This window comes from Plectropomus leopardus, chromosome 13 (assembly GCF_026936395.1).
Source record: "Plectropomus leopardus strain MGB_pleo_1.0 chromosome 13, ASM2693639v1, whole genome shotgun sequence".
NCBI classification, from domain to species: domain Eukaryota; kingdom Metazoa; phylum Chordata; class Actinopteri; order Perciformes; family Serranidae; genus Plectropomus; species Plectropomus leopardus.
Genome location: NC_142188.1, coordinates 25,743,572 through 25,815,660, shown reverse-complemented (window position 1 = coordinate 25,815,660; position 72,089 = coordinate 25,743,572). Strand labels below are relative to the sequence as shown.

Genomic DNA, 72,089 nt, shown 5'->3' with positions numbered 1-72,089 from the left:
CCAAAATGGTGAAATAACTAGAATATGTTACATCAGCTTTTGAACGGATTTGCACTACCCTTTAAGATTAGAAGGCTTAGTCTGAAAATGAGAAAATAGATAATTTTACATATTGTTAAGAGGCAAGTTTTTGTCCCCTGAAACTCGTTCCGACATCTAGCAGTTGCATCTTTACACACCAAGTGAGAGGTCCTTCTGTGTTTTGAGCAATGTGGTAGTTTGCTAATGACTTCCCAGCTGTCATCTGGAAGAAGCTGGTGCCAAAATGGGCAGGAGGGTGAAGAAAGCTCAGCCTATTACACTGGCACTGCCACGGCAGCTTCCCTTGGCAGTCATGAGTACCTAGACAATTGCTGGCCTAGGTTAATGTGCACCCCTATTAGTGACAGTTACCTAACACCTTTGGAGGGACTCACCACAGGACTGTGCCAAGCAGCGCTGGGGCTCCGGTATTGCTCTCACCGTCCCATTATTCTTCTCTGCTGAAGGCGTGTGTCTTCTGTCTGCTCCACAGAGCTGCTCATGCACATCAGAGGCACTGCTGAGCTCTTTTCAGGCCACTGCAATGGATAGGAGAAGGGTTATTGGAGAGAGACAATGGAAGTATTCGTGACTGCATACTGCTACAGAGATGATATGGAGCATGAAAAACAGCAGGAAGGAATGGAGAGATGATTTGTTAAAAGAGAAAGTAAGGTCTCTTGTGTTATTCTTCAATAACATGACCCAAGCTGGCACATGGGAATCAAATTCAAGATGAAAAGGGAATGACAGACAGACTGTGTTCAATTGGCATGGTTAGAATATTGATTTCAGCATAACGGTTCATTTTTATTGAAGACATTTTGGACAAATCGGTTTGATTTTCATTTTCACTTTCTTCTGTGACCCGATGTGCTCATAGAGAGAGTGTCAGATACAGTGCAGCAGTGTGCCAGTGAGCCCGAGATAAGAAATGTATGGTAAATGTGGAGGACATAATTGTGACGGAGACTGTGTGACTGAACCAGAGTGTGTCCTTTGTAGAGGACATCATGCAGCATGGGAGGCTACCTGTCCACAGAGAGTGAGGGAGGCAGACACTGTCAGGGCCCGTATCAGAAAAAAAGATATAAACCTGAGAATGTTGGTGGGACGAGCTATGGTGTGCGGCGCGAGGCTATGGTGGACGGGTCAGTCAGGACACGTAAGGAGTGCATTTGTAAAGATCAAATGAAGTTTTTGGCCCTTGTGGCAATGGTGCTAAATTGTACTGCTGGTATTGAGAGAAAGTTTGACAAAATAGAGGTCATTATTGATGCGGCAAGGAGGTTTCTGAATGTTGGAGACGTTTCAGGAGAGGATGTACAGCAGCTGTTGAGAGACGCTTTCAGGCTCTTTTAGTGCACTAGAATAGACGGCTCTGTCAATCAGCCAAGAAGTAGCTCAGGGGGGTAATCCAGAAACGAGGTTCAACAAACTGTGAGTCTAACCCTGAACTCTGAGTTGACTTACTCAAAGATGGGAAACTCTGAGTATTTTGTTCCAGAACAGCTGATTTGAATTAGTTCAGTCAACTCTAAGTATGTTCACCCTGAGTTCAGCACGTGCGCGACCTCAATAAAAAGCCATCATCAGCGGAGCCCCGATACACCATGGCAACTGCTGAGAGATAAGGCTACTTTACCCTTCTCATGCTTTGCATCCCGAGAGCAAAAGGCAGCGGAGCCTTGCTTCCAGTTCTCTTCCTGTCAGCTCTCCATCTACTCGAGTAGGGTCCAGCTGAAGACTGCAGAAGCAGAAAACACGCCCCCCTGGAATATGCTCCCGGAAACCGGGCCCCCCTGGAAACACGTCATCTAGAAGGAGGCCACAACAAAGAGACAAATGCAGACGGAGCTGAGGTAAAAATGCAGAACACTGTATTACTATTTAGTGATAGATATAGTTTTTCGAATATATATAAAAATAAAAAAATAAATACAAATAAATAAATAAATATATATATATATATATATATATATATATATATATGAGTACCATGCTGCTAAAACTGTTGACTTGCACTCCTTTTTAAATGTATTTATCTAGAAAACTTTTTTGCATGTCTGTCAACAAGACTACCGTCCTTTTAATTTTTTAAAGACACTGATTTTATAACATACTTCGCAACTACTGAAGATTTAAAAATTAACAATTTAAATAGGAAAAAAACTACATTTTTTAAAAACATTTCAGTTTTAAGCTTTTTCATCTGTTTGCAGACCATGGAGGTTTAATTTTTGTTCCGTTTGTTCTTTACTGTTTTATCCACACTTTTTCATAGTGAAATTAAATATTTTTCTAGTTAGGCCTGTGTAATATTTTATTACACAAGATAATGAAATTATCGAATGTACGTGTGTTGAACGTTTTCAATAAAGTTTGGTTGGGGGCGGCTAATACATCCATGGAAAAAGCATGGAAAAAGGGAAAAAAGCCTCAGTTGCTCTGTTCCTGTGGTGGGCGTGGCTCGTGTGGTGGGCGCGGTTGTATGGAGTGGGCGTGGTCCCGGGAGTTCTGCCATCCTTCAACTGGATAAGCCTGAAAAGGGCCTTCGGTTGAATCCAATGGGTGACGGTAATGCGACTTTATGGATGCCGACCGCCGTTAAACCCAACAGAAGAAGAATAAGAACTCGAGGTAAAACGAGGGTGAACACCGGAGCGGCTTTTCCGAAGTGGCGATAGCTAACAGGATCTGAAAGGACTCCAAACGACGGTGAGTTAGCCTCATTTCTGCTTCACAGCTAAACTATGCACTGTAACGCTGTAGTAATGTTACCGGCATCACACAGACTGTTTATTAATTAATACGCAGGTCATGTAATGGGGACCACGTCTTTTGCTGAAATATAGTCGTAAACAGTTATATTGAAACACGATATTTCTGGTTTTATTGCTGGCACTTCGTTCTTACCGGTATGCTCGTCGTATCGTCCCTTTGGCCGCATCGGTTGCCGTAATTACAAGCCTGCGCGTGCGTGAGGGCCTCCTCTGTAGGGGAGGAGCTGTAGAGGCGGTGTGGCGGCAGATTCACCCCGGCGCACTGTTGTCATCTTGTTTTTTTGATATACTAAAGAAGAAAATGAAAATCAAACCAACTTTTAGATTTCGCTCAGCCTTTTTGACCATGAAAAGGAAAATCGCCTTGTAATTCAATTTTACTTTTTTGAAATTTAAAACGAAAATCCAATAACCACTCGTTTTTAAAAAAGTTTTAATACCCTTTTTTGGACGGAAAATCCAATGACCGAAAGATACAAGGACCATTCCATGTAGCTTCTTCAGTTTCATGCATCATAGTGTTATAGCTTACTGGGGCTTTTACTCCATGTTAAGTTTAATGTGTAAAGAAAACTTAATTTTACATGAAAACACAAAATTGCTGTGTAGAAGGCCTGCTGTGTCAACCATACATTATTCAGGAGGTAGGTATGATGAGAGATCATTTATTTTCTCAGGAGGAAATGCAGCATTTAAGAAATATAAAGTTTGAATGCACATTTGAAATAGGTTTTGTTTTTGCCAGAAAAACAGCCATCCATTACCATATTTTTGGTAGAATATCCTAATGAGTTTTTAATGTATTCTTACCTAATGTGGAAATGGTTGTGGGATGTTTGCATTGTCACTGTCTGGGAAGAAAACATTTTTGTAGAGAGAATGAGAAAAATGGTTGAAAGGAGGATAACTTGTTGAAGGAGTAACTGAATGTGAGAGGAGGACCGCAGAGACGCTGTCTCTCGGCTTCTCAGTCAGTGGCCGGGTTGTCTGGGCTGCACAGTCGGATGGAGCTGGAAGACTTGTTGTCTCAACGACAGCTTCAGCAATGAACCATGAGAATGACCTTTGTAAACCACCCCAATATGACGTGTGTCGTGTAGTATGACTGAGGCTGGGGTGACTGGGATTTTACTTAGTTATACAAACCTTCTAGTGATCACATCACCATATCACCGCCTTTTAAAGCTTTCATATGTCCAAAAAAGTCATATTCTCACAAGTATTTTTGTGCTGAATAATAAATGCCTACTAGGATACCGAGCCACATTATTTTCACTTCTGTGTGGTTTACTCTATATCATTCCCTTAAAAATATGTGAGCGGCATTAAAATATTGTACAAGGATTAAGCCAAAGGCAAATACATCCAAAGCCCTCTTTTATGTGCAAAATTCAAAGCCTTCTTTGCTCTGATGACAACCTCACATGTGAGCACAGCTGCCTTAATGATGAAATATCCCTCAAACACTCACCTCTGATTCCAAAGTGCCACTTTCTGGCAAGAAACTGTGAAAACTTGCAGGAGTGTGTGACATGGATGCATAAATGAAACTTTTATGGTTGAAAGAAGTTATGTATATCAGTGTATGGATGACTCATTTCTGACATGAAAGAGCTATAATACAGTGAAATGATCTCGACACCTCTTGCATTTTAATGCCAATTGCACCCGCGTTGTGTGATGCCATACATTTTAAGTATCTATGATGTGTGTAATTTACGTGGCTTGTATGAGCATGCAGGACATAAATCACTTTAAAGCGCATAAAGAGCAGTAAGGTGACACTGTTTGCACTGACTGCGTCTTTAAAGCACAAGCGCATGACGCCATGCAGCAGGGAGAGCAATACATCTAGGTTGTTTTTTGACAGACTTAGTTGTGATAACAGATGGCAGGTTGGGCTCCCATGAATAACAAGGAGCACAGCAGACCCTGACTTGTTTCTTTTAGAGTTGTATTAAAATTAAATTACTGTGAGCAGTTTGGCATGAAAGGAGAGAGCGTAATATGCTCAGAGGAGAGAAGACGCACAGCCGGAATAGCTGTGTGTAGCTGTGTTTGATGCTCATCCTGCTCTTCTTTCTCTATTTTACTTAATTACACACATGCTCAGGGATCCCATTCTTAATGGAGTTTCGCTCTCACTGGGGAGTTCAGATTAAAAACACACTTCTGTAGCAACTTTAATTGGACATCTCTGCAAACACGATACTGCTTTTATTTGCTTTTTGTTTTGTTCTTTATTTTACCCTATTTTCTCTCTGTCCCCGTGCATTCATCTGTTCATTATTAATCGTTTTTTGATACCTTAATCACACAGTCTCAAAAAAGTAAGAGGAAATATGAGAAAAATAGAAGGGGTGTGATGCTGTTAAGGTCCCCGATAAAGGTATGCACCGAAGAACACCAGGACGCTGTGAAGTGAAGCACGGCATTATTTTTTCCTCCGTGTAGAAATGTGTTAGCATACTTAATCTTCTTGATAAAGTTCACACTTGTTTCATAAATTAGGCCATAGCACTGTGCGTAATACATAATGCGCCGATCTATGCAGAAAACACTGTAAGTCTCAGTGCAGAAAGTGTCAGACATTATAAATCCTCAGAACTCAAATGAGCAACTACATGCTCCTGTGACCGGCTGAAGGTAATAGCAGTCATCAGCGACCTTTAACAGAGTTGTATATTATCACGGAGCTGAGGTAGGATTTAGTACTTCCTCTAATTAAGTTAGAGGATCGTATCTTTTTTTTCTCCACAATAGATCTCGCCCTATCACATTTCGCAGTGGCTAACCGAATTTGAAAAGGCGGCCTAGCTGTAACAATTGTAATCACTCATTTCTCAGAGCACTTCACTTTAGTGTTCTTAATTTATGTCCCTCTTTTCCCTATCTCCTAAACCTTTATTTTCTCCTGGCTCTCATACCACAATAACTTCTCATTAATGGGACTCTACATATACTGTGAGACAAAAATATGCTTTCAGACAGAGAAAAAAGTGACAAGAATTCACAGAAACATAGATTATGGATGTGTCATATAGGAAGTATTGTGCAACTATTTACATTTTATGTACAGTAATTGTAATTTTAATGAATATGTTTCAGTCATATTGTCTGATTACACCTCTGCTTTTGCCCTTGCAGAGGAAACTATGAGAGAAAACAAGACAGTCAAGGCCAATCTGTCCCCTAGATTTTCTGTTAAATACTGAATTTTTTTTGTATTCTAAAAACATTTAATGCAAAATGTGATTCTGGATTATGTCCCCTGGTGTCATTTTGTTGTAGTGTAGGATGTGCTACATTTCCATACACAAATCATGAAAGGTTAAATGGTGGGTGTAAAAAAAACACAGGACACAGGCCTAGAGACTGGGATTTACATCCTGAGTCCCCTGTGGTTTAGTCAACAAAAGCTCTTTGTTTGAGGTTAAGGAAAGGTGGTGGTGGTGATAATGAGGTTAATGTTAACATATTGTGTTTTTAGTGCTGTAAAGTCACTTTTGGCACTGTCATTATTTACCAGGGCCAACAGCTTTCCCTTACCTTAAAGAGACAGTTCTTCCCATATCAGAATACATATTTTTTCCTCTTTTTTAGTCCTATTTTCAGTCTAGATTGTTTTGGTGTGAGCTGCCGAGTGTTGGAGTATCGGTCGTAGAGATGTCTGCCATCTCTCCAAGATAATGGAACTAGGTGGCACTTGGCTTGTGGTGCTCAAAGCGCAAAAATAAAAACATATTTGAAAAAGTCAACAGCAATGTCTCTTTCCAAAAACATTACCTAGTTACTCAACATAATCTACAGACCATGTTGTGAGCAGTTTCACATAGGAACTATTTTCTTTCTGTCAAAATACACCTGCCAATCGAATCACTGCCCAGAAGGAAGCGTAACACTACAGCTCAGCTGAGGATGCAATTAATAACTTCATCTCGCATTTTCAAGAACAAAAGTCTCTCATATATGAGTAGATGCACATGTCCTTCTGCACGGTGGTATGGTTGGCAGGTGTAGTTTGGTAAAGAAAATAGCTCCTACAGGAAACTGCTCACAACAAGGTCTGTGGATTATCTTGAGTAAGTGGGTCATGATTTCTGGAAAGAGACATTACTGTTGATTTTTTTCAAAATATGTATTTTTGATTTTGGGGTGAACTGTCCCTTTAACCAAGTGCTGTGACTTCCTGAACAGAACCATAAAAACATTTAATCTTTTCATTGCATTGCAAGGGCAGTTTTTCAGGCAAGTAATGACACTGATACATTTAGTGTCAACATTTTCCAAAAAATATGGTATATCTATTTCTCCTTATGTCAAGAAGAAGCCCTGTCTCCCAGAAATTACGTGTATATAGAACGTAACGGTAGCTCCTCGCTCACTCCTTTAAATGTGATCAGCAATTACATTTGCCACCACAGTGTAATTGAAAAAGCAATTCAGTAATATATAAACATCATTTCTGGGGCACAGGGTTGCTAGGAGACAGAGGAGGGTTGATCAGGGAGATGTCAATCACATCGCGGCTTAAGTGAAAACACCTGTGTGGCTTTACAATGACTGTGTAGAGGCTTTAAAGGGATGATATAATACTAGCTCAGTCAGAGTCACTTACCTCTTTGTGTAGCTGAGTCACAGTGAAAAATGTCAGGCTGTAATGGCCACGCTGTACACCTGCATGACTATGATTGGACATTACCAAGCAGCTGGTGATGAGACAGTAACCGTGAAGCATGAAACAGTTGATTGTAGCACATTTGTGGCATTTGAACAATGAGCAACATGTCAGGGCAAATTGTGTGATTATAAAGCATTTCCCTGTTGTCCTCATGGATCAATAGTGGGGTTGCTTACTGTATGTTAAACATACACTATATGGTTGTAACAGGTCCCATAGAGAGTATCAGCTAGGTGAAGTGGCCGTTAAGTCGTGGAAACCAGATGTAGAATCACCAGCAAAGAGTTGGCTCTGTACTCAACAACAAAGTGCAGCCCTCGGTAAATCAATACATTTTCTTACTCAACAAGAAAGTGCATCTCAGGGATGAATCAATATATTTTCTCTCGGCCTTGTTTTAAGAAAGTATTTAGAATCCACTTTAAAATCCCAGTGATTTTTATTTTTTTTGCTTTAGGTGCTTAAGAGATTGATCAATGACAAGAATCTCATTCCAAGCAATAATAAGCTTGGTTTATTGGTGAAGCTGCAGCATCTGATAGAATTATACAAAGATAGGATGGAGCGGTTCATAGTCATGCTGTGATGTGAGCATACCTGTACGCATGCTGAGTGTAAATGTAGCATCTAAATGGCTGCATGAAACATGGTGAAAAAAATATACATAATGCGCTTAAACAGCAAACATACACACACATAAACAGGCACTCTGAACGGTAATGTCACTGCAGCTCTGATTCATTTTCTCTCATTCTCTCAAAGACAAGTAATTTATCCACCCAGAAGTAAAGCCCTCTCTGCAAAAGCCATCCAAGAACTTGCATTACAATAAGGCGAATGGATGACACTGTGACAGAGTCACAAATCAAATAAAACCACAGTAGGCCCCCGAACAGACAAAAAGAGCTGCATGAATATTCCTATTCTTGTCGCAGTTTAATATTTCATCACTGTGTGTCACTTTCAAAGGCATAACTAATTGCTGACATTAATTACTAATTTCACTGATGGCATTAGCACTGATAAGTGTGATGATGATCGGATTAGTCAAGCTGTATTATGCTTAAAGACCAAGAGCAAGATCGTGAGTATACAAAAATGGGGGCCGGTGAAAGGCAGTGGTGGAAGACATACTACCAGCAATGCCACAGTGTAGGAATAGTGTTGAAATAGTTAATCTCATGTGTAAAAAAATGTACTTAAAGGTTCAGCGTGTGTAGTTTAACGGAATATATTGGCATAAATGGAATATAATATTCCTAACTATGCCTTCTTTACTGTATAATCAACTAAAGCTAAGATTCGATGTGTTTTCGTTACCATAGACTGAGCCGTTTGTATGTACATACGGGGCAGGTCCTTTCCCATTAAGTCCACATTGTTGTTTTTACAGTAGCCCAGAATGGACAAACCAAACACTGGCACTTGATAGGACCATTTGTGTTTCTGGTTGGCCACCTTAGTTCTCTTGCACATTTGGCAAACAGGGGATGTTCCAGTTCTGCAACCTTAATGCTAAATGCCACCAAATCCTACCCATTAAACCTTGAAATAAAGTACAAAAGGATAAGCATTATACTATTATACTACTATATTATACTACTATTACACTACTTTAGTACCTAAAGTGAAAGTGCTGATTATGCTGAATGTCCCATTTCAGAAAAATGTTAATTATATTATAATTATTAATTTACCAATGTGTGTATCGCTAAACAACTAAATTGCTTGTGGGTATGTTCAAAATAATACATTTAATTTTAAAGAAAATAATAAGAGTCTTATTCCAGAGTGGGCTTAGATATTCTATCTCCTGAAATATTATGAATTATTACAGATCGCATTATGTATTACTGACCACACACAAGCTGTGAAAAATGTGGGAACAACTGCTGCATTGGTATTCCGACTATATTGCCATGCAGCCTCGGTAACACACATCCAGGACTATAGCTCTAGGGAAATAACAGCACCCCATGAGAACAAAACTGAAAGATTTTTAATTTCACTTTCTAAATGGCCTTGGTGACTCACCACAGGTGTGTCGCATTCTCCTAGTTGGTTTAGCAGCTGAGACTGAAACTTGCTAAGTGAGGTTATTTTGTGATGTAGTGAACTGACTTTTTATACTGAAATCAACAACCGTCTGCATGTTGTCACCCTCTCCTGCCACTAGAGGCAATTGTTATGTCGTGCTGCAGCAGTTGTTGTTGAGAAAGCCTGCTGTTAGAATAAAGCAATGCAAAACTTTTGTAAACCACTGCATTACCAGCCTGGTGCTGTTGGTCATAATACAATACACAACGTGACACACACACACCATCTGCTGTGGTTTAAACAGACTTGTCTTTGTTCACTAGGACAGATGCAAACTGATCAGAACTGCTTAACAAAGAAGTGTTGATTATATATTAATACAGTGAGTTTTGTGTTTTACTTAAGTAATTGGGAAAAAAATATGGTTTTGCCAACTCAAAATTCTATATATAGCAATTTGTTTTTAAAGCAGCACTTTAACTTGATAAAAAATATATTAATTTAAAAAAACATAAAGGAAGTCCATAATAAAGAGATACACAAAAGAAAAAATGCATTTTTCACCATTCTCACACTAAGGTGTTGTCTTTTTTTGTCCAGGTTAAATAGAACATTTGGAAATGTGACAGTAGGTCAAACACATTGCTGATTGACCATAGTATCTCTATTTTTCTCTTAGAGCTGACAGCCAACTAAAAATATGGTCCATTGTGCATTGAGTAGGAACCAGTCAGGGCCAAGATGACTTAAATGTCAAGACCTCTACAGGTTTTTCTGTCTCTCTGCTGCCAATCAATAGGCTTGAGTGTTGGGCCCAGAGAAAAATCTGGCCACGGACTGCTTCACAATTTATGAGAACTTTTGACAGATGACATTTTAATCTCAACGCGGTCGGGTCCACTGAAGCTCTTTTTCATCTTAAATGAAACCACCTTGTCTTATTACAGGCTGTCAAAGGTTTGGTCAGACAAAAGGGAGGAGGAGTATGTTTTAGCAGAACAGGTCACTGCTTTTATTCCGATTAGGCATGGGACCATATCAAAGAATTTAATACCACAATTATAAAGGCAAAAGAGTTTCACAATATTAGCCTGATAGTCATCAAAATTTTCTTTAAACACTTAAAATTGCACCAAAATATACTGGAATCATTTGCTTGACATTGTGTTAAAAGATTTCTATTGCATCACAGATAAGACAAACACAGTTTTTTAGTATATTCTTTTCAGTGAAAAATAAATCTCAAAAAGTAAAAGCTTGCATTTATTTGTATCACATCTTTAACACATGAAATATTCCGATGCTTAATTAAGACAAAACAGAAATTATGATCAACTCCTTGTGAGTGTTGCTATCATGATCCACAGTAAAACTGTATATCGTCCCACTCCTGATTCTTATTTACAGATGTTGAATGTATAAGTTAAGTGTCAAAACAAGTTACGACAATTTGTAAGCAGATTAAACCTGTTTCAAGCCACACAATTTGTGTGCTGATTGTTGAATTCTTTAATATTGTGTCAACTAGGATCTCAAACCAATTATTCACCTAAAACGTATATTTTTTTCCCAAACCAAACTGTTATTAATCAACAGCTCACAGGAATGTAATGTGGACTTGTTGTGTGTTTAATTCCAGTGAAATGGTTTATTGATCTCTCCCTACTTTGGCTGGTTTAAAGATTCCTCTCACAGACAGTGATTAAAACAGAGCCTAATACCAAAATAAATGGTATTTAACACTCTGGCTGATATTAGCTGCTGCAGCTCAATGTCAGCCTACTTCAAAACAACTTACATAGCACTGCATTATTCCTTTAGAGTAATGATTCCCACTCTTTTAAGCTGTGATCCTTTAATGTACAGCAATTGTGACTACTCATCACAGACTACATGAGGAGTGCTGTTCCTTCCCTTACTTAGTCTACTGTTTCTATTGATTATCTGCAGAACGGGCAAAACTATACAGTATTAAACAAACATATTATAAATGATAAAAGAAAGCTTAGAAAAACATCATTATTTTTTGTAGAATTTAAGGTCTACTTTTAACAAGTTACTTTGTAGAGCATAATCTATGTTTCTGAACAATTGCCTTTCATACTAATATTTATTGGTACTTGTTGGATGTGGTGGCATAACGGTAATGCTGCAGAACCGAAACGTCCGCTGTGTGCCAAGCATGTTGGAGAACTACAGTGGCTGACACAAAAAACACTATCTTAAACCAGTGTTTGATTTGTCCCATCTGGACTCATTCGAGACTGATTCTTAGGTCACAAAAACACAACAATTCTTATTTCCACATGAAATAAGAATTCCACATTTTAAACTAATGGAAAAATACTTATGGCTATTAGACTTGCATACCATTTATGCCCCCGTATCCTACACATTGGACTTTTAAAATTACACTTAAATTTTGACACAAACACCACATTTTACCTTTTAAATATGAAACACTAAATACTTAAAGAAGTAAACACACAACTGCTGAATCTAGCACTCTGAGATATTTTACTGCCAAAGCTTTACTTGGTCTGGTATGCCCAGTAGCTCATGGTGGCCAGTGTTAGCAAACGTTGGCTAATGTAAGCTAAATTACGAAGTCTGTTTACAGACTTTATGACTCTTTGACATTTTTGTTACAGTTGCATAGCATTGTAGGTAAATGCTAAAATGTAGTTTAGCGTTAGCATTTACCCCTTGATTTGCTAGCTGTCAATCATGATGTTAACCCCCCTTTTATAGCATCAAATAACTACTTAGAAAATCAAACACTTCAACAAGCATCAGCTTGATCTTACATTGAAGATGCCAAGAACACAAAACATCAGCTTCATGAAGGTTCACTTACACTAAATAAAATGACAAAGATTTCTGAAGGATTAACACTTTTTCTGTGGAATGCCACATTGATAGATGATGCCAACCATTCAGAGTGATGCAATATGTCTCTCTCCACTTTGGGGAGTTGTTTGATCGACTGAAAGCTGGCAATTCTTGCTCAGCTGATTCAAATTTTTAGGGACTAATAATATAACTCCAAGAATAAAACACAAAATGAGTTACTTTACCCTTAATTGGGGTACAAAAACTATACTACAACTTAATTTTCCATGTTCTGACACATCACTTTTTTTTTTTTTTTTTAGATAGATGCCTGATTTAGTCCCAAATACAGCGCTCAGCAAAGGAGTATGTTATCACGTAGAAGCATTACACAACAGCATCAAACTTTACACCCCCCTAGGTTGATCAGCATGTAAAAATGCTGCCCACATACTGATATAACTCTGTACATAAACCACGAATGAGAGATGTTTTCAAATAAAACCTAGCCCAAAGTGTAATAAGGAGAGATGTCCAATAAAGCCAAGAACTCAGGGAGCAATGGACTATCCGTCCGAAGCACGATGAGTCACTCTGTCGCAGAGGATATCCTCAACGGTGGAAAATACATGCACCCATAGGTGATTAGGAGCACTTTGTAACGATGCACTGAACCTTGATTTATTACTATACGACCTATTTTAGAGTTCGCCATATGTTTAAACTTGCAGTAAAACTACAACCTCGGGAAATGTGACTCATAGTCTTCACCGCAGAGAAAGAAAAAGAACTCAAGAGGTAGGTCAAGGAGATAGAATATTAAAAACGTGATGATGAAACAAAATAAAAGAAAAAAGATGAAAAGGCCTTTTCATGTGGTTCTTGCATGTTCGACAACAAATAAGAAGTAAGCATGGTATTAGCAGGAGAGAGCAAAGCAATCTTTTTCTCTGTCCTGTAACTGAGTGTTTACGTAGCCCTGTGCAGATACTCACAAAGGTCTGGAGAGCCTCTCTGACCGGAGTGAATCATCTGAATCAAGAGTACCCTGATGCTGCGAGGTAAAAACCATGTTGATAGCTTGTAATAAACACGCCACGCTCTCTAATAGCTGAAAAGTCTGATGGCTGCCAGAAAGCTTTGAAGTAAGATCTCACCTCCTAACCTCCCACCATTTCCCGTCTCCTTTTGTTTTGTTTTGTTTTGTTCTTATTAGGGAGCTGGCAAAGACTTCAGGCACATCACCCAGAAAGCTCCAGTATGATATAAAGGAAAACATCAAAACCCCCTGCTGTCTACCTATGCATGTATAGGCCTACGATAATTTATCTTTGTTATACGTCACTAACAGGATGCCTTGTTAACCAGAAAGAATGCACAATTTCTAAATTGCATCCCAGCTTCCAGCTTGTCAAGCTTGTGACCTAGAAAGGCAGCAAACAAGTTTTTGGGTCAGGGGCTTTTTTTTCCACAATGGTCTCTCCCTCTCTCTCTCTCTCAAGCACACATATAGGCCTACACACAGAGGCGAATCCTGGACTGGCAGGTAATGCAGGAAGGCCAGTTTTAGAAGGCATCAAATATTCATGTTTGTCTATGAAGTGCTGGCCAGGTTTCCTGGCCTGCAGGTGTGCTGCTGCCTCTGCTCCTTTGTCATTGTCTGAGTTGCAGACCCCGAGGTGCTGGATTCTGCATAGTGGTGTGACTGAACTATACGGGGGGAGCCAGCGGTGAGCAGGGCTCCCCGGAACTGGCTGTCTTCACGTGCAACAATGTAATATCACGTCAGGCTGAGAGTTCATGCCTAATGCCTCCAGCCGATGTTACAATGTTCAGGTCAAGAACACCTTCAGACCTGAGTGCTCCTCTGCTTCGTTTATGTCACATTTACTATGAGTGCTTCTTTTTTTATGCACTGTAAAATCTGACAGGGTGAATTTACTTTAAAAAAATCAAGGAAGGGGTGCCGACTAGCTCAGTTGGTAGAGCGGGCGCCCCATGTACTGAGGCTGTGTCCGCGCTGCAGCAGCTGGCGGTTCCGTTCCACCTTCGGCCCTTTGCTGCATGTCATCCCCTCTCTCTCATTTCACGCTTCAGCTGTCCTATCCATAGACTGTATATAATGATGGACGACACACCCCCACTTAGCCCCGCTATGCTTAAGTGAAGTTAAAATATCTGAGATATGGGTGTTGCCATCTTGTGATGGTGATGTCATTGAGAGCTGGAGTCTGCGCAATAGCGATGTCCCGCCAAAACACCTGTGCAACCAATCGTGAGTGCTTCATTGAATGCGAGCGCATGGATAGGTAAACACAGCTTTCAATCATGGAAAATCCCCTTTTGTAGAACTGAATAACTCATTTAAACTATCATAAAAACACTTCAAATTAAAAAAGTAAGCAAATATAACTGTTAATCTTAATCACATTTATTATATCTGTTAGTTATATCTTATATAACCGTTGATTTTACATAAATTTAAGTTGTATTTAGTTGAGTTGTGAAGTTGTTGCAACTTAAAAAATGGCATGATTTATTAAATCAATCTTCAGTTTTAGCAACTTCAGTAAGCCAAGTTTACTGTGCTATATATCTGCATTCTGCTGGTTGCAAACTAGTCAATCATATTTGCATTTTCTGTTAACAAAACTCGCAGATCTCCTAACTTCATCATTACCATAATCATAGTTAAGTCAGGCTAACTTGATTTACTGGAATTGCTGACACTTAGGAAGACCAGGATAATTCCAATTGTCACATTTTTAAGTTGCAATAACCTCACAAAATTAGTAAATACAGATCATTTTTGATTAAATTTAACAATTAGATATAATGTAAATGTAAATGAAGACTAAAGGTTATATTAACTTTTCTTTTGAAATCGTTAGTGGTGTTCCAAAAACTTCTAGTCATTGGAGTCTACAAAGTGAAGCTGAGAGGATAAAGACAGACAGACAGACAGAGAGGGAGACAGAGAGGGAGAGAGACCGAGAGAGAGACAGAGAGAGAGACAGAGAGGGAGACAGTGAGAGAGACAGTGAGAGAGACAGAGAGAGAGACAGAGAGAGAGACAGAGAGGGAGACAGTGAGAGAGACAGAGAGAGAGAGAGACAGTGAGAGAGACAGAGGGAGAGAGAGAGAGAGAGCTAGAGACCCACTGTGACTCCACACACACTCGCCGATGCTCACACTCTCACACTCTGCCTGTACTTTGCTGTCTGTCTCCCGTCACTGTCCCCCTCACCACTCACCCACACCTCTAATGTTTCCCATATTCTGCTCTCAAAACTCCAAACCAGTTTGAGTAATTGATGGAGTGGAGGACTTTTACTCGGTAGAGCTGTCCGCAGCAAGAGTTGCATTAAAGACAAACGCCCGAGGGGGTCTGAAACAGACGGGAGAGCAGCGGAGGCAGGCGAGAAGGAGAAGGAGAAGAAGAAGAAGGGGGTAGACTGCTTCAGGTGACCGAGTCGCGATGGAGGCGCGCGGCATGCGTGATTGAGGAGCACCGCTTCTGGAGAGAAAAAAAAAAGAAGCGCTCGCTTTGTTGAGGTGGATTACAAAGTGAACAAGCATCAGAACTGACCGCCTTTGTCTCGATTTCACTTGACGGATTATCTCACAATCATGAACGTGTCGCCCCCAGACCGCAGGAAAAACGTGCGCGAGCTGGCTTTGGAGATTGGCATCCGAGTTCTGCTTTTCGGAGTTTTTGTGTAAGTAGAGCCTCGAGATGCTGAGTTTTTCTCTGAAAAATCCTACATTGTGTGCTCATTTAGTTTTACTCTCTGTTATCCATGTGGCTTTACGTGCTCGAGACAGTGAACTGCTGTATTTAGGTTCATTTGCCGCGGTGTGGTGCTGGACGGTCCCTGTGTTGGAGCCGCAGTTCATGTGCAGATCACTGCTAAACGACTAGGACAGCAGACAGACGCTGCGTTAACAGGTTGCAAAAAAAACCCAAGTTGAATATTGGGCACCTTGTGTCATATGTCAACGTATCACCAGTCTTTGATAACACTCAAATCATATCTTATATCACAATGGCAATTTCTGCCTGATTAGAGATGGTTAGAGGGAGACAGAGGCAGCTCCTTTGACCACTCCACAAGACACAGACAGTGATCTAAGGGAAGCCCACAGTGGTATCACATCTGTGCTCAGTTATTTCTTTGCAGCATGACACTATGCCCAGCCTTCAAAACTCACATGAATTATTAATTGTTTGTCTAGCCTGGAGGTAGTAAGCCTTGTTTGCATCATGATTATGTCATTTATTGACTTTCCTTGATGTGATGATAGCCTCGGGTCTTGTTATCTGGAATGATTCACCTTGCTTTTGCTTTTTTTTCCGTATGTGGGAGAAAAAAAAGAGTAAAAAATCAGACTCTGATTTGACCACTGCCTGCATAGCATGTGTATATTATCGTTAATATCTTTCCTTAGCCGAAGTAGCCCAGCTCTATGTGTGCTGCTGTCACCCCCTAAAGAGGATTATGCAGCCAAGAAGAGTCTGATGCTGCATGTTAACAGTGTTAGACGTGGGGGGGATTAGACCAAAGCATGAAACATGTCAGAGTGGAAGCATTGGACTATTGCACTGAAGCCTCCTGGTGTAGCCCTTTTTGTGTGTGAGGCTGCAGGATTCACATTTATAGCTGATTTGTTATTGCGAATCAGTGCCGGAGGCCACATAAGAAGCAATTTCACACAATATCATCATCATCAACTATAAGTGCTGTATTCTGCCATTGAAGCCCCTGTCACAAAGTCCTTCCTCGCTGTAATGAATTGAGTTTTACTCCCTATATTCCCTCCTCGCTGCACGGAGAGCACGCTAAAGGCTAATAAAGTGTTTGTAATGGGGCCCCATCACTAAACTTGATCTGTTTTATACTTACAGCAGAGCCCTTTATAAGTACAAATAAATTTGCTTTCACAGCCAAGTTAACATCTTCTAATGAACATTAGGTGTGTGTGTGTGTGTGTGTGTGTGTGTGTGTGTACTATTGCATTGTATAGTATCGCAGTATTTTTGCATGGCATTATTGGTACATGGACGCCAAGTGTATACATTTTTTATTATATAAATTATTAATATTACAAATACAAATTAAACTACAGTAGCCCACTAGAATGATAAAATCAGTTTACCTTTTCAGTCCACTTGATACATTTTGCTGAAATAAAAATGATAGATGCACAGACTGAAAACTTTTATTAGATAAAAGAGAGCTTGACAAAATTAACCACTGGGGACACAATATGCAGTTGGAAAAGGTTAGAAATCATATGTTATTGCAATGTATGTTATCGCAATACTTACACTTAGCATATTGCAAAACATTTAAAATCACAGTAATATTGTTTTTGACTTAAGTATCATGATAATATCGTATTGTGTTGCCTCTGGTGATTCTCATATGGTTATCAAATACTTGTGACAAAAATATGCCATGGTTGGCAGGATATATTACAGTTTTAAAATAAGCTTTATTGTCAAAAAGGACATCAGTGCACTGAAACAGTAAACTTCACTAGGAATTAGATCATTCTGAATTATTCAAAGCATCTGTCTCTGCAAAATGTTCTGCTAAAAATAAACTTTTCATATTTTGCATAGCGGACAAGATATAAGCCGACACTTGTATATCTGTGATGGCCCAATATAAATAGTGATTTATCGGTCATACTGATTCGTCAGCGTCATACCTGCATTGTATATTGTGCAGATTTGACAGAGAGGTGACACTGTTTCATCGTGACTACATGGGTAGTTGGGATTGGATAGCGGTGAAAAAAAGAGCTATCAAAGACTAATTAGATCCATAATTCCATAATGTAGTTAATTGTACTTTTTTTATTAAAGCTCTAAAGAAATCAGACAAAAAATGGGCTTTAAGCTTCAGAGAGTGTGCCTTTTTATTTGACAGCAAAGAACAATCATATCTTTTGACAGAGAACATTTGGTCTCATACATTTCTTTGAGACCAGCAGTAATTGTTGTATTGGACTATCTCTTTTCCTGGCAGATCAGAGAGAGCTGCTCTCCGGCCCTGTGGGGCAGCAGTCTGCTGTTCTTGTCTCACCTCCAGGCCTGAGGTGAGGGCAGGATAATTGGGGTCAACTAGAATCAGTCGTTTTCTTCACTAGAGGTGTAACGGAGAGTTCTGAGCTATTGCCTTTTATGTCTGTTGTTCCACGTAGATGCAATATATACTGCGGTATCATCTTGGGAAGGGAATGGCAGCCTTATCAGTGCATGTTTACCAATAAGATGTAGCGATCATGTTATTTCCTTGCTTCATTGCTTAGTTAAAACCTCACTCCTCCCTTTAGAATTTCATCTTATTGTTTCTGTCTCTGCAGCTCAGTATTAAATGTGACTAACTGAAAGGCAAAAAAAGTAATTTGTCGTTCATATCCCCTCATACTTGTGAACATGTATCGAGGGATGCTGGAAATGAATGAATTAATGCTTTAGTTTGGGCTAATAAGCAGATATAAATGCATCAGAGGTGTCTTTAATCAGAGATCACACATGCAAATTCTGTCATTCTTTTTGTCTTTGATTCTGATGAAATATTTCTCACTGTAACACCAAAATATATTGGAGCTTATTCCTCAGTGCATGACTGGTCACCCACACAAACTGTTCGTGCTTTTCTCCGCCACACACTGAACCACGTCGTTTCCTACGGGAGGACATTTTAAACCTAACGTGCCCTGAATTCCTTTCATTATTCACATCCAAATTTTGTCAAAGATGATTAGCCTTTGAGGGAACATTACTTTTTATTTGCCCTTGCTTGCCAAGCTGCCTGTCTGTTCCAGGCCTCGGGGGGTGCACTGACCTTAGCGACGGGCCAAGTGTGTGAAATCAGGTCGACCCTGCACTATCAAACAGCTAATGCCATGCAGTCAACATAGCTCGGTGGCCACCCAAGAAGTCACACCTCTTCCTCGAGTAAAGCAAAAAGTTCAATCTAAATGGAAATAGATCTTTGACATTTAACAAAAATGGAAGGAAAAAAACCAACCAAAAAACGAAAGCTGGAAACGGAATCACAAAAAAGATAAAGTTCTTTTTCTTCTGCCGTTAGCTGCTCAACAAAGAAGGAGAGGATAATGATTTTGGTGCTATTTCACTTTCCTTGTAATCCCGAGCAAAACAAACAAGAGCTCAGACAAATACCAAGAAGTCATTTCTTCCTTGAGTGGCTGTGCGGCAGAGATCATGTCCTCAATCAATCAGCACAACTTGAAGTTTCTAAGTGTTTGCTCCTCTGCTCAGAGTTGGACACTTGAATAGGCAGATGAATTTTGGTAAATACGAGAATGCTTGCTCAAGGGAGATCAGGGGAAAAAGCAAAGAGGACACAGGGAAATAAGAAAAAAGAGCGATGGGAGATAAGATGTAGGACATGCAGTTTGGAGGATCTAGATTGTTTTGAGATTTTAAAGATTAAAACCTGAGGCACAGGGAATCGCAGGGCACCAAAACCACTCTGAGAACTCTCTATCAGTGCAATCTAAAAGCTTAGTGATGGAGCGATTGGTCAGAGAAGAGGGCAGCTGGTCTATTTGCTGATGTACGCAACAAAAAAAGAATAGTTTTGTGCCAAAGGTAGCAATTTGTTCATAAAATGAATCGACTCTTTAGTTGCAGGGAAATATAGTGACTGAGGAGGAATTTGGTTTATTACATGAATTTGCATTGAAGCGTGCCAGAATATGCTAATATTAGAAGAGCTAAAGACCCCCTGACACTGATCTGATCTTGGAATTTTAAGGACAATCATATAGCCGTTGTCAAATGAGTTTAACACCGTGTGCTTTAAAACAACAGTCATATCTCAAAACAGAGTCGGGCTCACTGCATATCAGCCTCTCCTCTCAGAGGAGCAGCCCTGGGATACAGCCCAGAGCCTTGGCAAGTCTCAGAAAGCCATGTGAGATGTTGGGGAAGAGGAGAATGTCAGGACTGTTTAAGAATAAGGGGATTGTTAAGCATGCATGTCAATGATGGGGGCTCTTTCGTTCTGGTTTTGATGAGAAAATCTCTTTGTGGATTGGTTACAGTGTCATCAGGGCACACTGTCTCTGCTGTTGACATGGAAAAAAGCACTAGGAGAATGTGGTTATTTCTGTTATGGTTATTGGATTGATGATAATTTTGTTTGATGCTCAATTTCAGATTCATACTTGTATTTTGGGTTTCTGGTAGAGCATGTTTACATGCTTTAATGTTCAAAAAAAACTTCATTTTTCCTCATAGTGCCAAGTGCATAGCACCTGTCTCTTTAAGACCCTCCCTGAAAAAAGCCTAGTCTACTTTGATTGGTCAGCGTCTTCGCCTCTTGTGGCTTCTCTCTTCTGTCTCTGCGCTGTCCCTGCAGCCGGGGGAATTACAGGCAAGGCAAGGCAAGGCAGCTTTATTTGTATAGCACATTTCATACAGAGGGCAATTCAAAGTGCTTTACGCAGTAATAAAAGATAAAAACATAGTAAAAGATACAGATTTACAATAAAAGAGAAAGAGATGAGATATACAAGGTGAAATCAATCACTAAATGATACAGTAACAAAGTTTAGTTGCAATTTTTACCATGAATAATTAATGATTACATAAATGCTTCAAAGCCAGACATGATCCGGATGGAAAATGATCTGAAATCAGGGATAAATTAATAATATCTGCGACCAAGTTTACATGTCTTCCTGATGTTAGCATGTAGCTATATGTAGCAATGTGCTTTCCCACGGGGAATGACTAAGAGTAATAAAGCAGCATAAAAACTTCTAAACCAAACTTTCCGCAGCAGATTATGTTCCAGCAGGAGTATGGTCCAAAATGTTTCCCTGACATTAGCATGTTGCTACATGTAGCAGAGTAGTCTATGTAATGTAAGCACTTGCAACAGCATGCTTGGAGCAGATGACCATATGAAAAACAAACTGACAAAAATACAAGAATATGAAAAGACTGACATCAGCTTTCCTCAAAATTGAAACAATGTAGGAAACAATCGTAGTCAGAACAACCTGCAGCCTCTTACAGGAATAATTTGAGCCTTTATTTTGTGATGGGACAGCTTAAGTGCAGTTATGCATTGGCAGAAAAAAAGGAAAGACATAATACATAACAGGAAGTGCAGTTTCATAGTACAACAAACAGTTAGGAGGTACTTTGTCAGATATACAAGAGCAGCTGGTATGTCTGTTTACAGTGTAGCCAAACAACTTATGTTTTCATATAAAATCGGTCAAAAATAAAAGCCAACACAAGAAGTTTTCCATACAATGGGGCACAGTGGAGTTGGGTGTGTGTGTCCTCTTTGTTTCGTTTGCAAACATTAAAAATGATTTGCTGACAGTCAAATTTAAAGCCCTACAATGTACCGTGGTTCATAATGCAGCTATAGGGAACTAGCAGATTTTTTTTTTTTTTTTGCCTTCAGGGCTGAGGCTGATGCTTCACTTTACCCAGCAGGCTGGAAGCAGAACACAGTGACTTTACCTGGCTCTTGAGGAGCCGCAGTGTTTATTCATTGACAAACTAAAACCTTCACTGTACATTTACTACCACTTGACAACTTTACAGCTAATTTCCTATCTTTTCCGGTCGCCAACAGCTGACTGCTCTCAGCGCAGCCACTGTCACTCTCACTCTCCCACACACTGAGCTCAGCAGGGTGAGGAAAGACAACGTCAGTCTCTCTGCATCTTCAGTTTACTGTCCCATATCTCGACCCCATATTTGCAAACAACAGCTGAAGTTAAAATTCTTTCACAAAACGATGTTAAATATCCTGCACATTTTTAAATGGGTAGATGGAAATTCAGGAGCTTTCTAAGCGGGTATACGGCATATACGTGTGTATCACGTAGACGTAGAAAGTGAACAGTGAAGTAGTTATCAATGACATAATATTGTGCTGGATTACATGCTGCATAATTTTCATGTATAGGTAAATCTCTAGTGCTTTGGCAGGCAATCTATACTCAGTGTGGGAATGACAGACTCTGCCACCACCAACAAAAAGTACAGTATATCATAAATCAGTTACAGAATTTAAATACATAGAATGACCTGCTGAGGAAAAACACTTTACCTCAAAAAGTGGGGTTTGCTGTCATGAAAATCTCACGTACATTTTTGTGATAACGTACAGACACTAAATTATTCCTATACATTATCCCAAGCTCCACTGACAGAAAAAAGGATCTTTGTAATATTTAAAATAGGATACAATTTATAGGAGGTGAAAAGATTGCCTGAGAGAAAATGATGCTCAGCCAAAGGCCATAGATGTGAGTGCCACTTCAAACATCGACTAAATGGTGTTAATATTAATCCCTGTAATCTGAAAAGGTTGCTAACACTGCTGATCCCCATCACCCAAAATAGGCACTCCACTCTGCAGCCCTGAAGCTTTAAGCGCTTTGTTTTACCTCACTGGTCTATATGGTTTAGTCCCGATGGCTCTTCCCATGGGCAAAATCTCAAAGCAAACAAGCTCAGTCATGCTGATTTTATGATAGCTATTGCAGTGGCAGAGAGCTGAAGGTAGGCCAATACAATTTTTAACCACACATTTTTTTGTACGACCAAGAAAGGCACAGGAACACTGGAATTATATTTATCAGGTGGTGAGAAAGAGGACTTTTTCTGACTTATTCACAATGAATGTGACTCACTAGCTAGAGGAATGTGCTGTTTGTTTACCTTTTACTGCCTGCATGATTATTACTGCATATTCTCTTGCTTGAGTTTTTTTTAATTTTGGCAGCCAACATCTGAGGCACTGAATCACAGGTCATCCAATTTGTAACCCTCATTATCTTGGAGATGAGGGAAAAATGGAGATTGCGGGCTTGACATCTTACTGTGGCTGGAGGGACGTGGAAACACTTTCCGACTGGATGACGTTGACACAAATTGACCAGAGATGGAGGGAAAAGAGCGTGACCTCCAGGAATGTTCATGCATTGATCTTTTTTTTAAGGCAGGACATTGAGAACAGCCATTGTTGTGCTTGATTATTTAAAATCAACCTGATTAATTACTTTGTTCTTAAAGAAGCAGCTTTGGAAAAGCGGCAGGCTATTCAGAGACATCCAATTAAAGCAAACAAAAGGAAGATAACTCGACAAGTACAGGTGAAAGCACGAGGGAAAATACACCGACGGTAACAATGCAAGCTTTTGTAAAGGACTTGTGTGGTGCATTGGAATTTGATAAGTGGCCTTGGTGAAGACTTCTGTTGAAAAAAAGATTAATGGAGGATGGATGGAAAAATGCAAAAAACAGGAAAGGCCCAGGCAGAGAGGCAGATTTATGTAAAGAAAGGATGGACAGAGGATAGTCAGAGTGGATCTGTTTGTGTTTCGCAGAGGGATAGTGTGAATCAACAAACCCTGCGTGGTGCTGTGGCAGGAATAACCATTATTTAAATGAGAGCAGAGGCAGCTGACTATCGCAGCAAGACCAGGGATTCCCTAACAGTCCAGTCTGTCACCGCTCTGAGCTACTCTGGCATTTCATTCTCCACAATCGTTTGATCAGCTCATTATGTCTCGCCGTCCCTGCTGTCATATCCAACCCCATCTCTTTATCCCTCCACGGGCGTCACATCACTCAGTGACTCTCCGTGTGTCCTTTTCACCATTTCTTCTTAAAGCGATAGAGTTTTCGCTGAGATTGCCTCGCGGGTCAACTTATCCATTAGATGATGAAAATTTACTGTGGGCAGAAAAATGATTCAGATAGATAATGTCTCAACTAGCGCTGGATGGATAGCCTTGAAAATTTTTTTAGACATCCATGTCCCTCTGGTGATCTCTTCACTTTTTATCTTGCTCCATAATCGGGTCAAATTTTGTAATTTGTCCAAAACTTTGGTTTAGGACTAAATATAGCGTCTAGCATCTACCATGACACACCGAAAACAACCAATAAGGTCCAAGGATTCTCCAATGCAGCTGTCCGTTATGTCAACCACTGCTCGAGAACTTCTGTCAAACTGTCAAATTAGGCAGCACTAATCAAAAATAAATCCATTTGCCTGTTTCTTGCCTCAAGTGTTTTCAGAAAAATATTTAAGTGTACTGTTTAGCTGTAAAATGAAAACAATTGTGACCTTGCCACCATGTTGAAGGTGTTTGAGCGATGCACCGAGCATTGCCGACCAAGTGGAGCAAACATTCTCATTTTACAGCTAAACAGTATACTAAAATATGCTTCTGAAAACACAAGAGGCAGGAAATAGGCAATGCAGTAACAGAATCTTTATTCATATTTGATCTGCGCTGCTCAGTTTGACAGTTTGATGTGATTGACAGCCTGAGTTAGAAACTCCTCAGGTCTGGTTGGTTGTGTTTGTTCATGTGCAGTAATGCTATTGTAACCAATGTAACTAGGCAAAGAAATATGATTTTTTGACAGATCATCTGTCTCCTGGACTACTGTGTGGATATTGTAATATAGTTTAATCAACTATGACAAAATGGTTTTTTTTCACCAACATTAGTGCCCAAAGTGAAAGAATAGCATGTTTTAGAGTAATATATATATTATCTAACTGGATTACAATTATTGATGTGTTTATGTTTGATCATCACATATATGTTTCATATGGTAAGATGTGTGTGTTATACACTATGATAATATGCCTTAATTCATATCTGAATCTGTTGCGTTACTGTTAACTACAGCTGTCAAATAGTAGTGAAGTAGTAGTAATAGTGAGTAGTGAAGTAAAAATATACAATACTTCCTTCAGCACTGTAGTGATGTAGAAGTATAAAGTAGCATAACATAGAGATATTCAAGTAAAAAAAATACCTCAAAATTAGGTACAATCCTTGAGTAAATGTACTAAATTACTCAGCACCACTGTTCAACTTTTATGACACTACAGCACCATTCATAATCTGGCAACTGAGTGTACAGACAGAAAATAACACTTTTGTTCAACAGACAGATTCAGGTCAATGTGAAATTAATCAGCGCAGACATTCTTGCATAATTTTGTCGGGAGTTCAGAACGTCAAATCTGAAGAAGCTTTAAGTGTTTCCTCTTCTGTAACATCCAGTCTGCACTTGAATCATAAAGAGTTTGGGGAGAAATCATAACCAATTTTCACAACTTAATGGTGTAGTCATTAGTGACACATATTAAAAAACAAAACAAAACAAAACATGTAGAACTAATATTTTCTGGTATTTGTTTCATCCCGAATCTGACTGCATCCCCCCCCCCACCCCCACACACACACACACACACTTAAAATTGCAATACAAAGTAAAAATAAGAAAAATAAATCAGACACCGCCATGTTTACAGGACCATTAAGTCAAGAATTTAGTAATTAGCACTACAGCCACTGTGAGGATTGTGCTTATGCTGATAGGCATTTCATAATTGGCATTTTTCAGCTGCTACTACACACTTAAATTTTACATGGCTGATCCTTTGGACGAAGTTCTTAATAAAGTGCAGCATGGTTTTATGTTTAATTCCGCTTCCTTTACCCTTAAATTATATAACAAATGATTAAGAATGTGTAGATAACTTTAACAGCTCAAAGCCCAGGAGATGCAAATAATGGCAATAATATTATAAAGACATACTGTATGATAGTATATGTATGGCATATGTTTAAATAATTCTGTTTGTCTTGAAAGTTCAGTCAAAAATAAACCATTATTCCGGTAGATGATAAAATGTTTGAACCACAGCTGGTGTTCAGCAGGTGGAGGCTGAGCTGAGGGAGAAATGTCGCAGACCTTAGAGGTGTGGACGGAGTGTGGAAGTGACAGTTCCTATCGGAGGAGAGAGGAAGATACCTGCACTACTTTCCACCACTTCCTCCCATCATGATATTTCTATTCTTATTCCTTCTCTGTCTCTCACCTTCTCTCTCTGTCAGTTCCTCCCTCCATTGCCCCTTTCTCAGGTATTTCCTTAGATCTGCTCCATTAGTGTCATTTCCAGCTTCGTACTCTTATCTGTACAAAGACAGATGAGGGGCTGAGGAGATGAAAGAGCCTTCCTCCAACACACACACACACACACACACACACACACACACACACACACACACACACACACATACATGAAGCAGTCTCCTGGCCCAAATCTCAAAATATATAACAAGCAAGCCCCCTCACCGTCTGGAGAAGCCTTCATTGTGTCTGTCTGTGTGTTGTGTGTTTGTGTGTGTGTGTGTGTGTGTCTGTGTGTGTATGTGTGTGTGTCCCTCTCAGGCCCCTGGGTTTTGCTGTCAGTCCAGACTCTTTCCATGACTCCTCCGTGGTTTCCTTTAGAAAATGCACAGCAGAGTAATAGCTCACTTTCTGCCACAGCAAGGTGAATCCCATACAGCATATATATGTCATAGTCGACCGGCAGAAAGAGGCAGAAACATGTCCCTGGCAACTTTTATAACTTTAAAGTAAACAGCCATTGTGTTTTGTGTCCAGTAAGTTTATTTCAGCTTTACAAGTTTGTTAAAGCTGGGGACAGGCGTGGGCGTCGCTGACAAATTGAAAGACGAGACCCTTCACATGCAACAGCTCATTATATTTCCACCCACATACACAGATTTTTAGTCTTAACGGGAGGAAGAAGCATATATTGAACAATGGACTCCCAAATTCTCAGTTATGACTCCATTCCATTTAGGTGTGAGCTGTGTTACGTGCACGATAGCAACGCACTGGTACTTAAAACCCAAATGAAACAGACCTGTCATTTACGCTATTAATTACATTTGTACTTATTGAACTTATCATTAATAAACTAAACGATGACCAAGCATGCAGAGCCATCATTTATTTAATCAGTTCATTTTACTGTAATGCATCCGCTGAGACCAAGTAAGACACAACTTAAAAGCCCTGTGAACCCGAGTAAACCCACACAGGTGATTTCGATTATTTCGGCTGATTAGCTCTTCTCAAGACTGTGTGGGTGTGTACCGACAGAGCTCGATTGACATCTCCCTCGCTCTCTTCATTAGCTTTGCTGCCTTTATCGTTCTTATTAGTGCATGGAGTTCAGTGACCTGCACATAATTCCTGCACACCTTCGCCCACCTTCAACCTGAGCAGAGGTCTAGTCAGACAGAATATCTGATATCTGTGGGGTAAAGTAAAGCGCCTGTAAGCTACAGTTTATACGCTATACTTTATTGCAAGCACTGTACTCCCCTCAATGTATACATTTGATACATTTAGCAAAATTAGTAACATCAAAAATATGACAAATTAGCTATGAGCATTTCATTTTTGCAGGGCACTTATGGATGAACAGACCACTATCACTGGATTCCTTTATTTTAAAGGTAAATGTAATCCCTAAAGATTTTCATGCAAGGTTTAGGGTTATAAGAAGAATTTTTTATACCTCTGTGCCAGCGAAAGCTATGGTCCGAGGCATTATGTGTTTGGGTTGTTCATCCATCCGTTTATCCCATTCTTATAAACACGATATCTCAAGAGCGCCTTGAGAGAATTTCCTTCAAGTTGGCACAAACGTCCACTCAGACTCCGCAATGAACAGATTAGATTTTGGTGGTCACAGGGCAAAGATCACTGCACGTAAGTCCCATTCTTGTAAATGTGACATCTCAAGGAATTTCTTAAATGTGGTGCAAACGTTCCCTTGACTCAACAATGAACAGATTCAATTTTGGTGGTCGAAAGTCCAAGGTCACTGTTACCTCAAGTCCGTGTCATTCTTGTGAACGCATTTTGCCAAGAGGGCTTTAAAAGAATTTCCTCCGATATGGCGTTAACGTCAAATTGGACTCAACGACGAACTAAATAAAGTTGTGGTGGTCAAAGGTCACTGTGACCTGAGTTAGGTCGCATTCTTGTGAGCACGATATCTCAATAACGCCTTGAGGGAATTTCTTTAGATTTGGCCCTCAAATTAGTGGTCTTAGGGCAAAGATCTCTGTGACCTCAAGTCCATCTCATTCTTGTGAACATGATATCTTGAGAATGCCTTAAGGGTATTTCTTCAATTTGGGCGCAAACTTCCACCTGGACTTGACTATGAACTGATTAGATTTTGGTGTTCAAAGGTCACTGTTTTGGCCATAATTCAAGAATTCATACACTTACTACAACAAAATTTCACACAAATGTATAATAGTGCAAAATGATGAAATGAAGACATTTGAAATCCAAAAGGTCAACGTCACTGTGATATAATGTTTTGCATTATTTTCTGTAAATTACTCAAAGTCATAACTCGGACATTAGCTTAGATACTGAACTGGCAACGTCGGTTTTGGTTGCGCAGCTTGAAACTGTGCTGATAGTATAGATCCACTGTGCTGCCGGGTTAAAGATGTGTGTGAAGCATCCATGGTTTAGAATTTGTAGCTTTTTTTGCAGTCACATTGATATTTGAAGCATTTCCTACTGTCTTGATTACATATGAGTCTTGACAGACATGGGTGTTAACTGTATTTGCAACTTGTCTGGTTTGCGGAGGCATACAGGGAGTTATTTATTAGTGGTTATAATGATGTGCTCGGAAAGGAAAGTCACACTGAATCTTACAATACTTGTGTCATGTCTGTGTTCAGATTGGACTGAGTTGTGACTGCAAGAAGGAGTAAAGATCTTTGACTCAAATTGGGGAAATCAGGCGCTAGGTGTTTGAAAGCACCTTGACAGCCTCTATGAGCTGTGTGTCACTGTCACTGCCGCAGCTCCAACTGCTGATATGTGAAACTGTTGTTAACAGACCAAATCATTGAGATAAACTAGAAAAACTAAATTCCTATTGTTTGGAGAACACTGGCATGCTATCTCTTTCACCTTGCACGGTGTCTTGATCTCATTTTCTCTCTCCACATCACCCCCTACACCCCCCACACAGTTTTAAAACTCCTGGTTTAAAGTGATTTCGAGTGGATGGTAAGAAGTCAAGGATATAAGGTCAGTTCCCTGTTTTGATCCATCAGTCATTTCCAGCACATTTCTGTCTATTGCAATTCTGTTTGAGTTATATTCTCCATCACATGACTGACATAAGAGGCAATAAAAATAGGGGTCTCCTGAGCTGGCTGAGCAGATCTAAAGGATGGCTTTATCAGTGGCACGATCAGCCAGAATAAAAGATAACACCTGTTTGAGCGCACAAAGCTTTAACTGGATTTATCCTTACATCCCTGTATGTTAGCTGCATGAGCAGTGGGAATATTTGTATTCCTCCTACTAACAAAGGGCATTGTTTATATGCTTATGTGGGTTGAGGAAACTAAAAACAAAGGAAGTAATTTAATTTTCTTGCACTGGAAACAAACAAAGCACTCAAAAACAACATCACCCTCCTCAAGAAAATGAGAGAAAAAAAAAATCAAGATGGCAAAGGGTGATTTTCTGGAGAGAAAATCCAAATGATATCAAAACTCATCCCAGAGAAGAGTGCTTGGCAGAAAACAAACAAATAACCAGAAAGGGGAGAAAATAATATTCAAGCCGTAGCCATGAAATATAAATAGCCTGAGGCAAGAAAAGTTAGTGTCACAGTGAGAGAACACTCAATATATACACGTTACAGATCAGCAGATGTTATAGATCCATGAAAGTATAACACCACTGCGTGCTCGTGTTTGTTTGTACGAAAGGCAAATATTTGTGTTTTGATTTCTCTGTGTATTTTCTCTTTGTGCATGAGCAGTGTGTGCCGGCATGCATACATGGTTGTGCATGGGCGTCTCTTAGTGCCCCCTGCCCCCTGATGCCGTTAACAACCAGCTTTCGCAGTCTGCCGATGCGGTTGAGGGGTGTCCATGTTTGGTTTTGCGTTGAATGAACAAAGAGCACAAAGCTGGAATCTCTCTCCTGTTGCTGTCGACTTTGACATTTGCTAGGATGAACAATGAGCACGACAACACTGATAAATGTCAGCCTTGTGTCCCTGTCCCCATATCTGTGTCCAACATCACCGCCGGTGTGAGTGATCAGGGTGTCTCTGTAATTCTTGACACCTCCTCCTCTCTTCCTCTTGTCCTTTTCTCTGGCACTCCAAGCACGGTTACGCTCATGTCTAACTTAATATACCCCACATGCAGCAAACGCAGCCACATGCACACCCCGCCCAAGTGTCTTTATATACCCTCTGCTGAGATTTGAAACACTTGGTTGCTTGCCCTGAGCTGAACACAGATTCCTCAACCTCTGAGGCGACCGGGCTTTCTGCCTGCAGAATTCATTATCTGTGCCTGAGCCGGCCTGTTTTTTATGTTTTGATAATCATCAATTTCAAAGCGAAGGGATGTTGTGAAACTCAGGCTTGACCTTTGTAGATTCCAACATGTCAAGGTTAACTGATGAATACATAAGTCTCGTGTGTATTATTCTCCCCTCAGTGACTGTGGTTTATCTAAAGGTTGCAGGATAATTGCAGAGCACTGGGTTGAGCAGAGCTGGAATAAAGGCACCTCCTTAATATACTTTGGGTGCAGATAATTTAATAGTGGACCAGTTATTAAAGGAACAATTCACCATGAAACAAATCGGTCCTATCAATAAACAGCTTTTATTGCATGCTGTGTGGGCTTAAAAAAACAGCATTAAACATCAGTTATTGCTACCAATTCAGAATTACGCTTCTATCAAGAGCAACCATTTTTATATCTCATCAATAGAATGAGCTGCCAGATTCTTAATAAATGGTAGCCTCAATGTAATGAGATGTTGCCAAAACAAGAGACATTTTGAGGAGGATGCTGAGGAAAAAACGTTTTGCTCTCTGCACTACAATTCATAGTTAAAGGAATACTCAACCCCCTAAATGAGCATTTGTGTATGAATTACTCACCCAGTGTTCATGATAAATTCATAAAGAAATTATTGTTTTTCTTGCATGCCCCCGGTAAACGAAGGGTCCAAAAACAGACAAATATCGATGAATTGAAGTCATTGGGGTCCATGTTTAACTACAGCTGAACTATATTCAAACATCTGTTTGCAAACTTTCACACAACAGATATACCAAAGTCACATAATAACTCAAAAAACTAGCTGATCGAGGCAACGTTAGACCAGCAGCTACCGGGTTCAGTAAGGTAAAGTCAGTTTTGAATAGTAAGGCTTAAATGAAAATGCATGTGTTTGCAAAGTACTGAGCACTGGGTATATGAGACTTGGATTATGCTGCACAAATTATATGAGAGTTTGTAAACAGATGTTTTGATATAGTTTTATTGTTAAAAGCAGACCCCTTTTACACCAATTTATCTAAAAGTTTCTCGTTTTTGCATTCTTCGTTCACCGGAGCTGTGCAAGAAAAGCAATGTTTTCTCCACAAACTGACTGTAACATGGGGTGAGTTGTTGATATACAAATGGTTATTATTGGGGTGAAGTATTGCTTTAAAGCAATAGCTCAGCATTTTTTAACAAGTCCTATTCCCTTCATCAGCAGTTATAGAGGAAAAAATTGGAAACGAAAGGCTGAAGTTCATGTCGATGAGAGGGAAAGTCGGGTGCACCAGAAAATTGAACTACAACACTTCATTACAGAATAACTCCTGTGCACTACAGCGCTATATAGAAGCATCTGAGGGTGAGAGTTTCCTCTGTAAAGTACAAAGGAAAGAGGAAAAGCTCACCAAATCTGATGAGCCGACTCCAATGGGCTGGTAAAGTCGATGCATTTACTCGGCAAGCTCAATGAATATAACCCTCGGACCTGCAGAGAATTTGCAAAGCCTGCTGGCAAATCATCTGTGCGTTGCAGCCTGGCTCCTTTCTTTCCTGCTGTGGGTTGGAAACTTATCTCACCATGCCCCCCCCTCCCACCACCACCATGCTCCCTTCATTCCCCAATCCCTCTGTGTCCCCTTGGCCATGTCCTGCCAGCTTCAGACCACTGCATTTCCTAATGCCTGCCTCAAATATGTGCGTCTGACCTTTCTCAGAGTGTCTCCGGGGCTTTTATCGCGTACAGACACCTGTAGTCTGACCAAACTGGCTTCTCATTATATTCTGGCTTCTTTAATACACCTTGAATCATCCAGTGTGAATGGGTAATTAAAATGAAAATGACCCTGCTTTTCCACTGTATCCCCTCCCCCCTCCACAAGGGTTTAGTGTGACAGGCAAAGGATGGAGCTCTATTTTGCTCTCTCCCCTTTAGCCAACTTGAGAAGGAATATCTCTAGGGATGCGAGAGCTAGCTGAGTGTCACTCAGCATCTATCCCGCTCGCCTCCTCTCCCCCTGCCTGTGACAGGACCGCCGCTGAGCATTCCTGACACGTTCGGCGAGGGCCCTGACTGTAACCACTAACACAAACAGAGACAGGGAGGATGTGACATTTATTGCATTCGCAGAATTCTGACTTGCATTGCAGAGTACAGTTTGAGAAGCCTCTAGGAAAATATAATATTTGAACACAATTACGTGATTGAATATGATTATATTAGCCATGCCATGTGCTGTATGGCACGTTGAGATGAGGACATTAATATAACGAGTGTAGTTTTCCCCGGAGCAGGTGTGGGACTTCATTTGTTGGCTAATAATATCATTTACCCATCTGTTTCTTTCTTCTTTTTTTTTGTTAATCAGACTGCGACTATGATGATATGCGTCTCCTCTGAGGCACAATTCTGCCTCAGTCCAAAGACCTCAGTCCTCAAAGCCTTAGTTCTGTCTCCAAACTTCTGCCTTTCAACCCATCGACCAGTCATGCAACCTCACCTCCAGGCTTAACACCTTCTGTTTCCACACATTCTCTCTCCAGTGAGCTCCCTTCAAAGCCAAAACAGGCAGCCTCAAATGTCATGATTTTTGGAATCCAATGGGAATCTATTGTTCCGAGCCTGATTGAAACTTCTGTTCCTAAAAAGCGCAGTTATCCCCAGACTCGACAATCAACATCACACATAAACGCACACGAGTTCTCAAAGCAGCAGAGCTGTGCTCTGGTCTACGAGTTCAATAATGAATGAAATAAAGCGGCATAATTAAATTAAATGTATCCTCACTCTGTCAGTCGCCTCCCTTCTTTCTCCACTGTGACCCACCTCTAATCGAATCGCAGCAGCAGCGCTTTATTAAATCTCAGGTACCCGGTTGTCTTTATTTTAATCCATCCGTGCCAAAGGAGTGAGATTTGATTTAGCTGGGACAGCAAATGCAGGCTTTTTTTTCTCTGTCTGGAGTATGAAATGGAAACTTAAGCAAAAGCTGTACGTTTTCCTTCCAGCAGTGTTCGGTCTGTAAGTTGTGGATTTGTGATAAATCCAGGCTCACCTGCTGCGAGTCTCATCCACCAGTCATTGCAAATTTCTCTTTTTGGTGTTAAAACATTGTGACAGCAGATTTTTTCAGATGTACAACTCTGAAAAGCTGATGTGAACTCATGTGCACTGTAAAAATACATCTATTTATGTATGCCTAATGGGCTTTTGGGGGAAAATGTGTTTCTGACCCACTTTACCAAATTAGAAGTACACTTAAAGTAGTCATTTTCAGTTGACACTGTGAGATTGTCCAAATAACAACACAGTAGATGCCAGAAAGTGTATTTAAATGAATGGTGCAACATTTTAGGAAATATGCTTATTTGTTTTCTTGATAGTTAAGGAGATCAATACCACTCTGCACTAGATTTAAATTATTTAGTGAGCTTTAAGCCGCTGATAGGCAGGCTGTGTCTTTATGTTAAACTAGCCAGCTGCTGGCTCTACCCTCATATTAAATGGACAGATATGAGAACAGTATTGATTCTCTCATCCAACTCTTGGCCAGAAAGCAGGTGTAATTCCCAAAATGTCAAACTACTCTTTTAATTATAGGGGCTGGTGGGGTCTGTTGGGACATTTTTGTATCGACGCAAGATAACCTTCCATTACTCAGACTACTTGAAAAGTAATGAAAATAATTTTATCCCTGAACAGATACAGATCTCTTCTAACACTTTATAAAGTTCTTTAGACTCCAACCTAAACATTAAAGGCACAATTCTGTAAAATTAAAAGGAGGTCCCAAAATTCTGCCTCTGGTTGGGAGAGGGGGTAGGGTCGGTTGGTACATCTTGTTCTGGATTAAAAATATCATAAAACTATGTAATTAAACTAAAAAAAATGAACACCTTATATTTACAGTGTAATTAAAAAGAGACATTTATTTGGCTAAAAGAAGAGATGTGGAATTTCTCTAGTCTTCATTCCAGTAGCACTTATCAGCTCTATGTGGTTATTATAGGCTACATATAGCCTATAGGTCAATGTAGGCTCTTGAGCTTGTTTCATTTTGTGAACACACAACCAAACAAATATACAAACAACAATAACAACACATTAACTTGGAATTAAAAAAAAGTTAAAAAGTTTAACTATGCTCATACAAAATGTGTTCAGGGATTGAAATAGAAGATTTATTAGTCATTTTTTAAACGAAGTTTAAAAAGCAAAATTACATTCGTCCTTGATCCTGCTACATCTTTGGAGTTGAAGGAAGAGTTGATTAAAATCACCAGCTACTATGAAAAATTCCAGGTGGTTGCTCGGGCATGTTGTTGCTGACGGCATCATACAATTCCTGTAGTGTATTTTTTGAATTTGCATCAGAGTCTTGTGTCCTTATTGCTCCCAACAAGGTCCAGCCATCCAGTGCAACAGCTTGATTGGGATGTTAGGGGTTAACCTTGTCTCTGTGAAGATCCACGCAGGGCAGTTTCTGAATTCCCATTGCTGAGTGAGTCTCAAATGTAGGCTTTTATGAAGTTCATGCAGTTAACATTCGCAGTTGGTCTTATTCAAAAAACGTCTTGAGAAGACGTCTCCAAATTTGGCACAAATGTCCACTTTGAGTGAAGGACGAACCGAAGTCAAGGTCTTCCTGAAGCCGGCCTCCTAATTCCATTAACACAATATCTCAAAAACAACTTGAGGAAATTTCTTTAAATCTGACACAAACATCGACTTGGACTCAACAATGAACTGATTAGAATTTGGTGGTCCAAGGTCAAAGGTCATGGTAAACATGGGCTCAAAAAATTCTAGTCTTTTCTGTATCATATCCTACAACAGTATGATTGAAGATAGACAACAGAAGAGACAAAAGTATATGCTGTAGATTTCAAAATATAATGTGAGGAATAGTGGTAAAGTGTGGCCAAGTATAAGCGTGATGAATGGCATAGTTGTTTCTAACTTGCTAAAACAGCACTGTCCCAACTTTCCCACTTGACCTCATTCTCCATTAGCTTTTGCTAATACACCACTATAATGCTATTCTAATTTTAACATGAAACTGTTTCCAGCTTTCAGTATCTTAGTCCTCCTTCTAATGTGCATCCTGCCTCTCGGGTTCTTCAGGCAAACATATATACAGTATAAATGCACCGTGTCATCAGCTTTATGATATAGCACCTTCAACACCAAACATTTGTTACCCCTCGCCAATTTAAAAATAGAAGATGACACCAACTAAACTAAACAGACTGAGACCAAGCACTTTGATACAGCACATCAATTACTGAGTGACTGAAGAGAAAAAGCGTAAAAGCAACAACCAAATGCCTCTGCTCAGACTCAGAGGTGTTGAGTGGCCGTCCAAGCAGTATGTTGCTGATTTGTCCACACAGACAGGCTGCCACCCACCACTGGGACAAAACTGGGCCAGGAATCAGAGAGCCGGCGAACAGTCTGCTCCACAATCCTCTCTCTTCATATCTCTTATTATCACTGCTTGAATCTCTCCTCCTCATATACAGCAAGCATATTGAGGCCCGAGCTCTCAACATTCACCACTGACCATTTAGCTTTATTGACCAGCCCAATCCTCCAGTTGGATTTGATGGCGTGTAAGAAGAGGAATGGGAATTTACCAGTGGTAAATGAACCAGAAGACGAACTGAACAGAGAAGGATGGGGATTTCCCTCAGGGCTTCAATACAACCTCTCATCCTAATAGCTTGTAAATCTCGTAAGTCATTTCTCAGCTCCCCGCTATATGATTAAATGACTCGAGTAATAAGCAGGGGGTGACATGTGGGTGCCATCTGACTGAGAGAAAGGCAGTGATGATTGCCCACCTCTGGTCTGGAGGGAAAAGTCATTTTAAAGTGTGTCCCAGATCGAGCAGATGGTCAGCTCCTATTCTTTTTCCCCTCAGTCCCTTCACCAGAAACACGCACTCCTAGATTGCCAGTATGCGCCTTGTGAGGGTGCAATCGAATGTGAACGGACACAATAGCTCTGCATCCTTTTGAAAATGTCTCTGGGTTGCATCAGGTGCTGCAGAACTCACACAACGCTGGTGCAAAGAGCGACAAGGTGAGGAAAAGAGCTCAACCTTACCACTTAAGAGGGACAAGACTTTCCCCGAGCTAAAACATCAGAACAGACCTCTTGCTCTGTCTGGGGATTTGCGCCTTGTGGTCGGAGACATTGCAGATCTCCCTGATATTTTCCATTTCTCTTAAGAGGTGAAGGTCACTTGCTGTGGCTGCTAAGTGAGCTCTGCAGTGCTAGAGCTGCTCCATGGCCTCTTGCACCTGTAGATAAATGCTGTGTGGCTGTAGTTTAATAAGGCCTCTTGGCGTTAAGCTGTCGACCCGTCCAGCCCCCGCTGGCAGATATAATGCGATCAATATTGATGAAAATGCTCAGCTTTGGTTTGGATAGATCTGTGATAGGGGTGATGCAGGAACACACTAACAGCAACACAAAGGCACACACAAACACAGACAAAAAAGCACACATAATCAGCCAAAAGATTACTTTCAAACTAAGTTTTTTTGAAAATGGGAGTTTGCCTGAAGTTAATCCAACTAATCTATTCAACTCTTCTGTATGCACCATTGCTTCACAGCATATCTAACTAATTAAGGAGGAATTTCTTCTTTTTTTCTTTTTCTTCAACACTCTGTCACGGTGGCACAGCGGAAGATATGTATTCCCAAGGCCATAGCCACCGATTTTGCCCACAGTGCATTGTAAATCAAGAGCTTTCAAATCAGCTGCTCTCACTGTTCTGCTCTTGATGCTGTTGTGTGCTAAATCTCCAAAGTGTTTCAGCAATTCGGTTTTATTTCTTTGGCTGTGGCTGGTGGCATCGTCGAATTAGAATGTGCATCTTGCAGAGATGGATAGGAATCGGTGATGAAACGTTGGCCCAATTTGCAGAGCTTTAATGAAGAGGATGAAGAATAGAGAGGAAAGCCCAAAATTTTGCAGTTAGAAAAGGTCAGAGGTAAAGATTTAAAGCCTAAGGGTACTTATGGTCTGCTCTTTATGGAAATTGATGTGAATGCATGGTGTACCCTGTACTCACTGAGCATTAACTATTTGCTGTAAAATGAAGCTATCCACCACTGTCAAGTTTTTGAGAAGTGTGATGCCGGCAGCGGTTATCTTAAGACCTTCACACATTCACCTTCAGACCCACAGTCAATAATACTTGGGCCCCTATAGAAGCCATCACGCCTTTGCTCAATAATGTCTCCACACAGAGCAAACACAAGCATATAAAACAGAATGAGGTGCTCCCCAGGCAGCCAGTAGGCGGTGCTGAGTTCAGGGCTTTTTGTGCGCTGCGCATTTATGGGCACTTAGAGAGCTCATCTACCCTCACCAGAGATCATGTCAGAGGGCTTTGAGTCTCACTGGAGTCGGCTTATGTAGAAAAACAATTCAGATTATGTTCATACTTCTTCATGTGCATGACAGAGAGACTTCTGATTGGTGTTTTTCACAATTTCTTTTTGTTTCTTCTCAGTGTCTCTGTATCTCCTGCTCTCATGGCCATCTACAGAAAGGTTTCTAAGCTTGAAAATAAGCAGGAGAAAGAGGTACAAATGTAACCAGATAAAAGCCACAAACAAAAACTGTGAATGTCAAATGTGAGAAAAAAAACAACTCTTTTGGCTGTTACGCAGACATCTGTCTGAATGTGCCAGTTCTGAGTTTGTTTCCACCATAATGCAGCCTACCATCACCTTCCGGCTCTCTCTTTGAATCAATGTGATTACAATTATTTCCCAGCAGGATAAATTGGGGCACACGCTGTGTATGTCATTACCTCTCCAAGCTCTGACATTAGCTCCACTAATGTGACTGTAATCCACATTGTCCTTCCCTCCTCACTCAGACAAATGCATCCTCCGTCAGACAGCCCGTAAATGATGCGCTTCCTACTGCTTTCATCTCAGCCTGTAAATTACAATAAAAGGAAAATGAATTTCCACAAAGCCCAGGCTCCTCTATCCATGGAATCAAGGAAGAAGCCTTGATTAATTCCAGCTGTGTTCAACGTCTGGAGCCTGGAGTCCTTAAAGTGCACTAAAACCATGTTGGAGGGTTTCTTTTAATAAAGTTTAGAGTTGGAAAAGAGAAGATGAGGCAAAAAGAACTCGAGCCAAGGAGAATCCTTGGAGGACGGTATTGATTTGTTGGAGGAGATTGGATACAAATTCTCCGAAAGTAGGAGGAATATTATTACATGTCCAAAAGGCATTTTAATTTTGAGCTTATGAAAGTGATCATCCCCAGCAAATACAGTGATGGTGAAGATATCTGAAAATAGAACACCATAGCGAGATTGAAGGTGTTCATTTCCCTCCATAGCTGCATCAGTTTCTGAAATACCTATATCGAGTTGTGAATCCCTCAAGCTTACTGTGAGTAAGAAGTCTGAATTCAGCATGGGAATGGCAGACTCTGCCACTTCCAATTCAAGCTACTATATAGGTGGATTGGCTGCTCGATTAATAATCATGATTATTTTAATTGATATTGAAATCACGATTATTTTATGATTATATACGGTTGGTTTGTGTTATTGCATGACTTTTGGAACTGAGTTGTTTCGGTTTTCTCATCTGCGTGTCCAAACTGGGAGCACTGACAACACACAATTCTCAGTGAAGGCTCAGTCACGAAGGACTTCTAGCAGCATCCTCCCTGCTGCTTGCCCAGTGCCCGTGCAGTGCTGCTATGCATTAGGAGAGAGGGGCAGAGATGGGAGGGACTCAGCAGAGCAGCCATGCACTGTCCTGTGCAGCATGCATGGGAATGAAATATAATATAGTATACTTGAATGCATTTCTTGCTTACCCTGACTGTCGCTAAATAAAAGTCAGCAAATTGGCAACACTGTTTTCAACTCACGCAAACTTCTGTTTCGACTTTGGGAGGCAGGGGCCAAGTGCTTCCTCTGAAAAGGGGTGTGCTTGATTTCAAAAGTAAAAGACATAACGGGATCAACGCTGGCAGCACAAAATCGTTTTATTTCAATTATTTTGATTTGAAAATCTAAGGAATACATAGTCGTTATTGAAAATAAAATGTGATCAATCAACAAGCCCTAATAGGCAGGTATCAACACAATGTACAAACACCATATATACATATATATATATATATATATGTGTGTGTGTGTGTGTGTGTGTGTGTGCGTGTGCGTGTGTGCGTGTGTGTGTGTAACTATTTATTTCATTTAATGAAAATCTTAAGGATTTTACCTTTAAAACCTGTTTAAGTAGCACAGTTTTACTTGTAGCAACTACTATCAATAAAAAAGAGGCTACGTAGGCTCATAACTGTGTTTGTTCCTAGAAATTTATACTGAAGTCCAGAGATGCGTTTTGTGGTGTTTATTAAACAAAAGAATGGCGGCTGAAATAACTCAATTAAGATGAAATAAAACGTGATATTAACAGGAACTTAACTCACCGTCTTTGTTTAAGTGCCACTACACCAGTGAAAAAACAGGTTAAATTATGTGACACCACACCCCTGTGCCAATCAATGCTTCCCGAGGCGAAAGCAATCAAAAGAACGTATGCAGCCAAATAAATAATAAACATTTGCTTAATATACATTCTGGCTCCTATGATGGAAACAGCGGACTCCACCGCTACCAGTTAAAACAACTAGATAGGAAGGTATTGACACAATGTACATACACTGAATGAGTATTAAAAAAAAAACACATGCTGACCATGGTATAAAAAATGGGTTTTGATTTCATGAAAATCTTCGGGTTTTTTTACCTATAAAGCCTGTTTGACTGGCCCAGTTTTTAATAATAATATTTCCCTGCAGCATGTTTGTGCATTCAATGTGCATTCCAACTTGACAGCAAATATTGTGAAGATGAATTTTATCTGTGTAGTTACCTTGGGAGGAGCGTGTGCCTCAGACTCATTAAGACGTTAGGGGTTGGATGCGCGATAAGCCTTGCAGAGTGACATGTAGACCACTGCCGTATTTAATGACCTGAGAGCTGTGTGTGTATGTTCATAAGAGAGAAGGCGGAGAATGTGTCTCTCTCTCTCTGCTTTTAATCCCTGCGGACTAAAATAACATTCCCAGTCACTGATGTCTGAACAAGAGAGCTGAAGAGAGGACAAGCTGAGAAAATAGAGTAATTCATGAAGCATATTGTGTGTCATTAGCACGGTAATATTTTTGCGCGCCACATACCCTAAATGTAATGCAGCCGAAGTGAATCATGCACACGGGCTCAGCAAGGTGTAAAATGAACTAGTGCTGATTAGGCTGCTCTCTTGCAAAAAACATCGTGACACACAGTTATCAGCGGACCAACAAATAGACTTTCCACAGTGTGTAATACGCCGCATGTCTTTCAGATAGATTAAAAACGTGTAATTGATTTCCCAGTTGCTTGAGGAGAGGGAGAATAAGGCGATTTGTTCTACATGAATCCGTTTTTATCTAGGAAAGGTTTTTGCAGAAGATGCATGTGCCTTTTTACCCGGTGGCCTCCTTCACATTTCCACAGTTAGATTCACACTGAGGAGCTGCACAGGATATATCCTCACACTCCTGCCGCTGGCCAGTGAGCAGCTCTACTGGAGCAGATGCGTGATAAATGCCTTGCTAAAGGGCATGTAGTTGTTTGGGAGAGAGCATTACTCAATTTCTATTTCCACCCTCCATCTGGAGAATAAACTGCTGGACTCAAGAATCCTTCCACAAACTTTAGGCTACTGCTTCACCTGTTGTTATTTATTTAGGTCTTGTTTTTCTCAAGGTTGTTTTTTTATTATTTGTCCATTACTTTTCGCCAAGACTATTTCACTGTATTTCCATTTCTTTTAGTCATATATGTCATCCATTTGTCATTTGATTATTTCATCAAAATTTAACATTTATCCATTACATAGGGTTCCATTAAGGGAGAATGGGGTTTGTTGTCCCATTTATTAGCTGTCACTCCCCAGAAGTTGCTATTAAAAAAATGTGCCAAAATTTTAAGAACCAGGGTCAGAGGTCATCTACAGGGTCATGTTAGGACACTTTGCATTTAGATGACTAGTGTTTGTTTTACATGTCAGAATTTAAATATCCACCTTCTAGGCTTATTTTTAATTTGTTTGCAATAAAACAAAATTGCCATTAAAAATCATAAAGGGAGAGCTTTAATTTAGTTTTTTTTTTGTTAGCTAGGCTACAACATGTGTTTGTTAGCTTAGTCGGTAGCAAAAAATTCCAGTTTGGGGATGTTCTTCACATTGTCTTTGGAGTTGGTTGTTACATGCATTTCTCTTTATTTTGTTCTCTGCAGTTTTAAATAAAGATGAAAAATGAATTTAATTAATCAATTAAATTGAAGTTTTTTTATTTCACTTTTAGGAATGCTTCCATTTTACATTTTTCCCTATTAAAATAACACAGGGACAGCCAACGCCACTTTGTGTGTGAACCATAGACGGTATTTTGGATGTAGCTATAAAAATTATAAAAATTCATCCCCCGTATAGTGATCATAAGGGTTGAAATTAGCAACTCAACAACAACATGAGAGTGAATTGAACAGTAGTCAAGTGTTAAAAAAGTGGCGTGGCTATTTTATAGGGCACACACTGCGGTGTGTGTGTGTTTGTGTGTGGTTGCACAAGAGCGAGCGTGCGAGTGACATGAGTGTCACTGAGTGCATCGGAGAATACGGAGGAGAGCAGAGAAACGGGTGTTCACTTAGCAGTAAAAGTGGTCGTCTTAGCAGTAAATGTGCAGTTAAAGTCACAGTTTTCAGTTAATAAATTCTGCTGCTTCTCAGGACCAAGTGGAGCTCATGTGTGTCGCTTTCCAGCTGCTGGTTAAAGTGAAGGGAGTTAACCCCGAAGTTACTTCAGCCCTGAAGGTAAACAAATCTCGGCTGTGCACGCTGACTACGGTCTAGGAGCTGAAACAGGGAAGGTTAACACTGGTAAACTTGTGTTGTCCCTTTCCCAGTGTGATATAAGCAGTTAACAGTAACATTAAGTTCAGGTAGGCGATGCTAGCTTGCAGAGTTAGTGACTGTCTCTGTCCTCTGTCTTGCTAAAGTTGGGATAGGCGGTGTGTCTCCTGTCTGTCTGCATCATGAAAGACCTCAATGTGAAATATAACCATTTATTACGTTTGATATAGGACAACAGGCGACAGTATGTGTAAAATTTCAGCTCGAAAGAGATAATAAGAGGCACATGAGGCAGCGTGCATTAACATGTGCACGTGCATTAACAAAAACAAAATCTTTTTGTAAATATTTAGAGTTTGGAATATAACAAACTCCAACATAACACACTTGGTACCCATCCCCAGGTCCCAGGGAGGTCAGGGTCTGCTCTGGATGGATGTCAAAAGTTCACAAGACACATTTGACACTCCATATCATTTAAACAAAAAAATCTTAAGGAGAAAAGGTCAATCCATTCCTACTTGACATTTTAGGTTTCTGTTACACATTCAAAGAAAGTCTGGTGAGGCTCACGTTTTGGGGAGTTCAAATGAATTAAAAAAGTGTGACAACCAACCCCGTTATATTCTTGTCGGCTAGAATCACTCACACAGATAGTTAAAAAACATGACATCAGGGCTTTTGTCATAGTAAATGTGCTGCGGGCAGGGGCGCTGAATAGCAGTGAAAGGACAGAATGACTCAAGTGACCCAGAGCAACAGCGACACTGGCCCATGCCAGGGGAATGCAGATGTTTGCTATTTTTGTCGTTTTCATGGGTCCCAAAATTTTTTGGTGGTACCCTTGAGCGTACAGCTGTACGTCAGATTTATTTTTGAACATACACGGGCCCGTTTTTCAGGGAGCCGAACACATAGAGTGAGATTACCCTCCACAGTTCTGCTGTAATACTAGTTATGCGTCCTCATTCCACTGTTTTAATACTAAATTTCCCCAAGGACAGAGCTGATTTTTGCATTTTGTTGCGAGATGACAATACCCCAGCAACACTGTAGTTTAAAAAAATATTTAAAAAAATATTAAATATTTGAAGCTCTCTGTTGCCCTAGGAGGTACAGTATCTCACAACCCAACTGCAGAACGGAGCAGCCTATTGAATTGTTTCATAGTGCAGTGACAAAAAGAGTTTGTCGAGACGACGGAGAACAAGGTCGTGTCTGACAGATCACTGGGTGGCCAGGGAGGGCTGGAGGAAGTAGAGGCATGCTAATTTGCTCCCACTTCGTGAGAGTGTGAAACAGCAGAGCTCTTCGGTGTAGGTGATCTCGGGTGAAGTCGCCCTGCCTGCATGTCCTCAGATTTGTTTATCCTTGTGGGAGAGCCAACAAGTCTTTTTTTCTTTTGGTCTTCAAATGCAAAGATGTACGCATAATCAGATGTGGTATGCTGCTCTGTGTAAACACATTTCCAAAATGCCTTAAAAACTAGTAACTGATCACTGTACGTTTGCTCTTTGCCACAGATTTACCGAGTTTTTGGAGCCCTTTGAGAGAGTGATTCAACCAGAGGAGCTTTGGCTCTACAAGAATCCTCTCGTTGTGTCAGACCACATTCCCAAGAGGGTCATGTTCGTAAGTACCTGCTGTCTAATTACGCTTTCCTCTTTTCTCAGACTTGATTGCCACTAAATACTTGGTCCTTATTGAGGTCTACATGAACTACATCCCCTGCTTAATTCTTTGTAATCTTTATGCTGCAGAAATCCTTCACTTAGGACGATCAATACAGCAAAGCCTCTTCTTTGCACTCTTAAGTTTAGGCCTGAGTCGTCTTGATAGATGTGAAAAGGGCTTTACAGAAACTGTGGTGATTAACACTTCCAATTTAAATAGAAATTTCTCTTGGACAGAAGTAGGTGGTCAAAGGATAGATTTTAAAAGATACATTTTGAACCAATACACCAATATTTTTCCTTTGTTGTATATACTAACCAGATAACCTGAAGAATCGTCTGTGCTGATTTTGTTCTCATTGAAAATCACTGGCTTCAGTATAATTGAAATACCGCATACTGGGCATCAAAGAGCTCTTTCCAGTATTGTGGTGAGTCATACAGTGTTTTCAGATTTCAGATATGACAACACTCACAATGCCAAAGCTGACAAGCTGTTGTCAAACCAGAAAATGCTGTACTAATACTATTTTCAGACTATTTGTTTTTTTTTCCAAACCTTAATGTACCAGAGCAATATGTTCTGAGATCCAGTCGGACCTAATCATTTCTGAAGATATCTATATGGAACCAGTTTGTGCCCGAGAGGCCCAACACTGTTCATATCTGAGAGGAGAGTGACCTGAGATTTTATAGACCTGACCAACCCAGGTAGTTCAAATTGCTATTAAAAGTACTGTTTAAACTGCCACACAAAAAAAGAGGGTTGGAAGGGGAAAAATACTGGTACATATTTGCACGTTGTATTTGATATTTGTACCCCACAATATATGCCAACAAAGACACATTTCTGATTGGCCACACTAGCTGTGGAAGAACCTTTTGTTTATATATCAGTAAAACAAAACAATAAATACAAGCAAACTAAATACTTGCTCTGCGCTGCTCAAATTTTTTTTTCACATTTTTTTACAGTCATGTAATCTAATCCTAAATCAGCCTAATCATCACATAAGGTAAAAACATTTATGCCTTTCTCTCACGATCAGCACTGATCACAGTCTTTTACAATCCATTTGGATATTACACACAGTGGTAAATAGACCTGTGACCCACAAACAATAATGAAACAGGGACTCACGCGTTCTACGTTAGGTCTTGGGTCCCATACATCTAGCCTTGCTCTGTCCAAAGTTAAAAAAAATACATCAACAAGCATGTCTAAATCTAAATCTCCGGTTTGGAGACATGCCTTGTAATTATCTGTTGGCAAACAGCAGCCAGACGCTTCGACTTTCTGTTGTCTTGTTGTCACCCTGAGCAGAGGCTCCAGGGAGTCAAAGCACTGGGGTAAAACGATATAGAACAGTTGCTCGGTTCTGTAACTTTTAAACAGAAATAGTGACCATCTAAACCTCAACGTCCAGGCACTCTCAGTGAAATGGGTTTGGTATGAAACAGAAGTGCTTTAAAAGCTGCTGTAATATGAATACCTGAATGATAATAGTGCTCAAGGGCAGAAATGGGGTCCTGATAATGATTGCATTATGAGCCTTCTCTTTATCCACCACATCAAAGAGTAATCAACACATATTTTACAGGTTTCACAAGGCCCTGTTGTAGCAGTATTTGCCTGGGAATGTGAATTTTAGCTGAATAATCCACAGTTTCAGTTCCTGTCTGACAGGCTGATATGTTCAATTCTGTATCGCTGGACATTTTTTGTCTGCATGCTTACTTGTGAGAAGACGTGCTAGTACTGCTTGATCAAAATATCAAATCAACTCAACAGGCAAAGACTTGCCCACCCATTGCTTGTTTAGATTACCTCTTTGCAAACTGACAGTATTTGACTGACTGGCACTCCACTTGGTCCTGTGCTCCCCCACACACATCAATCATCTCATTATGTGCAAAAACAGTTGCAGTGTAGGTGGTGAGCGCTAACTTTCATTTCAAGCTAGAAATAATTTTAGCTCCTGAAAGGTAATCCTTGTTAATGTTCGGAATATTTCTACCTATAAATAAAGAAATGACGGAATAAATTAAAAATCAACAGTAGAAACCACTTAGTGGAATACTTCACCCCTACATGACCATTTGTATAACAGTTACTCATCTATGTTATGTTGAATTAGTGAGGAAAACTTTTCTATCACCCGCCTCTAGTTAAAAAAGAATTAGGAAAAAAAAGGTAATGAATTGAAGAAAACGGCAAAACTATATCTATTGCAAACTGACACACAACTCATGCAGGATAATCTAAGATCCAGTTGTGTACAGGGAACTGAACAGAAAGTAAAACCTCTCTATGCTCTCTTTAAAACCAGACTCCATTGCCAAACACAGCCATTTTTACTTCGCTGAACATGGGAGCTGCTGGTCTACCACTACCTCAAATGGAAGTTTGAGTTATTTTGTGAATTTGGTGAATCCGAACGAACCTTTTAAAATGCCAGTCACAAAATAACACAAACTATAGATTGAGGTAGCGGTAGACCAGCAGTTCCCAGTTCAGTGATGAAAAATAACAGTTTTTGTCAAAGGAGTTCGGCTTAAAAGAGAGCATAAATGAATTTCACTTTCCTCCAGTTCTCTATCTGAAAGGGCCGTCTGTTTGGAAATTACCGAGAACTCGACTTGATAAATAAGACTACACGCTTTTATACTACACGCTTATGTGACAGTTAGTATATGGATGTTTTGATATAGTTTGCCGTTTTTAAACGATGACCCTTATTACTTCAATTCATTAAGCATCATGTAGTTCTTGGATTCCTCGTTCATCATGGAAGCACGCGAGAAAAACAAAGTTTCTTTGACAAATGAAACATAACACGGGATAAGTAATTGCTATACAAATGATCATTTAGAGGGTGAAGTGTTCCTCTAATAACATTTAGAAGCCTTTATGCCAAACCAATTTAACCCGCTATAAACATGAAGGGGTTATAACATCAACAGAAGTGGTTTTTCCTCATAAATTAAACATTAAGCTTTAAATTGCTCATCAACAAATGTTTTGTTAAAAGCACTTGAAATTAATAATTGAAAGCCTCCAGCAGAAAACAAAAGTACACACAAATGCCTGCAATTTTACTTCTTTGGCCATTTGTCTGTGGCTGCAGCGTCCAGCAACTAACAAACAGTGCCTTTAGCTTATCTAAGCTTATCTGAACACTATGATTTCTTATTTCCTTTTTAATCATGCTTTATAAAAATGTTGACAGTTTATGTTAACTTCAATGTCCATGAATCTTTGCTAGAGGCAGGCCAGTAAATAATGAGTCAGAGAGAAAGCCCCCCGACTCACTTGTCTCTTACGGAAAATGCTCTCAGTGGTGACACCCAGCAGTCAGGCTTCTTCAATGTCATTGTGCTGACAATAGCCCTGAAGGTTTGGAGAATTCATCAGGCCATTAAAAATAGTCAGTAGAGGGGATTTACATGAAGCTACACCCTGTCTCACTGTGACCTTCATTAAGATATATGCTGTACTCGACTCGTGAGTCACTCTCATTATGGGAGGGGAAGAATTATTCTCCACGCTTGTTATTTATTGTTGAGCCCAATGATCTTTAGAGTACAAGCTCCCTGATCAGCACAGCCTAAGGTCACATTTCTGTCCATAGAATATGAAAGCACACTAATGCTGGAGCATACAGCCCATAAATCAGTGCCTGAAAATCAAATCTCTTCTGTGATGAAATCTTTACTCTTCCCGTGTTCTGCAATTTTCATTTTCTCAACAAGTAAAACAAATGAACATTTTCTACAAGGTAGAATTAAAAGGGATTTATACCCATTTTCAAAAATCATACAAGTTAATCCTATGGTCGAAGACGGTCCAGAAGATTAGCAAACTCAAACAGCTCTCTCCCTAATCAAAAAAATGAGACTGCTAAAATTCAAATTTGTGTTGTCATAGGGTATAAAGTCTAAAACGACACCTTAGATAATGAATGGTGAAAGATGTTCGAGATGACACTTAGAGCACCCAGGGGAATGTTGCGCGTTTATGGGCACATTTACTGTTTCAGAACTGACACTACAATAGAATAAATCTGACAAGACTTACTTGTCTGGTTTCTGGCTTTGAGAGAGAGTGGCCCCTTTTACAGATTGATTGAGCCACTACAAAGTCCTGTTCTATGATAAATGTAAGTCTTCTGCTAAATGGCGGTTGATCTTGTCCTCTGCTCATAGGGGAAGCAGCTCTCGGACCTAATTTTTTCAATTTGCAGACTTTTACTTTAGCTGTTCTCCTTCTTGTTTTGATTAGCTGTTAACTGCAGCTACTTTTTATGCTCCTGCAGTGGCTGGAACACGAGCACGTGGTCAAAATGTTACACCTGTGATCTCATCCTGCAGGTTGTCCGTTTACGCCGAATTCACACTGGGCATGGAAGCAGTGTGTGAGCGTCACCCTACCTGTTTGGGGTTTTTTTTTTTCAGTGCCCATGTTGACAAGTTAGAGCATCCACACTGCTTGCATTAACAGAGCTTGTCAGGTGTGTCTAGAAAAACGGTGGTACCATGCAGCTATGTATTAAAATGACATAAATGTGATTAAGAATTATTTCTACTTATAACTGACAATGAAAATCACCCTAAATGCTGCAAATGTGAGTATAGTCTGCTGTCTAGGTAGAGTTAGTTAACTAGGTTACAGTTATTCACATATCAAGAGAAATATGACTTTTAAAAAGATGTCTTCAGTAACACATACATCATTTTAAACATGGATGTCACTGTTAGACACTGTGCACTGTGTGCAGCTTTCACTGAACATGTTAGAGCATCTAGAAATGTGAAAAAGATTAGAATTAACACTGGTGCCACGTGCCAAAATGCATCTTCTTTATTAGTCAAATGGCATAAATTCTCTTTAATAAGTGTCTTTAAATTGCCACGAAATATTATGAGACCAGATCATTTAGTTTGTCAAACCTTTGAGATGTTTTTGCATACTTAAATGAGTTTCCATGGCAACTCACACCCTCATAAGTACTGCTTTCCTCATCTGCATATGACTCCTCACATCTTTGATAACTGTTTTAAACTCCCAGGAGTGCCAATGTATAATTTTAGGCCGTGAAGAGCTTCTGTGAATAAAGTTCTGTTGGGAAATTGTAAATCTAAAGATAGCCGTTTCACCCTGCGTGTATTCAGTCACAGTGATAAAGTGATTGGAGCTGCTGTGACTGAAAGGGCACTGATACTCAGGGTGCATTTTGGATGTCACCAGCTGCTGAGTTGCTACAGCTTTGTTACTTAGACACATGTTTTTGCCAGAAGTACATACAAATACATACCGTGTATGTGAATCTGTGTCTGGCATTTTGTTTTTTCTTTGGTTGTTTTTTTTCTTTTTTTAACATTGCCAGCATGACCTCATTTAACTCATTCTACTCACTATGCGGCATACACTGAATGCCTCACTGGAGCAAAACACTGTTAAATGTGTTTCCATCTGCAGGTGTAACCAGTGTGATACTGTCCATGATAAAGGCTGTCTTGCATGGCTGTTTTGCACTGAATGTAAGGCCCAGTATGAGCACTGTGTTGTTTATAGTATGAGTAGTAGTAGTTGTAGGAATATAGGAATAGTAGGAATATCCTCCCTCTTGATTTAGTACGGTCAGATGGCTGAGAGCACCACTCAATGTTTTTTTAATGGTCTTTCATGCTTTTAGGTTGTAGAAAGTCCTCCAGGAAGTAGTCATTATTTTGCATGAAGGATTTTCAAAAATAAAAAAGAAGCCATGTTTTGTAGAAGGAGCACAAAGCGCTGTTCAATTGTTCAGCCAGACTGACAATTGAAAGGGCACAAAGAGACAAAAATACCAGAGAGCAACAGTTAAAGAAGAACATTATAATCACCAGGCACTGGTAAAAGAAAATGGAAGCTCAGCATCTAAATGTTTTCAGAAAAGTACAATAACAATGTGGAGTTAGAAGGCGAGTTGCTTTAAACCTATTCAATGTAACCACTGTAGACTGCAGAGGGCCCAAAGAAAAATTAGTTCCCAAAATATTTTGAGTACTCTTGTGGTGAAATAATGAGCAAAGGTCATCGGGGCTGGAAAAAAAAAAACTAAGTAGAAGGGTATTTGTAGGGGGGAAATTGTTAAAATACTATTCTTCCATGCCATGCAACACTGGGGACATCGACCGTACTCATTAAAATCTTTAGGCCAGAAGTTGCAAACAATACATTTGGTTTCTGAATAACATTATTTAATCTGTGTTTAAATAGCCATTATTGAAGGAACAAAGAAAAATATCAATATAACGGGTGATTCCAAACTTTTTAATGGTAGTATAATTATGTGCCGACATAGAGTGGTGAAGTAATGAGTCCTAAAATGTGGAAATCTGTTAGCCTTTCAGCACTTCCGGTTCCCTCGTCTTACAGTCTATGGGTTTTTGAATGGGTTTTCATTATGCCTTAAAAAAGGTCTGTGGTTTTAAGGTTTTACTTGTCTTTAAAAAGGCCTATAGTGTTTGTCCGGGACGTTAGATGTCATCACACTGGACACAGAAACTCATCAAACCCACTTGTCTGTGTTTACAGCTCAAACTTGTATCAGAGTCGCACTCAAACTTGTATATTTATCGATTGTGTTTTATCGTGTTTTTACAGTGTTTGTAGTTGTGACGTTTAAGTCGTGCGACCGCGGTGTGGTTCGTGCGTAGCCTAACAATACCTTTTTGCTTCTGGCAATTTCATTTACGCCTCAAAACATACAAAAGTGGTGTTCATCTGTGAAGATTATCATGCTGAACAAAATGTGTAAATCTCATAAACTTGTGTTTGTCAGAGAGCTTATTTTTGTCGATAATCGAAAATCCCATTTAAAAAAAATCCCATAAGGTTTTCAACGAAGGGAACCAGTGCGATACTAACTTCCTGGCTGGCCTGCAAAAATACATCATCCCTTCACCTCTCTATTGCAATGACATAAATAAGTTGTGGCTGATTGAATTTCTAAGTCAAGTGGTAACTGTTAGTGCACTTGAATCCTAGTGTGACTACATGTTTGAATCCAGCGACTTCAAAGAGGATAGCGAGGTATGAAATGAGTTTAAAACTGGCACTTACACAGATGCACACACGGCTTAACTGATGAACAGCACGCAAGGGAAATTCAGTATGTGTGTTATTATAATGGAACTGAAACTCTGCCTTTGTGTTTTTTTACTACCTCTGTTGCTTAAGGGGAAAGAAAATATATTGAATCTAGCCAAAACGTAATTAATACATTCTGAGGCATGAATAATTACCTAGGTGCTGAGGAGGCCCAAATCTTATCAAGTGAGGGGGCAAAATTCCTCTCTATGTAGGCAAGAGACCCCGCTGAACAATAAAGGAGCTTGTTTGGCACCTCAGTTTGTCTTGTTAAGATGAACTCTGAATAATTGATAGGTTCTTGTCATTCCCCGAGGCAAAAAGTCATTTTATGATTAACCTGCAAAACGGACCCTGTGGAATGCTGCAGTGCATCTTTAATGTCACAATAACTTTGCACCGATTGTCTTTGTTTCCTCACAGGCGATTTCGTTTCTTACCCCATTGGCGGTGATATTTGTAGTGAAGATAATTCAGAGGACGGACAAGACGGAGATCAAAGAGGCATGTTTAGGTACGTGGAGCCAATTACTTAAAATGTCACAAATGTGTTGTTGTTAGTCCCAGTCTTATTTGGGGTCTTTTACAGCATTTATATTAGCAACTCAATGGCCAGAATGAATGTTGGTATTGTACATTTCTGTATGACCAAGGACAGGTTAACATTTTTATACATAATAAGTTAAATTTGTACATTTTGTATGTAACAGATATGTTGACACTTTACTTTTCTTTGCGTTTTATTTTTATGTTGTTGCAACACTGTGGTTAATGTGTGGATAGTTTGTAGTTGTGTAAATGTAACAAACACGGCTGAAAATGTCCTGATATGTTGTTGAAAAAAACCTGGTCATGTCATAATAAACACAGCTAGAAATGTCCCGATGTGTTGTTAAAAAATACTCGGTTTTGTTGAAACAAACAAAGTTGCAAATGTCTCGATGTCGTTAAAAAAATACCTGGTTTGTTTGCTACAAACATGGCTGGAACTGTCCCAGGGTGTCGTTAAAAATACTCTGCCTTTGTTTTTTTGTTGGTCTTGATTAGTGGTCTGTTTCTGTCTGCTGCCTGGCAACAGTGTCATGCCATCCACCATCCCCTCCTCCTCCTGATGAGAAAACTCAGCTCATATCCATGAAATCCGAACTATGTCTCTTTAGAAAAGTTAAAATGATCTGTATGAAACGTGAAAAAGTAATGAACACATGGTTTGCAGAAACATACAATGCCAATATTTTATTCTGGTGACTGGACTGATATAGTTGCTGCACATACTACATTTGTTGTTTTTTAACCCGTACAAAATACTCCTCCCTCTTTCACCTGAAAGCATGGACTTATTAGTCACCTACTTTATTGTGCTTAATGATGCAGATTTTTCAACTCTGTGAACCAGCGTTTCAGTCAGTTTGTTACCACACAAGTTAACCTTAATCACAGAAGCCATGAGTATTTACATGCATTTAAAACTTCATGCTATTTGTTTAATTCTCACAACATCTGGGCATTTCCCTCACGCTGATTTTTCCCTGATTTGCCATTTCCCTCTGGGTCGAGAGGCCCTCAGAGGCTTTGGCACATCATAGAGCATTAAGAAAGTTTAACGCAAATCCAATTAAAGAGACACACAGAGATGAATCTGGTGGAGAGAGGGTGCCTTGGTGCATCAGCGTAGAGATTACAGTGCTGTGTAGAATTTAACAGGCCCATTACCGCCTGCAGAGAAGCACTTCTACGAGGCTTTATAGTGGTACAGGAAAACAACATCCCTCAGAAGAACAAAGAATAAAACAGAGCCAATTATTTTGACAAGTTTCTACATGATCATAGTTTTGAACATGGCTTTGAACCGATGCTACCTCTAGACCTAATGAGAAAGACGAATCATAAAAGCAGTTTTTGGACCGGGGGTGTAGAGTTAAAAAGTCGCTTATTTTTAACTACCTACAGACCTATTTATTTTTCATCTCAAGCTAAGATCACAGACAAGTATCTGTCCCTGTTTTCCTGCAAATTCATGGAGTTCAAAGTTGCCCCTGAGGGTCCTCTAATTCTGAATTCATGAATCAAAAATTTCAAACATATAATTGAGCTGGCACAAATGAAGGGTTTGAGTTTCACTCTTGTAATACCGTTGGGACTTGGTTTTGCTAATATTGTGCCTTTATTGTTAGAGTGCATTGTGCTGTCACATCCGCGCCTTTTTATTTTTCTTTGGAGTAAAAAGAACACAATGTTCCCTTTGTAGAGTTGTCTAATAATCCTTTATCATTCCTAAACTCCTGCAGCTTAATTGTGTGATTATCCATCAGTCAAGATATAATGAAGCCATTTTGGAAGTTTGATTGTATTTTCCAAGAGACTACACTCTGAGAACGGCGCAGAGATGATTCCGCAGTGATTATTTTTAATTTTGGTTACAAAGCATGAAGTATATTATTCATCACTTGAATGTTAGATCTCATAGCACGCGGAGGCATTATTGTTTGGTGTGTGTAGAAGTAGTAATCTTCCAGTTAGTGAGACAATAAGAGGATTCTCAATAGTAGGTGTTTGTATAGTGTCTGCATATTTGATCTGATGTGTCAAAACTCCAACTAGAGCTACTTAATGGATATCAAAAATGCAAAAGCACACTTGGCTTTGACATCCAGAGATTTTGTTCTGATTGGCCTCAAAAGCAAATCAGATTGCTCATTTTCATGACCTGTTTGCGAAAGATTTTTGCAAAGTGATGGCAGAAATGCTGTCTGTGCTCAATAGGTCTCTAATTTTCTGAAACATTGCTGCACTTGTCATTAGTCACAATCACTAGTGCAAACTCCGAGCTAAGTGCATATGAATGGGACCAGTTCTGGCGACCAGAGGCAGAAGCACAGTCCTGTCGCACAGACCAATTTGGCAAAAGGACTTACGCTGGTGGAATACATTATTAGTGTGAGGAATGCAGCATCAGCAGGTGCAAGAAAGGCCAATCACATCAGTTCCTTTCATACCCTTTAAAAACAGCAGATGCAAGGCTAAAGTGGAGGCAAAAAGCCACAAGGCAAGAATAAACAGTATACCGCATTAATATAAACCAGCCAGTCAAAGCATTAAAACCACCGACAGGTGGAGTGAAAAACATTGATCATCTTGTTACAATGTTCTGCTGGGAAATCTTTGCATCTCGCCAATATGTGGATGCCACCTAATGCACTCCACTCACCCAAAAACTGTTGCACACCGAACACACCCTCTTATGGCAGCGGCACTCCCTGATGGCAATGGCCCACCCCACAGCAAAACAGTGCACCACACTGCAAAACTGCTCATGAACGGCCTGAGAAACGTGACAAAGAGTTCAAGGCCATCTTATCTGATCTTCTCTTATCTGAGCATTTATGGGATGTGCCAGTGATCCTGAGGTGCCACCGATCCCTGGTGGGGTCTCCTTAGATTGGACTTAGCTCTGACCTGTTACAGGCTCAACAGGACATTGAGGTAAGTTCTGTGGTGTCTGGCACCAGTGTGTAGGCAGCAGATCCTTTGAGTGCTATGGGTTGAGAGGAGGGGTACTAGCATGTCTCACAGATGCTCAATCAGATAGGGATCTGGGGAAAAAGGGCCAGATCGATACCTTGAGCTCTTTGTCACATTCCTCAGGCCGTTTCTGAGCAGTTTTTGGGGTAAAGGGGGCTCTTTCTTGGTCTGTAACAGTGTTTAGTTTGGAAGAGTGCATCAAGTTGCATCAACATGAATGCCAGGACCAGAGGATTCCCAGCAGAACATTGCACTGTAACAGTGATCTATGTTATTCACCTCACCTGTCAGTGGTTTTAATGTTTTGGCTGATCGCTGCATATAGCACACTAAATGTGCTACGAGGTCAGAGGATGTTTCCTTTATGACTTTGATCAACTAATCCAGCTAGCACTCATTTGGAGCCAGAAGCAAACAGTGCAAAAAAATGTACTGCCAAAACGGCGTAAGTGCCACTGTTGGCTTTGTGCCATTACAAATGAATAAATACTTTAATGACCATCAGCAAACTTCTCAAGACATAACTCTACTGTATGAGCTGGAGCAGTAGTTTTATACAGTAAGTGCTAGGCCTCCTCACACCGAGTTAGATCTGACAAAGAGAGCACATTACAGTTTAATGTCCCATTTTCCAACTGGTCAAATGGAACATGTCTCATTTTGGGCTTTCATCTGATCTGCACAGAGTTTGCCCAAATTAACAAGCTGTTAAATAACATTGACACTGTGCTCCTCTCAGCAGCTTAGGAAGATAATACGTTTGAGCTCTGCCGACGTGGGGTGCATTCAATTGGCCTGCAGACAACTGGGATTAACCTGTGAGGGCAGGAACTCTGGCTAATGACGAGCCCCAGTGGTTTGCCTCATAGCTAATTAAATGAACGTACAGTTTGAGCACTATGCCTACCTGTCAACCAGCAGCAGTTCCCTTGTTTCCCATTACCAAAGTTGAACTGAAGCATTAATTGCTCAACAGTTAGATTGGCTCTAACTAGGTTCAATCATTTTGCCACCACATGCTTTTTCTTCCAATTATATATCTAATGGATACTTGCCAGCAGTAAACTATACAGTGTGCACAGCTTCTCTTTGATTCTGGTGACTATTTTTTGCTAGCATGACTCTGTGCATGGTAATGTAAGCATTGTATTGGTCTGTTGGTCCACCGCTTTGGTTCACAATGAAATGTATCTATTTTGTACAGGCATTTATGATGCCCAGAGCATAAATGGTAATGACATCTGTGATTATCTGTCTTTTCATGTTGTGCTGCCATGAGGTTCAATACAATGAAAACGTTGTTCAAATAAGAAAAAAAAAACAAATACATTAACAGCAAACACACTCCAAAACCAAAAATGATACAAATACAAAAACACCCAAATCCTGAAAACCTATGCAACAAAAAAATGCTACAAATCTGTAATTACATCTCTAGCATGCTAATGTGTATGTATATGTAAATCTGTTGCTCTTTCATAATATTGTAAAAGACTAAGGCCAAATTTTAAAGAAGTATACCTGCATTTTAATATTAGCTCTTTACTGCACTTTTCTTACTACTTTTCCATTGTGGATATGCATCATTTTCCTGTAGCATTTGTTTTTGGCGTTGTGTGTTCTTTTCTTCATGCTACATCAGCGGCTGTGGCTCAGGAGGTAGAGCAGTTTGTTCAAGAATCCGAACATTGGTGGTTCGAGCCCTGGCTCCTCCAATCCACATGTCGAAGTACCCTTTGGCAAGACACGGAACCCCAAATTGCTCGTGATGGCTGTCCCATTGTTGTGTGAGAGCCTGACGATGGTTTCTGAGCAGCAAGTGGCACCATGTACAGTAGCCCTGATAGAAACACTGTTTCTGCATTCGCCGCGTGTTTGCCGTTTATGTATTTTGTTTTTGTTTTTGAATTAGCATCTTTGTGAAGCTGCAGCACATTTGTTTTTGTTGGCCACCACGTGGAATTGAAAATGTGAAGCGCGGCAGGAGGAGTAATGCAAAATCAGAACTTCATTCCATTTGGCAGGACAAAGGATGCGATTCAGAAATAAATAAATATTTATTTAATATTTATATAAATAAAAGACTCAATGTAAAAACTTCCCATACCTTAGTTATTTAGTACTTATCTCTGTCTACCTGTTTGTGTGTGGTGTGTGTTTGCGAAGCTTGCAATGTGTTAAAAACATGTTTGCTTCTGTTGCTGATTAAAAATTATGCGAGGCTTCACACGTAAATCCTGACAACCATCTGTCCAGCTGCAAGGGGAATTCCTATGAACCTAATTGGCTGTTTTATTTGTACATTATATCAGAAGAGTGGGCAATCTGCCAGAGACTGTATTGCACTGACAGTAAAATCAATTCCTTTACTACAGCATCACCCTTTATATGAACAGAGCTTACAATGAAAATGTTGTTTCAACCTTGTTTGTATCATCTAAGATGCTTCTTTGACTGTGTGTCAATCTCCCTACTCCAGCTGTGTCCCTGGCTCTCGCCCTGAATGGAGTCTTCACAAATACTATCAAGTTGATTGTTGGCAGGTATGCTTAGTTCTATCACATGCTAGACTCGTCAGATCACGTTTTTCAGTTTTAATTTGAGATTTTTAAGCATGAACTGATGGAAAAGTCCATGGAGTTATCCGCATCAGCAACACAGAAACCATATTTTGGTTGTTTTTGGATTTTCAGACCCAGGCCCGATTATTTCCATCGTTGCTTCCCAGATGGACAAGTAAATGCGAAGATGCTGTGTACCGGGGAGCCAGATCTAGTCTCCGAGGGACGCAAGAGCTTCCCCAGCAGCCATTCCTCCTGTGAGTATCACTATTCACTGCAGGCAGAGCACAGCCAACACTTGCAACACAATGCCAAAAGAACTCAGAACTCACACACTGACTCATTAAAACTGCATACAACTATAGCTACAGTATTCACTCAGTTTGATCTTTGATGCTGTGAGCAACATTTCTCCAAGTAGAAAATGTCCGTGTGTGTGTGTGTGTGTGTGTGTGCAAGGCATTTACACCACATTTTCAAAGGGATGATTTTGTTGCAGCTTCTCTTCAAAGGTAATTAAAACATGTAGAGTTATCAGTCAATTTACACATCCCCGGCAGCTTGCGGAGATGCTCACGGGTTTAGTTGATTGTGTCAGGCACATTCAGTCTTGTTCGCTTGGTGCACAGATGAGTGTTGAATGCACACCTATGGTTTCAGCTTCATCTGACTTCCTGCCGCAGTCCAATGTGGCACAGTGGACATCTTTTGGACCATATTGCTTTCCAAGCTGTTTTCACTTCAGCAGGGTATTAAATTATTCACATGTTTTTCTGTTGTCCAGCCCATGAATGTTAAGTGGTGTGCGTCGAGCGTTGTGCTGTGGGTTGGATAGCTGCTAAGGATTATATGGTGCACGAGGCATGTAAAGATCGCATTTAGGAAGATACGTCTTTGATAAAACACGCTGGTGACTGCATGGCTTTGAAGTCTCTTTTCTCTTTTGCCCCGGTGAAAAAAGTCAGGAAAGTCCATCAACAATAAAATTCCTCCACTGGATTTACACTGAACCTCCTGATAGCTATTAAGAAAAATGAAAAATAGATCTTTATATCCTCCAGTGAGCTGTGCCTAGATGATTGCATGCTTGATATTTATATTGTTTGTTTTTGTTCAAAATCCTTACTACATTTCCACTCTGGATGAACAAGCACATTTAACAAGGTAATTATGCATGATTCTTAAGTACGACAGGAATGTGTAAATATGCAAGTCGTTGCATGCAATGCAAGCGTTTAATTGTCACAAGTTGAAGTGAAAATGCTCAACGCTAAGAACATTTTCAACTCAGATTTGTAATCTCATATTTTAATGAAACTGGAAATGTCTCTTGAATTCAGGAAGAAGTAGCTCTTGAGAAGTGAAGAGTGTATGTGTGCGAGAAACACCAGTGAAATGTATTGACATCCTGCTGTGAGTGTGACTGCCTTATAGCAGGATTCAAATCCAACATGGGATTAATTGGTCTTTGTGTGATACAATAATGCTGCAAGATGGATAAAGTGGCGTATAGAGTGAAATTTTTCACCGGCTCTGTAATTTCATGGTCCAGCCTGATTTCAAATTGATGTTTTAGCCTAATGTTAAAGTTGCACACTTACGCCTCCCGGACACCTGCTTTAAGAAAGAAGTGCTTTGAAGTGCTGGCTGTGTCCCATTAGAAAAAGCAGAGAGGGACATTTCTCTGTAATTCACTGCAGCACTGTGTATGGATTACATCCATCTGCGCGGCAGCTTTAATAGCCTTATGTTGTTGCGCTGTGAGTGAGAAAGTGATTGAGAGAGCCACGCGACGGGGACACAGGGAGCACCCGAATGCCAGCACGTCTAGAGAGCAGAAGAAATCCAATTTCCTGTCTGCGTCCCCTTTCACCAGGACAACGCTTGTTGGAGCATGCATACCTTGCAGAGCTTTTACCCAGACGAAGGTGGCAGTGGACAGGGAATAGGGGTAGAATGGGTTGCAAGAGTGAACGTAGCCTTGTTCAAAGTGGCACCTGGACCTAATGCAACTCCACTTCTGGCTGGTATGAAGCCTGAGACAGGGTCCAAAGAAAGTTTTTTTGCATTCAGAGACTTCTGCGTCTCCAAAAAGGATGCTGGATATTCTGCATGGTAAAAATAAAACTAATCCATCATAATCAGCCAGGACAAAAATATAAATATGCACAAGACTCGGGTGTTTGATGACAGCTATTTTTTAAGGCACACAAACTAATATTGCATTTCAAAGTTTTTCTTTTTAAAGGTGCACAGGTTTCTCTGTGATTTCATTTATTTTCTCCACCTCATAGCAAAGTAACAGAAATCGAAAGAGACAGATCCCGAGAAGAGAAAAACAAACAGATAAATACAAACTCCCCTGAGCTCACTGCGCCAATATACACCGCTGTAAAGCAAGCGGGTCCTAAAGCATTAGCTTTAGGTTGTCTCCGTCTGATTCATATTCATCTCACCATCTCCCCTTGCGCTTATTAAGCCATTAGATATGATCAATTAATACACACTTTTAAAAAATAATGTATCCGGTGAGACAGACCTAATCACATCTTTCAATCTCCACACTTGCACACACCTATCTATATTAAATTAACCACAGTTTGGACTGTCCGTCAAATTAGTTCAGTTCCTAGAGAGAACTCTTAACACTTCTGGAAAGTGTGCTCTCATATATTTACTTAAACTCACTCAGGAACCCTTCAGGCTGTCTGGAGTGTCCGAAGAGGTTGAGGAACAGCTTGTGTAGGAGTGCTGCAGCAATTATACAGTGCTAATAATGAGTTCCTGTTGGGCTTTTTCATGTTAATGAATGAAACAAATTCAGTGCCCAAGTGGTTGGTTAATATGCATAGCTTCTGACAAGAGGCTGAGGGGGGTGTCCCACTGGTTCCTGCAGGGGGTCAGAGATCAAAAAGAAATGAGAGAGACAAAAAAACAGAATAGCCACTGTGAGTTAGAGATTGATTAGACAGTTTTTGTCTGTGTGTGGTCCCATACTTGGATGATAGATATTTCAACTGAAATGCAGGAGAGAAAGGTAAAGGGACTGAAATTACCAAAATGATCAGAGTTTGCAGAGGCTTCAACCAGAGCGTGGCTCCACCTTTTTGAATCCACAGCCGAACCCTGTGCTTTGAAGTAGCACTTATCCACTTAAAAATGTGTCCTCTGTGGGTTTGCTTGTCAAAAACCATCACAGGTTCAACAGAACACCTCCTAATTTACTGTGGCTTCCATTTTTTCACAGAAAGTCTGCAGCACTTCTCCTCTTACCACTCATTCCTTCATGCTTCTTGCCTCATGGCTTTTAGAACTTTTTGTGTTACTGCAGGTTTGCAAAGCTGTCGCCCAGCCAACCTCCCTCATCACGACCTCTTCCACCTCCACTGTACTCAGGCACAAAATTAAATCATACAGTGCTCAGATGTACTGGCCTACCGAAACAGTGGATTTTAAGAAATGAAGTATATATAGAATGCCATTTCTCTATTCTGGAGGGTTGTGTTGATAGAAACTAATGTTCCACAAAGTAACGCATGGTGATAACTTTAAAATTAGTGAAGAATTAAGGGTGGTTTTAAAGCACATCAGTGACAATTATAAGACTTAACAGAGATGACTGTATAATAAAAGTGGACAGCATAACATCGCTCCAAAAGTGAAGGGAAAAAATCTTGATCGCCCCCTGGTGGCAGGCTGTGGTATAGGTCATAAACTCCGCCCCCTCCATGGGCGTAACTATCGGACATGGGTCAAAGTAAAAACTCAGAGTACACAACAAATAAATTTTTCTAAAGACCTTTTCTGTCATTAAGGGTGTCACGCCATTGTTTGTTCAAGAGTTTGTTTTTAAATAGTTATCTGATACTATAAAAAGGGGGTGTGACATCATGATTGACAGCTGTGTGCACTGCTCATGATTGGGTCATATGGGTGTATGGGCGGAAATTCAATACCGTGTCACCACTTTGTTCCCAATTGTTACTGTGCCGACTTTGGCTCGTAACTGACAAAGATGGCAGTGCCGATATCTGGAATATTTACGCTTCAGTTTTGTACATTGCGGATACAGTATTGGAGGTGGGGCCCAGGTCATTCCTTTGAAAGTTCCTAAGTGACACACGACACCCAAAAAGCTTGAGTCCCATGGTATGATATTACTCTGCAACTTGAATGGTTAAAAAATAATTTAATTTTGAGTGCTGTCAGACTTTCAAAATGTTATCAGACTTATTGGTCAAATTCTGATGGTGAAACAAATCATTTCGCAGGGGTTGTGATGCTCAAGAACATGTATGCACTTATTTACAGGTGTCTCTTTTGCTAAGAAAGTAAATGGAAAAGGTAAAGTAAAGAAGTCTTTTTGGGCTTCACTGCGTCATGTGATGGAACTAGAAGTTGTAATTCCTTGTTTGGCCACCATATATACTTGGCCTTGAAGCTTGGTGCTAGGGGCTTGAGGAGGAAGTTAAGATGAGGTGTCAATCTTTTTTATGCAGTCAAGGCTACAACCACATAGCATCCCTGTGAGGCTGTACTTAGATACCATGATGCTTTGAACTGAATGCTATCATAACCATGTTAGTAGCAAATATTTAAGGACCTGATGCTGGTAGACGTATACATATTCACAGGATCACCATAGTCAACACATTGTAATTTACCCTGAGGGGAACACAAATGTCCTCAATGCATGTCAGTCCAACAGTTGTTGAGATATTTCTCTCAAAACCCCAACTGAATTCTGGTACAGGAAATGCTACTTGTAAATCAGAAAAACTCCTAAGTATGTAAAACTCCAGACTGTTGAGTTATGGCTGTTTCAGTTTATCATGCTGCTCTACAACCACCTTTAGCTGCTGTATGGATCTTTCAGAGGCACAAGAAATGTCAAAATGTTTATTGAATCTCTGCAGGATTTGAATGTTCCCAACAATCAGTTTTCCCAAAATACAAGCTGTTTGTTTAAAGACAAACAGAGTGTAGCTATAAATCCCTTAAAGCGAATTATGCTGTGACATTTTCAATAGTCAGCCTTGTAGATGGAGTTCATACACGTTGTTATACATGCCTCCGCTGTCACATATTGGATTATTTTTTTCATACTGGTTTGACTTCATAATATACCTACATACATATTCTAGAGCTGGTCCTCTGTGTCTTAGTTCTGCCATGTTTACAGAAATCATCCCACCATGTGGGTCTAGAAAGTGCACTCAGACGTTATCCTCTGAACAAACCTTGTGCTTGTTTGAAGATAGTAAAAAAAACGAAACCCGAACTGCACTCATCAATCTCATTAGGCGTCTTTGTTTTGTCTCAGGGGAATTACTCATCAAGGCTTTTTAGATGCACAAAACAGATTTGTTACTAAGATGTTTTTCCCTTTGTTGGCCTCCTCTCTGTCCTCTGGCCTTTCAGAGTCGCCTGCTGCCTCTTGGGGAGCATGCTTCAGTGGCCGATGAGCACACCTAATATTTATTGTGTCACCCTACCGCTAAAAATGCATTGGCTTTGTTAATTACGATAATTTCACATGTGGAAATGTGTGAATGCATGTTAGGGACACACACTTGCAGCCCCTATTCATGTATTATGCATATCCCCGAAGCATTCCTATTAGTGTAATCCTCAAGATGTTGACTCACTGTGTCTGCAAACGTACTGTTTGTGTGCAGTATGGAAATAAAGCATATTTACTGCTACACTAAGCCATGTTTCCTTAGGATACCTTCAATAATTAAAATGCAATTTTGCTCAATTTATTTGGCAAATCTCTTCATATCTGTGGTACATTTCTAAACAACAGAATAGCCTTGGTTAGCACTTAAATCGCCATAAAAGCATCACACTCCACATAATTACACAGAGGTTTTAAATGACCATTTACATGTTTTTAGAGCTAGCATTGTAAACCAGCAATGTCGAATAACCAGAAACCATATATATATATATATATATATATATATATATATATATATATATATACATATATGTGCTATAGTAGAAAAAGCAATGAACATCAACTTAACAAACTGCTAATATTATTATTACTACTGGTTCTAATATTACATTACAGTGCACTGCAGTTCTGCATGTGGTTCGTGCAAGCTCAGCTGCTGAGGGTAGGTACAATCAATGTCAAACACTTTACTAACTCTTTATTGCATTATTTTTAAATGTATTTGAAAGTGGAAAACTATAATGTAATATATGTGTTATGTTGTGTGTATCACTGTCGATTGTTATAGTTTTTCTAAACTGTTAGTATGCCATAAACAAAGTCATTAAAAATTTCATTCTATAAAATTTAATTTTAAAAAAATCATAGTGTGTGCACTTTTCCTGTGCAGCCCTCAGTCATGCAGTGGCTCCCTGAAATGGCATTCAGTCTTCAAAACTTTGAGAACCCCTGATTTGAGATTTTTTTATTTTTTTTTCGCAATGCTTCACAGTGGTCAGTTTAGCTGTTTAGTTTGTTAAAATTTCTCCTGGGGGGATTACCCCCCTTGAGGATTGGGTCTCAGAAGGTGTCTTTGGAAACTGCCCCCACCCCCCCCCCCCCCCTGTGATTATGGCTCTGGTTTAGTGACCTGTCCAGGCTTTTTTCCTGCCTTCCTTTCAAACAATCTTGGATAATCTCCAGCCTTCATCACTGAATGAATAATGAGCTGTAAACAGGGTCCCTGCTGGATCCCCGGCTTTGTTTTGAAATGGAATTTAGGAGATGAATTTGATTAACAATACAGAACAAGAGAAAAAAACAAAGTAAGAAACCACATTAAGCAATGTATTAATGTTCAGATTACGATAAAGAAATAAATATTTCTCATCTCTGCGTTCTCTGTGGTGGATCAGACAGGAGACCATGTGTTCTGGAAATGTGTGATTTTCTCATTTAAACTGCTGTGAGGTTTCCAGTCAGCAGCCGCTCATTCATGGATAATTTAGTTTCGTCTATCCAAATGAGTAATGTAATCTTCTTAGTTATAGTTAGAGCTATTAAAATGAACGGTGAGAGCTGCGGTGTGATTGGAAATGTGTTGAGGTCGCCCAGAAGTTAGATGAATGTGCACTGAGGGATGCTGAGACTTACGACCTCAGATGGCTTGTTCATGACCTCCGAACAGAAGGACTAGGCTGATGAACTGAGTCAGAGAGCATGAAAGCTGTGTGTTGTTGTCTGTTAAACCTGTGTGTTACACTTTGTGGGTTGTGATGATGACTATGTGCAGAATTTTATATACCACAGGGTGCCAATTAATTTTTTGCATATTTCGTATTTTCCTTGCTCTCCATATGGATTGATTTAACTGGCAGTGTATTAATTGGTTTCATCCAGCCCTTGGTGATTTCACTTTCCAAAAGGCTATGAACTACTGGTCCACTGTAAAGCTTAAGCAATTAAATGGGACCCGTTGGCCAGATTTAATCTTGCCAACTAAACCACCATATGGTTTCTAGTAAGTGAGAGTGTACAGGCCACCCATGGGGCCCATACGGTCTGCATTAGTAGCGTAGCTCTATGGATGTCCACCACAGACTGAAACATTTCAACAGTTATTGGATTGACATAAAAAATCGACCCCCACTACCTTTAGTGATCCTTTGACTCTTCTCCCACCACTATAATTAAAATGTTGCCGGTGAAGCGTAGAGGCATAAACATTTCACGCCATGGCCGGGGGCATTATGTTTTCAGGCTATCTATCTGTCTGCTGTTCCGCCCCATTCCTGTAAATGAGATATCTCAAGAACACCTTGAGGGAAACTCTTTTAATTTGGCCCAAAATGTCTGTTTGGACTCACGGATAAACAGATTAGATTTTAATGGTCAAAGGTCAAGGTCACTGTGACGTCAAATATCTCATTCTTGTGGACACAAATTCTCGTGAACACCTTGAGGGAAATTCTTCGAATTTGTAACAAACGTCCTCTTGGACTCAAGGATGAATTAATTAGAATTTGGTGATCAAAAGTCAAGGTCACTGTGACCTTGCGTCCATTTAATTCTCATGAACACAATATCTTGGGAGGGCCTTGTGGGCATTTCCTCAATTTTGGCACAAGCCTCCACCTCAACCCAAGAATGAACTAATTAGATTTTGGTGGACAAAGGTCAAGGTCACTGTGACCTTGCAAAACTTGTTTTGTGCCATAACTCAAGTATTCATGCACCAATTTGGACATGTAAATATCTATTATGATAAAATGCTTAAGTGATGTCATTTCATATTAGAAACAGATGGGGAGACATTTGGTCGGATACTGAATTGGTGACAATAATCTTGAAACTGTAATGATTGTATAGATGTTCTTTGGTGCCGAGTTGAAGATTTGTGTGAAGCATCCACCTTTTAGAATTTGTAGTTTCTTTGCAGCAGAATCCATATTTAAAGAATTTTCAGCTGCCGTGACTATAGATGAGCCTGGACCGACATGGGTGTTAACTGTTACTGTAAACTGGACTGCTTAGCAGAGGCACATAACCGTGAGGCGGTAATTCTAGTTTGTTTTGAGCTGAAGAAATAAAACCAATATCGGACTGTTGAATGGATTTCCTGGAAAATGCTTACATAGATGTTAGCTGGGCAGAAACAAAAAGAAAACATGCAGTATCCTATTTATACCTTTGTGGAATCCATCCAAAATCCCACATTAGATTCAGCACTGTCTTCAGTGACGGAGTCAATTTTACACTAAAGATGCAATCAAGCTAACTACATTATATTCATAATTTACGAGGTGTGTGACACTGTATAATCAGTTGTAATTAAAACCCATTATCAGGCGTTACCATCCATCCAATATATTGGTGAAAATTGCAAAATGGAAAATGCTGAGTTCATAATGGAGCCAAGTCCTGCTCCCTGACAGCAGGACAGCCACTGAGACAGCTGGACTTTTTGCCTCTGCCCTTTCTTGCCACCATCCTTTCTCTCTTTCTCTCTCTCTACAGGCTACACACGTGTCCTGGTGTCCTCAGTATTCTTGGCCGGTTGAGTGACAAATGTGCAGCTGATGAGTGCTGTTTGGCCTGCTGCATCAGTAATCTAATGACCCTGTCTCAGCACCACCTTTTAGAGCTCCGTCACACCACCTTTAATTCATACAATTAGGCTGCCGCTGTTTCTCTGACACCAACCACCATCAAGACTTCCTTGGACACAGCATGTCCAGCAGCTTGGTCACATTTATTTCTACTACAGGCCTTTGGCGTTCACCGTGACCTCAACGTGTCAGGCCTTTGCAGAGGAAAGCTGCTGGACAAAATGAATATTTTGCATCAACTATGTAAAATTGTATTAGCTCCATACCAATCTTGAGATGAGGTGTAATTTGGGACTGACATGGTCTTCTTGCTTATCTCAGTTTGTCAGTGTTTGCATAGAAATCAGACATTAACAATCTAATTTTGTGCTGTGTATTGGCTCAGGGATTCACATGCAAACTGCACATAGCCGATTAAGTCTCCTTGATCAGGAACCTGTCGAACAGTGATGTGGGTATTTTCCCAGCAGGCTGCAGTTTCATCCCTCAGAGCTTACCTGCGAGTGGGTGGCAGCGGACAAGCTGCAATTTTTCTCATCTGCCTTTTTCATTCCTCTCTTCTGTCTAAAATGCTTTGTCACCACACCATGGCTGTCTGTTTTATTGTTTATTTTATTATTTTGCACAGTAACTGTTGCACACTTTTCCATCATGCAGGATAATTGACTTATACAAGACAATCCCTTGAGACACTATCACAGTTTACGTCTTCGCTGAGATACAAGAGGATTGTACAGTCACAAAGAGGATGAGAGTGTATAATCTGAATGCTGTATTCAATCTTACCCCTCTATCTTTTATTTCTCTTTCTCTGCCTGCTAGTTGCATTCTCTGGACTCGGCTTCACCTCCTTCTACCTGGCGGGGAAGTTGCAGTGTTTTACGGATCAGGGTCGAGGGCGTAGCTGGCGTCTCTGTGCCATGGTGCTGCCTCTCTACAGCGCCATGATGATTGCATTGTCCAGGACCTGTGACTACAAACACCACTGGCAAGGTCCGCCTAACAGCTCAGACACCAGAATATGATTTTCTGGCATTAATCAAAGTTACTGTGAGAAAAAAAAAGTGGTGTCTCCTAAACTTACATTGTGTTAAATCTGCTTGTGTCAGCCTGAGACCAATCTCTGTGCAGAAGTCCATTTCAATCACACCTGGCTCAAGGCGCTGTTGGAATTATTATACAGATCATTTATTAAGCAAACTTGGGGTGATGCTCATTTCAAACAGCTCGACTGCTGTAATCACATTTTTAACTTAATCAGCATGGCTGACAAATCAAGCAACGGCTAAAAAACTGTAAAGTAAATCAGGGTGGGAAGCTTGCTTATTTGCCCAGCAGACTGGAAATTATGTCTTATAAGGCTGTTTTCTGCCTGCTGCAGTGTAATGGCAGGTTCTGATTTCATGACAAGTGCCTTAGATGACAGTGAGGTGGTATTTAATTCAGCATCCCGGGAAAAAAAAATATAATTAAAAGCTTCAGTTTTGCATATCTGGCCTGAAAGAGCTGGAAGGAGACTTGGGAGGGATAGAGGGATGGGAATGCATATGTGGGCGGGTGTGGGAGTGAATATGTGGTAATATGGTGACAGCTCTGTCATATGGTGTTAATTAGCTTTAGAGAGCCATATGTTCCTGGGTAGCAGGGCAGATACAAAATAGACAACTCTTTTAACAACCAGGCAGTGCCGGACCTAGAACATTCGGCACCCTGGGTAAGCTTCCCCTGGTGCCACCCCCACCCCCACCCCCACAAAAAATAATATTTTATCATTATAACATCTTGTTAATTTATTGTATTTATCACAAATGAGATGCAGAAGTAATGTGAATTCAACACAAATAAACAACTTAGCAACAAGCATAATAGTAAATAAGCAAAAAAGAATACGGTTTGTGCAAATTTATTTATTTTTTTCTTTTTTATGTTGTTCCCGTACGAATTTTGCGTTTTCATTTTCTTGAAACTAATGCTCTCCGCATACACTCCACCACACCATATCCAACAATGCTTTAGCATGTTGTGACAGTGATGATCACTCTCTGATGAGCATATTTAGGTTAATTTTAAAGGAATTGTGTTGTGGTATTGGCATTAGATCTTTGGATCCTTTTTCCCGTACTTTTTTTAATTTCAAAAATAAATAAAAGAATTTCAAAAAAATAATAAAGTACACTTGGAAAGGGGGATGTGGTGGCCATTTTGGCGATGCTGTGTCACCTATAGGAGGATCTGCCTACAACCAGGATTTTTTTTACATCAGAAGTGCAACACATACAACTTTCCGAGTCCCTCATAGTATTTCAGCTCTACTCACACATTTTCTCTTTTCTTTCCCCGTCAGACTGTAAGTAAGCAGCAAGGGTGCAGCCCATTAAACTCGAGGGGGCCCCAATCTGCACTCAGTGTAAACACAAGCTGGGAGCCCCCATTAGCCTGGCTGCTGAGCCATGCTTGATGGATTCTAATATTCTCCCCATCCTGTTGCACTTTTGGAGGTGCGTTCTCTGTCCTCCAGGGGGAAAAGGCTTGCCTTCCAATCATTGTCTCAATGAGGCCACCAAACTAATATATTGCATCAAGTCACAGTCTATTAAATTCAGCTGACAGGAGTCGATGAAACATTCACACAGCAAGCTCATGCATTGTATAGCGTATGAATGGTGGAAATCGATGTTATATTTTATTTCATTCCACCCAGAAGGAGGAAAATAAAGGGACCACGGTGAGCCCTATGGAAAAATGTAATTTTGATATTATGGAATCCTCCACTTCAGCTGTTCCAGACACCAGCTGGCCATGTCATTTTGATCTATACCCAGCAATATAGGCTTAATATTCACCTTGGCAGTGTGATATTATATGATGTATTATAGCTTTAAGGAGGGCAGGTATAATACGAAACTGTTCAGCGCAGATGACAAAATGACAGAGACAGCCTGTCCAGAGGCAAGTTAGCCCGGTGCTGAGTCGAACAGATTCATTGCTTTGCCTTTCAGTTTGCTTTCATCACACTCCGAACGACCCAGGCGAGATGAATGCTCGCAGGAACGCTCTTGCACGCACAGTACAGTGACGCCTAATTGTGCTCATTCCAAGGTGTTAGTTGTCTTCCTCCACATAGGCTAAAATTAACCAAAGATGCATACTTTAAAATATATGTGTTTTTGTAACTTTGCAGATGCCTTTGTTGGTGGAGTGATCGGGTTGCTGTTTGCGTACATCTGCTATCGCCAGCACTACCCACCCCTTCTGCACACGGACTGCCACCTGCCTTATGCCAGTCTGGCTGCCGCTGCCCACACGCCCTCGCATCCCCAGGACGACCCACAGCCCACTGACAATGCCACCACCCTGCCCCTGGAGGGCTTGACTGAAGGGCCAGTATGACTAGTGGCCACCACCGAGACTCCCCCCAACACCCTCACCAAGCCACCGAGCCCACCTCCCCTTTCCCAGTGACTGACTGGCTCTTGTATACATTCCAGTGGACAATATTACACCTCAATCCATCTCCATACTGTTGCAGCCCGTCTCGGTGACACCTACATTTTTTGTGTTTATTTTTTTATATCTGGTTCTTGCTCAGCAGGCGTGAAAATCTATATTTAGAGGTGATGTATGAGAGGATCCTACGAATATGGGACATCGCCGCTGAGAGGGAAGAGAGAAAAACATGTTGAAAACCTGAGGAAACAAGTCTTACTAATGGCTGTGAAGGAAGATGAAAATGTTGCCATTTTTTTTTTTTTGAGAAATTTGGTGGCAGGTTGTTGGAGCATATTTATTTATGTTAGGTTGTCAAAAAATTGGGACAGCATGTTTGGGAAACCCTGAGAAATCCTGTGAAATGTCACAGCAATCAAACCATGAAATCAAACCAAGTAGACTATTAGAATATAGTTTGTTTATGTCACACTTGAAAACAAATTATGATATTCTAAAGCGACGTTGGTAGCGCCAGAAATCCAATGACGTTATGTGTGTTTCAGTGAGACTTTAAGATGCACGCTGCATCTTAACAGGGCGCCAATATTTTGATTTGTGTCAGTAGCCAAAGTTTCGAGTAATGAGGTAACCGTTATTAAAAGTAATTCCTGTGAGCAAAAACCTGAAGCTTCAGACTTGAGACAAGCTGACGTCAGCTCGTGATGGGTTTCTTTGAATGGTAATCAGCTCCATGCACATTACTGTAAGTAATTACAGTAAATTAAGTAAATTTAATTAAATTGAATTACTGCCCTACAAATGACATTAGACATTTAACGTAAAATTGTGGATGTTAGATTTAGCCAAATAAAGTTACTGTTGTAAGATTTAGGAAGAGAAACATGGTGACGACGAACCTTTGAACAACTCAGAGTTCACTCGGTTTCACACGGCCACAAATGCTGGTCTCCTGAAAGAAAGTCCTGTGTTGTTTGACAAGTCTAACACCTCAACCTGCCCCCTTACATGTCCTTTGAGTCTTTATACTACATCCATGTACTCCCATTAGCATCAACACGAATTATTGTCTCATAATGACATGGGTTATAAAGGAATTGTGTTGCATTACCTTTTGTGGGTATACGTACGAACGTTGCATGCTTACATTATGTTGCCTACATTACTACATGTAACATGCTAACATCAGGAAACGTAATCCTGGATGCCGATGTTTTTAATTCCTCCCTGATTTTGAATGATATTCCTTCTGTAAAGGTAGAAAGTGCCGCTATACTCAAAGAGTAGAACGATGGTGCAAAGACACTGAGATGTGGAAGACCTAGAAACACTGACCAATCAGAGCACACTGGGCTTTTTTATGAGGGGGAGGCTTAAAGAGACAGACACTAAAACAGAGCATTTCAGACAAGGATAAATACAGGTGTTTCATCACAGACAGTATGAGGAAAATATAGTGTTTTCTAAACATTAAAACATGTTAAAGTGTTCAAGAAGAAACTCAAAATACAAGGATGAACCTAGACATTAGCATAGTGGGTCCCCTTTAAAACCTCAAGCACTTGAGCCACAACTCCATGTTATTACCTCCACTGCTGTTAGTCACTTTGTCTTTGGCAACAAAAAAAATTATATAGAACCAATATATCAGAGCAAAGTAGGGCTGCAACTTACGATTATTTTTATAATCAATTATTCAGTCGATTATTTTATGGATTAATCGATGAATCGGATTTTAAAAAATAGAATAGAAATAATGATAAAATATGCATTTTTTCCATCACTTTGTTCAAAAACAGATTATCATAGACAACAATGCAAAAAGTGCAGTGCATAAACAAGCGGCTACTACAACATCCCTGAACTGTCAAAATGATATTAAATTCTGAATAATAACTACAAATGAAACAATTCAAAAACTAAATGTTGACAGCTTTTACAACATACCGTTACGTTTCCTTACTTAAAACTGAACATACGTCAGTTTTTGTGGAGACTTGCCATTAAGCTCTCCTCCTCCTCACTTTCGCTTCGCTTTAGATGCTGCATCATAACCATAATGCTCGCGTGCCATGCCATGTCACTTTTGCATATTTTGCAGCTAACACACTTCCTTGTTTTGCATAACGGGAAGTGCTCCCGTTAGTTTTCATATGAA

At 40.1% G+C, this 72,089-nt stretch overlaps 1 protein-coding gene across 1 annotated transcript; it reads left to right on the top strand.

Moving 5' to 3' along the window:
* The first annotated feature begins 15,518 nt into the window (after positions 1 to 15,518).
* plpp4 (phospholipid phosphatase 4) lies at positions 15,519 to 71,829 on the top strand. The gene is made up of 7 exons (XM_042502699.2): positions 15,519 to 16,073; positions 44,069 to 44,177; positions 51,774 to 51,864; positions 57,352 to 57,415; positions 57,566 to 57,690; positions 67,307 to 67,477; positions 69,666 to 71,829. Exons 1-7 carry the CDS (start codon positions 15,985 to 15,987, stop codon positions 69,872 to 69,874), a joined length of 858 nt encoding a protein of 285 aa, XP_042358633.1. The 5' UTR covers positions 15,519 to 15,984; the 3' UTR covers positions 69,875 to 71,829.
* The last annotated feature ends 260 nt before the right edge of the window (positions 71,830 to 72,089 follow it).

Bases quoted from the DNA above. Each gene is read 5' to 3' on its own strand.
- plpp4 (XM_042502699.2), top strand. From the start codon at position 15,985: ATGAACGTGTCGCCCCCAGACCGCAGGAAAAACGTGCGCGAGCTGGCT. The intron at 51,865-57,351 runs GTACGTGGAGCC...TCCCTACTCCAG, and splicing joins GATCAAAGAGGCATGTTTAG to CTGTGTCCCTGGCTCTCGCC. The intron at 67,478-69,665 runs GTCCGCCTAACA...GTAACTTTGCAG, and splicing joins CTACAAACACCACTGGCAAG to ATGCCTTTGTTGGTGGAGTG.